Source organism: Trachemys scripta, chromosome 19, assembly GCF_013100865.1.
Source record: "Trachemys scripta elegans isolate TJP31775 chromosome 19, CAS_Tse_1.0, whole genome shotgun sequence".
In the NCBI taxonomy this organism is placed as follows: domain Eukaryota; kingdom Metazoa; phylum Chordata; order Testudines; family Emydidae; genus Trachemys; species Trachemys scripta.
In genome coordinates, this window is record NC_048316.1 from 17,567,727 (window position 1) to 17,628,674 (window position 60,948).

Below are 60,948 nucleotides of genomic sequence, written 5' to 3' on the forward strand. Positions count from 1 at the left end.
TTTCGCTCAAGCTGTAGCAGTTGGGTTCCCGAACCTCCCTGGTGTGTCAGCCAAGAGGTCAGCCACTACACAAAGCCCTCGTGTAAACAGGCCAAACTGGTTTCAAGCAGGGCTAAGAGCATCAGTGCAAACTGCAGCCTACAGCAGCTTTGTCTGTTTGCATTAGGGGCTGGCCACCGATGGCTGAAATCCCCAGGACAGACTGGACCTGGGACCAGTGAAACTCATTCCCAAAGGTCACCAAACACCTGGGAGGGGGATGGTTGGATCCAGATTCGGTGGGGCTCTTCACAATCCCTATCTCTATGTATTATCCAGAGCCAAACCTTGTCCTTCAATAATGACGTGAAACCAAAACCTGGATCCAAACTTCCCCAGCTGCTGGGGGTATTTGGATCCAGATTCACTTTGCAGGGACGGGCGAGTCTCTCCAGGATCTCGAGGGAGACAGAGTTCTGAGTTTGCTCCCCTGTGAGTTCCCGGAGCTGACAACAGGCAGGCAAGGTGACCTCTGTGTGTCAGACCAGCAGCCAGAATACACCCATGTCGGGAGGCTGCCGGGACTTTCGTCAGCTCTTTAAAGGGTGAAGTTGGATCCCTGGCAGCCCTTTTTTTTGTTTTATCTTATCTTCATTTCCACTTGTGGGGTTTAAAATTAGAAAGTGAGGCTGTTTGCCCAGCACCCTGGAGACACGGGGCCTGATTCTGATCTCACCGATGCCAGTTTCACGCTGATGCTGCTCCTGATTTACCCTGGGCCGGCTGCGATCAGAATCCAGCTGGGGCGTTTGTCCCCAGCACTCCTTGCTCACCATCCGAACTGGCCTGGCGCGTAGTCCCCAGCGCAGCTCCAAAAGGCAACGAACAGCGTTTTCTTGAGCGGCTGGTTTTGCTTTGCTAGTTTAATTCTGAGCAGACCTGGTGAACTTTAGGCTCGTGAAAGGGAAGACTTAACAATAGTGGAGTCAAGCAAGTGACGGAACCCATATACAGCTGGGCCAAAGGCTTGAACTGCTAACCCACAGCCCCAGGGATCCTCCACGGCTCAGCTGGTGCCCCGTATTCCTTACCTGCAGGCCCCCTATTCTGGGCCTGGCTCCCCACCAACCAGAGCTCAACTCGCTCGCCTCCACCCTGACCTACAGCGCCCCCCGTGACGACTCTCTTGGGCTCCCCACACACACCACTGCCCCTCAGTCCTGTTGAGTCTATCGGGGTCCGTCTTAATCTCTGAGTTAGTCTGCACTAGCGTTCTCACCTCTGAGGTAGGGCTTGAGTGTTGCCGAGAACTCCCCCCGCACACATCCAGACATCTTAGTGTAGCCCTTGGACACAACATTCAAGGGCTGCTAGTCCTCTAATGCCTTCCCGGAACCGCACCCCATGGCCTATCTGGCCATCGACCTATGCTGGGCTTGGAGGTCACCCAGTGCTGCAACAGGACTGCCCAGCACCCTGGTGCCCGGTCACACACCAACAATCAGCGTCTCCTTCTGTCTCTTTCCCGCTTCCTCCGTCCCACTCCCTCGCTCTGCCTTTCACTCGCACGCTCTGGGTCAGAGCCTCAGCTGGTGGAAATCAGCGCGGCTCCATCGACTTTAGCGCAGCCCCTCAGTCCTGCCCTGCCCTTTCTCTGCCCTTCTCACTGTCTGAGCTAGCAACCTCTGCCTCCTGCTGCATGTTCCCCATGTCTCTCTTCCCACCACCCCCAGCAGGGACCCAGCCCTCCTGGCCTCTGTCGGCCTCAATTCCCAGCCTGAGACGCCCCCCGGATTCCAGTCAGGCATGAGCTTACGAGCCAGCAAACGGCTTTTTGATCCCCGGCTGGCTGAGTGCAGTTCAGACAGGACCCCGCCGCTGCAATTCGGCAGCTACTGTGTTCCAGGACCGAGCGCCCCCGCCGTCAGCGATCCCCTGCAGCGAGGCAGACGGGGCCTGACCCTGACCTCGCTTACCCAGCAGTAAATCAGGAGTGTCAGCAGAGTCATACTGGCGTAGAACAGGAGCAGGAGCAGAATCAGCCCCCTGTTGCTTGCTAAGGTGAATACAGGGGGTGGCCTCTCCCTAAATACCCCTAGAACATCAAGCCCTCTGTTCCACCTTTCCCCTGCGCAAATCAGCCTTCGCCGGCAGCCAGCTGGCCAGAAGGTCAGCCAGCCGCACGGAGACGGGCGTTTATCGCAGTCCCCGCTGCCTGAGTCATTTCAGCCTGGGCTTCGGTTTCACAACCAGCCCGGTGAGCAGGGCAGGCAGAGCAGGCTCGGGCGTGCGAAAGGTCACGGGGGCAGCAGCGGCACAGAGCCAGAGGCCTTATTAGGGGCTCATCCTGCGTGTGCTGAGCGACTATGCACGCTGCACGGCTCGGCTCCCAGGACGCACTTCAGCACACGGGCGCCTCCCTCTATACACCTGATGTGGGGGGCTCCCGGGGCACAATCCCCCGAAAAACAGCCCTGGCAAACCAGAGCTAGTTAGGGAGTCTGGGCGGGAATTTATAGACCACTCCGATGAGTTTGCATTTGGGGGAAGGCAAGATATGGAGCAGGTAGAGCTCTGGGGCCTGGTCCATTGACGTCAAGGCAAATCCTATCCCAGAGTAGATCAGGAGTGACTCTACGGGGCGTAGGCGCTGGCTCCTGGTCCTTTCCAGCATGGCCAGTCCCTGCAGGATGTTCTCCTGAGCTTGGACCTCTCGGGGCGCTCCAGCCTTCTGTTCACGTGGATGACTGTCTTTTGCTCTTCTGACGGGGGTGCAGAGAGCTCCTGTAAGCTCCCCAGAACGTCGTCCCCTCCGGAGCGACGGCCTCCGAAAAGAGGAAGTGCAAGGTGCTTGCATAAGGCTTTGGACTGACTCCAGGGGGCGAGGAACGGCTGGATTATCATGGAGCTGTGTATATAAACAGTGCCAGGCGGCTGTATTTTGTTCTGGGTGGAGGCTGTTTATAGTTACCACAAGCCTGGCAGGCCTGGTGTTGTGTTTGTGAAGCTCTGTGATTAGCTCAGAGGTCGCTGTGTCCTCCCTGCTCGGGGAAGGGGGAACCAGCCCATGACGGGGTGGGGGAACAGGACGGGATGACAGGACAGACGTAGCCAGGGAAATGACGCGTGGGGAGAGGGGAAAGCTGGTGGAGCCAGGCTGGTGGATCTTCAATTAATTAAATGAGTAGGTCGAAATGACGTCAACCCAGGGCCCCTGTAGTCCAGATATGACAATGAGACTCACAGGCCAAATGAGGCCCAATATGGTGATTAGTATTTAATAGCTGCCCTGGGGTAGTGCCTAGAGGCTCCAGTCCAGGATCGTGGCCCCGCTGTGCTAGGCGCTGTACACACACGAAGGCAGTCCCTGTAGGGTAACCAGACAGCAAATGTGACAAATCGGGACAGGGGGTGGGGGGTAATAGGAGCCTATATAAAAAAAAGACCCAAAAATCGGGACTGTCCCTATGAAATCGGGACATCTGGTCACCCTAAGTCCCTGCTTCACAGAGCTAAGACGGGGCCCATAGTCCTTTAATCTGAAGGTGCAAGCTACAGATACAGCTCTCCGGATGCACCATTCCAGCCATTCTGGGAGCTGGCGTCTCTGCGGGTAGCTCTCTGGACCATACAGTCAGCTCCATTTCATGCCACCCAGGTGCAGCCCTGCAAAGCTGGGCACCTCCTGGCATAAGCCCGGTTACCAGCAAGAGCTACGTTAGCACCCGCAGCAGAGGGCTGTGTTTCTGGAGCAGATGTTTGTGCATCTTTCCCCGTATGCAGCTCCTCCATTTATGCGGCTAGTGCCCGAGTCCCTTGGGCGTTCCCGGCTGCAGGCTCAGGCTGGGTTTCTGGGACAGATCCTACATCATGTCACAGTTGCCTCTTGCCAACTGCAGTCCAGGCTGGGAAAGGCAAAAAACCACCAAGGGCAACGGAGTCAACCTCCACGGCTGGTAAAACAGTGACGCCTAGTGGCATCCAACCGGCTGCGCATGCCCACGTCAGGAAAAAATAAACCATCTGATTGTGAACCCCTAGCAGATCCCTTTTCATCAGCAGAGCGCAAAACCCTTCGGGGAAACTGAGGCACAGAGAGGTGACGTGCCTTGCCCGAGGCCAACCAGCAGGGCAGTGGCAGAACCAGAGTCCCAGTCCAGTGCTCTTTGCTCCAAGCCACACTAATGCTGGTGGAAAATGCTATGCTGACAGCAAACCCCTTACTCTCCACACACCGGGTACAACCTGGACAGCAGCTGTGCAAGGCTCAGTCCTGGGTGCATTGATGATTTAGGGAGGGCAGGACTGGGCTGCTCCTAGGTTGACCACCTGCCTGTCCCTCATTTTAGGGGACACCCTACTCTATACTTGGTGCTTAACATAGCGTATCAAGGGCTCGATGGGGCTCACTTTGTCCTCAACGTCAGCACTGGAACACAGTCCATAGGATTTTGTCCCACAAATACAATGAAGTCAAACTTTATTTGTGCGAAACACCCTAGATGGCTGGGTCATGATCAAACTTAGCTATCAAGGGAGGGACTTCTGGGTAGGGTCTTGCCAACCCTCTCTGGAGTCAGGTACAGATGCTTGAGTCCTGTACCTCACCTGGTGCACGACCCAAGAAGGGGTGGGTGGCAAAGTTACCGCATGCCACCTTCACACTGCCCATGTTCTGAGGCCAGCCAAAGACCAGTTCAGTCCATCAGGAACCCAAGAATCTGGCCTGTTAGCTTTACATGCTGCTTTAACCAACTATGAAGGGCCTGGGGCCAGTTCCCCCGCCTCCCCCCCCATGTGACACAACATCTCTTAGCCACTCGAGCTACCAGCCCCTTGGCGTGGCTGGAGACAGGAGTTCCTGATGAGGGGTTCTCAGCTCTGGAACTTGCTTCTCCCTGTCTGCCTGCCAGAGCTGGAACACAACTGACCTCCCAGCGGCTGTTCCTCTGTTCTCCTAGGCTCTGTCTGGGGTAGCGTGGGGAGAGCCTCAGCCTGGGTGGGCTGCGAAAGCTCTGTGCGTGTCTCATGAGTTGGATTTGGTGCTGTACAGTAGCAGCTGTAGTGTTTCCATGGTGGCAGATGCCCACATGGCTACAGCAGTGCACAGTTCAAAACCAGCTGTTATATAACAATCCAACGTTCTTCCGTCACCTTCCCCCAGCTTGGCGATGGAAGATGGAACCTTTCCCATTCCCTCAGGTGAGATTCAATCCTAAAATGAAGAAACCACAAGACTTTCCTCTCTCCCTCTCAGTTGTGTTCACGGCATAACCCCAGAGAAGTTAGAAAAAGACAATCAATACGAAACACTACTTTTATTCTTAGAATCAAGAACAATAACACACAATAACCTAAATCAGAGAGAGACGAAGCAGGCTGCTCCCTCTGGGAGCGAGACACAGCTCATTCCACCTTGTTCCAGACTGACTCTGATCACACACTTCCCTACAGAGCCCCCTAGCCTGCAAGCAGCACCAGGAACACCCACCTCCCCATCTACACACACTCTCTTAAAGTGATAAATTACAGTCCTCAATACACTTTGTCAAAGACTGGCATCTGAAGAAGTGAGGTTCTTACCCACAAAAGCTTATGCTCCCAGTACTTCTGTTAGTCTCAAAGGTGCCACAGGACCCTCTGTTGCTTAGTCCTTAATACACCACTCTCCCCACACACAGCCGCTCCCTCGGCCCCACTAAGTCACCTCTCTTCTCCCCCAGTTTGACTGTACACTGTTCCTGCCTGGGCTCTGTGTTACTTGAATTAGACAGGCAGAAACCTCAGTGGACCTGATGTGATGGATGGCCCCAAAGCCATGTCACCCCCAAACTATCAGCCACCCAACGCATCCCTAGAGAAAAGCAGATTTAAACAGTTCCCACCCAGGCAAGTGTCATGGGTCCAGCAGCAGTGGGAGCAGGGCTTACCTGTCCAACAATAATAGCACTTCTAAACTACTTTCCATCCAGGAATCTAGGGAAGAACACTTTGGGCATGTGTAACCCAACCTCTCCCTACGGAATCCACAATCCAGCCTCTCCCTTTACGCACTTTCCCTCTTGCCTGACAGTATTTGCTACAGTGTTGCTGTGGACAGTTAAGCCAGGTTTCTCCCCAGAGGTGGTTGCATTTCAGTGCTGGTTGACTTCTATAATATCTCTTGTTTGTCAGATGTTTGGGGATCCTTTAGGAACAAAGACATAAACATACCCATTGTTCTACTGACCGGCCCAAGAATTCTGCATTTGCCAATAACCCAAGAGCTGCTGACCTGGGGCAAGGCACTGGCCATCTAATCCAAGCCATCACCTGGGAGGGACGTTTATTCCTATTGTCAGCCGGCGATTAGTTTACAAAGCATGAGGACTAATAGCCCGTCTTGTAGGTATTACTCTTGGTCACAGAAGGGCCTGAACCATTCTTAAATTTTACCGTATTAGCCTCAATAACACCCCACAAGGGATGAGTTCTGCAGGTCAGTTATACGTTGCATTAAATAAGACTGTTTCCTTTTACCCACTGCCCGGATACTCTCAATCAGTTTGCCCAAAGACACACAGGGCTAAGCCCTTCAGAAAGTGTTTGACCATGCACCAAGGAGAGCGCTGTAGGGACCTGGAACCACTAAGGTGGCATTGCTGCTGTATAGAGACTGGAGCCTTGCTCCTGAAGGACTCAGGTACCTCCACAGAGGCTCCAGTGCCCAGCTCGGATGAAGCTGAGACTCGGGCTGGAGTGCAGGACACGTCCTCCTCGCTTCCTTTGCTTTGGACAATCTGGCGGCCATAAACGGACACGTCACAGCAGAATATCACGTAAGTCTCCATCCTGGGTCTGGAGGGGAAGCGGTTGAGAGGTCGCCTGTATATTTTGCTGTCAGGCCGTGCGTTCAGCAGTTCCTTTCTCCCGCTGGAACAGTCTACGAGGAAGGTCGGGTGCGTGAGGGATCCGCTGTTTTCTCGTTTTCCAATCAGATACCAGCAGTTCGCCAGATCTAGAGGAGGGGGAAAGAATCAAATTACAGGAGGAAATTGACGAGGAAGGAGATGAGATGTCGGCCTGTACAGCTTACGCGGGAGGAAGTTGGAGCAGCTGATCTGTGCAAGTGAAAAACAAACCAGACCAGAGGCACCTTTGCTTTTGTACTAACAACGCCCCAGGCTGACGACAACAAAGGGCTTGTCTCACATTGAGGGCCCCAGCTGCACCTGTCGCGCTGCGCTGCCGTAGCCACGGCTGTCGGCGCAGTGAATCCACCTCCCCGAGAGGCAGGAGCTATGTCTGCGGGAGAAGCTCTCCCACCAACCTAGCGCTGTCTGCACAGGGTTAGGTCAGTGCAATTACGTCACTTAGGGGTGTGGCTTTTTCACAGTAGTTATACCCAGGTCAGTCTGTCGGGCAGACCAGGCCAAAGTCGCACATCTCAGGGGGTGTTCGAGACTCAGCCAGAGCCAGTAGAGGTGGCGATGTCATCTGGGTCCCTCTCTCTGGCCTGGTCCGATGAGGACGTCTCTCAGGATCAGGACCACAAAGGCCCAATGGAGTCACAGTGGACGCGGGGGTCCCAGGAGACACCGGGGGCAGCAGCTGTGAGGGGGAAGCACGCGCCTTCCCCTGCGGCCAGTCAGCAATTGTTGCCTTTGCGTCCCGATTTTTCTAGAATAGTCGTTTCTTGTGAGGACCCCAAGAGGGAGCAATGGAGAATAGCCCCATCCCCTCGTTACTTTGTCAGCTAATTAGGCCTAATTTTTAGCACCCCAAGTTTGCTCTGTGGATTTCCGGTCCCACGTTTTCTCTGGGTCACCCAGCATGACTCGAACCCTGTCCCTGAATTAGAACAGGAGGCCTTTTGGGTTAGACTAATCCAGTCTTTCCGTCCCCCTTTTTCCACCTTTTCCCACCAACCCGTGTTGTTCTTGTGACACTTGCTGAACTTTTATCCACGTTCCCCCAGCCCTACAGGGCCCCCGTTATCTCTCAGGATCCCACAGGGAGTCGGTGGCAAAGTGAGGAATGGAACCCAGGAACCCCAAATCCCAGTCCCCTGGCTCTAACCATTAGTCCCTGCTCCCTCCCAAAGCTAGGGCTAGAAACCCGGAGTCTGGCTTTCCCTCCGTAACATAGTAACCCCTCTTCTAACTGTAACCCATGCTGACATCCTGTGCTCTGTGTGCCCTTCACGTGGCTGGATCCTAGAGAGGCCGATCAGACCGTGCAGACTTTGAGTAACCAGAGCTGGGCCCTTTAGCTCAAACAGCAGAGCCGGGATCTCAAACCACCACGAGGGCCACATGAGGACTAGTACATTGGCCCGAGGGACGCATCACTGACCAGGGCCGACGGGGGGGGGGGAAGCCGGTACAAATTCCCGGGGCCCAGGGGTCGGGAGGGGGGCCGGGGGCCCGGTTTCCCCGGCTGTTTAGCTGGTCCGCCCTTGCCGGGGGGCCTGAAAGTTTTTTTTCACCGGGGCCCGAACCCGCTCTCGGCGGCCCTGTCACTGACACCTCTTCATACAAAGATACAAAAGCCCCCCTCCCTGCCCCCACTCCACCCCTTCCATGAGGCCTCGCCCCTGCCCCACCCCTTCCCCAAAGTCCCCGCCCCAACTCCACCCCTTCCCGCCCCCATGCCAACCCCTTCTCCAAAGTCCCCGCCCCAAGTCTGCCCCCTCCCTGCCCCGATTCCAATCCCTTTCCCAAATCCCCGCTCCGGCCCCAACTCTTCCCCAGAGCACGCCGTGTCCCTGCTCCTCCCCCCTCCCTCCTGGAAAGTCCTAAGCGCTGGGAGGTAGGCGGAAGAGCGGGGACGCGGTGCCAGGGCTGGCGCAACCCATTAGGCGACCTAGGCGGTTGCCTAGGGCACTAACATTTGGGGGGCGGCGACCGCGGTGGCCGGATCTTCGGCCGCCCCGGTCATCAGCGGTATTTCGGGGGCGGGACCTTCCGCCACCTCTGTCGGGGGCGGTATTTCGGGGGCAGGACCTTCTGCCGCCTAGGGTGGCAAAAAAGCTGGCGGCGCTCCTGCACGGTGCGCTGGGAGGGGAGGGGAGCTTGGCTGCCAGTGGAGTCGGCACCTATGGCGGGCTGCAGGAAATAACTCAGCCCACGGGCCATGTGTTTGAGACCCCTGCAGCAGAGGCTCCTGAGGTTTCCGGTTCAATCCCCACTGCAGCTAACCTCCCCAGGGCTGGTGCATTAGAGAGCCACTCAACTACCCTCTCCTCCCTGAATCAATGTAAGGGGCCCCTCCTGCTGGAACCTCTAGTCCACATGTGTTGGAACTTGGAGGGGGTCCCCGGGACCTCTGCCTGTAGAAAGGGGACCCTCACCTCTAGGAGCTGGCAAATCAGATCTGATGGCTCTCCCCAGGGCAGTGTTCTCATCTGCCTGTCATCTCCCATTCTTCTCCCCTCCAGCTATAACCCTGGCCCTCTCCAGGAGCTGGGAGCACACTCAGCAAGCAAGCAGGACCTGATTGAAGACAATGGCCCAAATCCCATTGATTTAGATGGGAACAAGCTGAGACCCGTGTTCCTTGCTCACCGAAACTGCCCTTCTCCACCTTCCCCTCCCCCATCAGCTAGAGGTGCGGGAGTCCCCGGCCATTCTCCAAGATTTACACCGTCTCTGGCCTGCTTGTCACTTGCACTGAAGCCTGTTCAACACTCATTGTTAACAACAGGCCATGGTAAGCCCCAGCCCGTGGATCTCTCCAGGGCGGGGTTGCGGCGGCTTGGAGAAGTTTGGCATGTTGCTGGGTGGATCCATGGCACCTCTCTCTAGCGCTGGACGGCAGGACAATCCCAAGATCCCACGTAGGTCTGATGTCACCCCAGAGAGGGGAGCTATGATACACTAATGTCCCGGCATTTTTATAGGAGCCCTTCACAACCTCTGGATGGCAAGTTCTTGTGAAAAACATTAGACACCCTGCGCTCCTGTTGCACTTTCCACGTTCAACGCTCTGACCAACATTCGCTAGCAAATCCTTACAGCCCCCCTCTGAGGCAGGTAAACAGATCAGCGGTATTATCTCCATGTTACAGATGGGGAAACTGAGGCACAGAGTGGCAACACGGCGAGTCAGCGGCAGAGCTGCTCAGAGGTGGATGGACTACGCCGGTGGCTAATGCTGGTGGAGCTGAACTGATCTTCACAACAACAGGGGAGTCGTTGGGCTTAGTTCGTTCATGCTCCTAAAGCACAGAGATGGGCACAGCATCGGAGTGCAGGGCCGCCCAGAGGGGGGGCAAGTGGGGCAATTTGCCCCAGGCCACGGGCCCTGCAGGGGCCCCGCGGGCCCTGGCCTTTGAATCCCTTCCCTGGCTACTCACCCAGTGGTGGTCCGGGTCTTCGGCGGCATTTCGGCGGCGGGTCCTTCAGTGCTGCTGAAGATGCGGAGCAAGTGAAGGACCCACCGCCGCATACTCGGAGCACCACCTGGTCAGTACAAGCGCCACAGCGGGTGGTGCCTTTTTTTTATGTCCGCTCCCCCGCTTTGCCCCAGGCCCCCTGAATCCTCTGGGCGGCCCTGTCGGAGTGTCATTATCATGCAAGGCACGTGTTGGCCCAGGCCCAGGAATTCCCCTCCCGGGCAGAACTGCCACTGCCGACTCTTCTTATTCTTGGCGCTGAGATGAGCCAAAAGGATCTTGGGGAATTGTGTGTGTGTTGGGGGAGGGGGGGCAAAGTTTCCTTCTTTATGGTAGTTGAGCGTATGTGTGAGGAAGATTCACTGGGAAAACGTAAGGGATGAATTTAAACTGGTGCATAGCACCCACCGGCAGCCAGCTCCTCCCCCCCCCCACCGATCAACTTCTCCCTCTCCCTCCCAGCGCCTCCCGCCCATCGCGATCAGCTGTTCTGCAGCATGCAGGAGGTGCTGGGGGGAGGGGGAGGAGCGGGGACGGGGTGTGCTCGGGGGAGGGGGAAGAATTGGGTGGGAATTGGCCAGGCATGGGTGGAGCGGGGGAAGGAAGAGGAGGGCTGGGGCTTGGAAGAAGAGGTGGGGGCAGTGCCTGGGGTGGGGCAGGAATGGGGACTTGGGGGAAAGGGACTGGGGCAGAGGGGATATTCAGCACCCCCAGGGTCCGGAAGAAGCCGGTGCCTATGAACTGGTGGACAAGACTCTTGTTTCAGTACAAGAATGGCTCCCTCGGTGCCTATTCCCATGCAGATGAGCAGGGGGCGGCGCTACATGAGGGACTGGCGCACACAGAGACTAAGTGACTTGCCCAAGGTCATACGGGAAGTCTATGACAGAGCGGGGAATAGAACCCAAGGCCCCCAACTCCTGGGCCGCTGGACCACTCTTCCTCTCTTACAGTTTAAGACAAGTCAGTTTGGAACAGGTCAACCCTAAACCAAAATAAGCCACTCCTACGAAAGACGAGTGTCCACACAGTCCCCTTTTTATGCCCTGTCCCGGGAGTCACAATTTTTTGTTGTTGCAAAACTGGGCATTTGTCCCATTTGCTCTTGCCAACTGATCATCGGCTGTCAAGAGCAAACAGGACAAATACCCAGTTTTGCCAAACAAGTGGGGCAGGGAGGAACGTTCAGAAGGGCGGGTGAGCGGCAACGCCAGTCCCGCACGGTGGGGCTTGGGCAAGCAGTGATGCCAGGCGGCTCAGGCCAGCCAATAGGGGGTGAACGGGGGGCCTTGGGCAAGTCCCGTGCAGTGTCCTGTTTTCCTTTTGAGAAATATGGTCACCTTACCACACACCCTTCTGAACAGATCAGTTTAAAAACCAATTTACGTGAGATGACTGACACTTGCTCACGTGGACAAGCTCTGTGGTGAGTGGGAGTACTCTCTGTGTACAGAGCGGGGAATTCTGCACGTACAGAGTGTAGATGTTCTGTATGTGTGTAGATGTTGTGTATGCAGAATGCATGGGGGCATGTGCTATATGTGTGTCTGTCTCATGTGTCCTGTGTGCAGAGTGCATGTATGTGTATTACAAATTTGGCTATATATATATATGCACACATTTCAATCAAGTGGAGACTAGTCCATGCCCTAAGACATGCCTCTTCGAGGCATTTCACAATCCCTACCACTTTGGGTTTGTCAAACAACTGCCTAATTAACCCTCACAACCCTGCAGTCAGGTGGGTCGGGTCAGCAGTGGCATCCATATTTTACAGCTGGAGAAACTGAGGCACGGCACAGGGGAAAGACTCATCCACGGTCACATGGGAAGCCAGTGATAAAGTCAGGATTAGAATCTAGGAGCCCCACGCTCGGACCATGCTGCTGTTCCACACCGGCTACGTTATACAGCAAGTGAACATATTTAACTGTTCATCAGACTCTGGGAGTCAACTCTGTCCCAGCCCATCTGCTTCTGCAGTGACAGTCAAAATAAATCTAGGAACTGTCCCAAGAGTTTTGAAATGTCCCCAGTTCTTTCTCTGGGCTAGACTGCTCTGCCGATGTTGGAAGTTGGTGTAGAGCCCAAATATTGCCCAGTTATGTGTGTCGAGCAGCGGATAGACAAAGAGAGGGAAATGTAGCATTGTCTCTTACCTGGTCTGTCTTGCCAGTAATATTTCAAGCACATGGTCATGTGTGTTCTCCTTCTTCCTCCAGGAGCGTTCAGAACCTGCCAAGGGAACAGCCCCCACTCTCTGAGTTTATACCACCCAAGCAGGGGACATCTGCATGCAGGAGCCAGCCCACTTCCAACACATGCAACGGCTCTGTCTGCATTGACTGGACTACATTATAATTAACCCAAGGGACGGTGGCTGAGGCAAGAACCGGCAATGGGCAGTTTGATGTTATCGATTTGTTTAGGGTGTCATAAACCAGTTGTATGCAGACTGGCTGCTGCTTGTCCGCCTAGGTACCAACACCTCATCCCTCCCTAATCTCCGACAAACAACCAGATGAAACCCAAAGCCCCTTATTCGGTCCCGTGACCTTGGGGTCTTTTCTTTATCAGGCGCAACATTACAGGCTGAAATTCAGCGGCAGATAAATAGGTGCCAGGCTCTCTCTCTTTGCAACACAGATTCACTGTTTTCCTCACAGTCTTTGAAGACGAGGCTTTATAGGGGATGATACAAAACATGGTCAGGACCCACTAGGATTGATAAAGGCAGGGGTGGAAATTTCTCTCGCTGATAACGTCCATAGCCCAAGCTAATCCAATAGAAGTGTGCGCGCATACCCAGAGAGAGAAAGGGGCTAGTCACTTTTACAGTTATTTACTTTAACCAGTGATTTAAGAAACTCCTGGTAAAATTAACTGGCCTCTATTGCATACACTGGGCCAAATTCCGCTCTCAGTTACATCTGGCCAGTGATTTAGAACCCAGAGCAGAATCTGCCCCCGTCTATAGTTAGCCGGATATTTCACAGCCCAACGATGACTTGACGATATTACTGCTATGCAGGAATTTTGCAGCCTTCACTTTGCTCTACGTGTAAGTTCACGGCCGCAGCAGGAATAGAAATCAGCGTCTCTGTCTGTGGAAGCACAGGCCCCTGCCACTTGAGCTAAAGGAGATTCACTGTGAGTAGGGGAGAGCAGGTGAGACAAATCTGAGAAGCGCCTACTCCATCCAGTGGCGGACGATCACACACGTACACGCTGCCCAGCTCTTTACACTAGGATGTGTAGACGCATAACGAAAACGCTTGGTTACGCGTGTGAGTAAGCTCAGACATTCCATTCACACCTTTCACTGACAGATTCTCTAAAGAAGCCCCATCCACCTCCAACATGTACAGTAACCACATACATATCACATCGATCGTGACCATGCTATAACACTAATCCTTAGCTCTGACCTCAGCAACATATGTGTCTGCCGGGCATCCATCGGTGCACTGGTGAACTGTGTAATATGTTGTGACTCAGGCACCCCACGTGGCAACAGATGGGGGACAGGGCACACAGTTGAGTCTTTGCTCGGGGACTTGCCTGGGCATACTCAGATGGGCATGCATCCCTGGGATCACCATCGTTATGCTATTTTGTCAAAGGGGACCAGGTGTGGTCTCCGCTGGACACTAAGAACTTGTCATGGTTATTGCGGGATGGATGTACAAAAAATATCTGAAGAGTTATGTGACCACGTAGAATACTGTGTTCCAAGCTGCTAGAAACGGGTCATCTGGGGCCGGGGGGTTCTCGGCGCTCGCACGATCAAGAGAGAATAATTGACATCTTTCCACTTAGCCTAGCCCACTTCTAGACCAGGTGCAGGCTTGGGCCTTTACAGAGCACAAAGGAGACAAGAAAAAGCCCCTGAATAGAGGGACCAACAGGGCAAGGTGAAGTTAACGACACAGCCTGGTTATGAAAGGAGACAACAGGTCTGGAACTGTATAATAGGGGACAAGATGGCATCCATTACGGGGTGACGCTCTGCCAGGGTGGGTGTCTCATGAAAAGGGGATTCCAGCTCCTTTGACTGGCCAAGTGCTAGACAGACTGACCAGTGGGTGAAAAATACCCTGTTAGACAGGAGAGGAATGTGGTAATAAGTGCGGGGTCTAGCTGACATTTGACATTTTTCTTTTATCCGTAACCATGTTTCCAATCCTTATCCTGGCCTCTGTCTGAATCTCTGTCTGAAGCTTTGTCACACAAACTTTGCTTGGTTTGGGCTAAGGAGAGCATTGAACCTGGGAAGCTGTTCCCCGGACAGCGCATCTGTGGGCACTGTGGGCGGCCAGAGGGCGAGGCACTGGGCACTCGAGTCTAACGAAGCAGGGATGTACAGACAGGTTGGAAGGACCTGTGCCCAGGGCCAGAGCAGAACTCAGGGGGGCAGAGGGGGGGGGCCCTAACTATCTACATAGATTCAGACCCAGGTTCTCTCTGTTCTGCACTTAGGGAGCCTAAGGGCTGGAGGGTGCAAGGTGCCGTGCTGCGGATGGAAAGAGCAGGACTTGCGGAGCCCAGAGCGGGGCACTTGTGTTTCCAGCAGCCAGTAGTTTGGGGCGAGACTCTCCCAGTGGCCACAGACGAGGCTCCCTCACGCTGTAAGCCAGTGACAGTGATTCACCTTCGGGGAACGCCGGAAGTTTCTCATACAGGCAAAGTGTTATTTTCACATGGGGATGTATGAGATCACGTTTATTATTCAGTCTGACTCAGGGTATGTCTACACCACAGCGGCTACAGTGGCACAGCTACGGTGCTGCAGCCACGCCGCGGTAGTGTAGACGCTCGACCTAACCACATCACACAGGGCGTGACATTTTTCGCAGCCCTCAGCAATGTGGCAAGGTCACCCTAAGTTTGAAGTGTCCACTAGGCCTCAGTGGGAAAATATTCTCTCCTTTGGGACTGCCCAGTGTTTCTGTCCTTGTATTCGGGTCAGACTACACAGCAAAAGCTGCGCACAGGTTAGCTTGAATCCACCTAGTCCAGGTAACAATAGACGGCACAGTGTGGGTTGGCACAGGCCCTGGGTACATACTCAGCCCTCTAGTCTGCGCTGAGCTCTCTAATTCATGCTCCCTCCGGGAGACTGTCCCGTGCACAGCTTTCGCTGTGTAGACAGAGCCTTTATGTCTCTCATCCTTTCTGCCCTCTGCATTTACCCCCCTAATCCCTATCCCCTATAGGGCTTGCTCCCTCGCTCTTCCCAGTTACCTCTGCTAAAAATGATCAGCAGTGAAGTGGCTAATGCTGACAATTAAGGTATTATCGCCCAGTTGAGCCAGGGACGTTCACAACTCCCAGACTGGGGCAGGCACTCACTTTTGGAAGAGTTGCTGACCACGCCTTGCAAATCTCATAAATAGGTCAAGAGATCCAGCCTGATTTAAATCGTTTCAGCTAAGATTGACGTTTTCACTTCATTCAGATGAATGGGGAGGCAGGGAGCAGACTTCCACCTCATCTAAGTCAATGGAACAGGGTGAGGCATATATTCAAACCATTGCTGCAGCTATTGTTTGGCTAGACCTGGGTTAATTACCAGGGCAGCAGAACATCTGAAAGAAGAAGGAAAAACAAGCAGATGACGTCAGCACCAGAAAATGATCGGCACACTGGAATAGGAACTTTGCTGGGTATGAGACAATTAACAATCCTGTACATTTTTCCATTGGCAACTCCCGGGCTTGTCAGGGAAGGCTGAGGCAGGATACTGGGTATTGGGATGTCTCCAGCTGGGACGGCACTTGACTATGATCTAAAATTGAACCAGATGCACCCTCGAAGGGGATTTACTTCAAAATGTTTCCATCTTTAAATATATCTCCTGACAATCTGAAAGGGCTGATGTTACACTAAGAACCATGTGCTTCCACAGGCCCCGTTCCTGCAAACATTTATGCATTCAGTTGCTCACGTGTCTAAAACTGGGATTCAACACAATTTAGCCAGTGTGATGCGGAACAAAACATCAGAGTAGGGTGACCAGATGTCCCGTTTTTAAAGGGACAGTCCCATTTGGGGGGACTTATTCTTATATAGGCACCTATTACCCCCCACCCCCATCCCGTTTTTTCACAGTTGCTGTCTGGTCACCCTACATTAGAGTTGTAAAACACTCTCAGTGCTGCCGTGTTTAATTACACACAATCAGGGCAACCTAAAAATGTAACTTTTGCCCTTGATGCTAATTTGAGGTTACAATGTAAGCATCCAGAGGACACAAACCAAGTCTAAGCAGAGCTACTCTGAAACCAGTCATGGCACTGTATCTCTTTTATTTCTACACCAAACAATGTTAGGATAAGCCTGTGTTTGGTGTTGCAATAAGAAAGTATGGTTTTAGTCCAAATAAGACCTTCTGATCAGAGGCTGGCATGTTGCAAAGTTCACCTCTAAGGATCTTTATCTGCAGATGAGTAAATACCCTGCTCTTCCTGTCTGCTTGACCCCTGCTAGATGCACGCTTGTTTCAGGATCCACGCCTTGGAGGTGGGAGGGTCCCAGAGCTTGGGCTCCAGCCCAAGCCTGGAAGTCTACACAGCAATGAAACAGCCCCGCAGCCCGAGCCCCACAAGCCTGAGTCGCCTGGCATGGGCCAGCTGCATAGACTAGTCTAGTTGCTGTGTAAACATACCCAGATCCCGAGTGGCCCTGAAGACCTCGCATATCCTGACTCTTTCAGGGAAGTCCAGTTCAAGGTTTCTGTCCTGATAGTCAAAGCCCTACATGCTTGATCCCTGAAAGATCACCTCTCCCTCCATGCCCACATAACGCTGTTACGAACTCTCACCGTTCTATTGAAAGTCTTGTGATACTTGGTGTTTCTTCCCCAAAGCCCCAGCTGCTGGACTCATGTGAGAATCTCAGCATCCCTTTCTAAAAGAGCGAGTGTCTAGCCCTCATGGTGGCAAAGAAAAGCTTGACCAGGGGACCTGAGCGCAGCTCGAGCCCAGAAAGCAAAGCAAAAGAAAAACATTCTTTTATTTTTTAAATACCTTCTGATTTTGAAGCCAACACATGGCTCTTCAAGACCCGGCTCATGATTTGCGAATGCCTGAGGCTGGCCATGCTGATGTCAGTTTGGCAGTCACAGTTTTAGCCTTCCCAGGCTAGGCTCATGCCAGGGCGTGGCGTGGCGTGGCACAGAGGTGGCACAGAGGTGGCACAAGGTTTCACGGGGCACCCACGCTCCGCATGGCGCCTGGCCACAGTGCTTTGGGAGGCATAGCCCCGTCCCCTTGACCCTGGCTACGGCCACAAAGCCAGGCCCTGCCTGAGCCCACCTCTGCTGCACTGTCTGGGCAATGCCCAGCTGCTGCCTCTGGTGTCATGGCGCCGGGGAGAACCCTGGGAAACACCACGTGATCCGCAAGGCCCGCTGCTCGCTCTCGATGCCCCGCCCTGACTCTTCGGAGCAGCGGCGCATGCGCTAGAGTGGCCTGTCAGCCGCCCGTGCTTCCCCCGCGGTAGCTGCGCATGCGCCGGAAGCCCGTGGGGGCATGGGGATGGGGAGGTGAGACGCCGCCGCTTCCGCCCGTCTCCAAAATGGCGGCGCCCTTTGTCCGTTCCGTGTCAGTCTGAGCCCTGCTTGCCGAAATGTGACTCACCTGCGGGTCCCGGGATGGCAGGTAGCGGGGGCAGCCGGGGGGAGCCAGGGCAGCTCCAGGGGGCAGCCAGAGGGGGAGGGGCAGCCAGGGCAGGTGTAGCTGTGGGGGAGGGGGCAGCCCTGGTAGGAGTGAGGGGAGGGGGGATCTGTGGGGAGTGGGAGCTGGAGGGGAGGGGGGCACGGAGGGGTGGGGGCAGTTATAGGGCAGGGGGTAGCTAGGGGAGCAAGTGGAGACAGGGGGAGGTGGGAGGGGCAGGGTGTGTCCTGTAGGGGGTGAGTGGGACCCACCCTGTGAGGTGGCGATTGCTGCTGGTCTGTAATAAAAGCAACATCTTGATCTTAAATCTGCTGTCTCCATGTGAATCCCCCCTGCCCCCCGTGCACATCTGGATTTGGTCTCTCCCCTACCCCTCCTTGCACTGGGCTCCGCACCACGCTGCAGCTTCCCATTCAGATTTACCTCTTCTCACCCCCTGTGGCACCTGGGCCAAGACTGGCGTCTGTGTGGCGGGCCAAGGTTGGTGGTGGGTCAGAGGGCAGGCAGTGGGCTCTGGCTGGCACCGCTGAACTCAGTCTGAGAAAGTGTGACAGTGACCCCGAAGAGTAGGGAACCGCGGGCTGCGAGACAGCAATGTCTAGTTTAATCAGCATTTGAGTCTTACCCACTTCCTCCAGGATGCATCTGTCTACATCGGGAAATTTCTTATTCCAGAACAACTGTTCAGTTGTGCTGATGTTCTCAGTGGTGTAAACTCCAGCAGAGACCTGGTTTAAGGGTCCTGACACAGCTAATCCTATTAAGGACACAGTGAGAAGAGACACCTATGCCTAGTCTACCCTAGACTTTACACTATTGGTAATACTGGTGCAGCTGCCCTGCTACTGAAAACTGGGTAAGAAATTTCCGGCTGTGGACCAGACAACTGAATCTGCTTGTGGGGTTGTGCTCCCGCTTGCTCTTCCTTTCTTGCTGATGGTTCATTTGACACGTTAACTCTGCAAGCCCGAGCAATGCATTCATCATGTTCGGCATTAGCGTGAGCGTCTTAATATTATATAAGATGTTTAACTGTTTGCCAAGTAAATCACCAGCAGAATGGATTAGGAAAACTGCCTTATAAGTGTCTATGCAATGGACTTCTACCCAAGACTATATTTTTTGTTCTAATAGCAATACTGAAATTCCCAACATAATACCAATAAGCCACGTGTATTATACACACACCTACTACATGCAATTGACTTTCTAAGTGTAATTGATCTGTATGAACATTTCAGATCAACATGACATTTGCTTTGCCATTGTGTTCATATGTCGGACACTTACTGCCCTCGCTAAAACACCGAAAGTTAGTGCAGCAGTGAGTAACTTGAGGGTTTGTTTAAGGGTGGAAAAAATGCAGTTGTCAGTAGTTCAGCACCCAGATACTGGAGAGAGTTGCTATGGAAATACATAGCTCATGATATTATTTTAGTTAAATACATGAGCAGAGTGTGTATATTATAGTTAATATGATGGTGTGTAGATCCAACATTACTGAATTTTAATATGAGCTCAGTATTATGGGATGTGACATATAACGCATGGCAGAATATGATCCATTAACACAATCCTTTGCAAGGGATTGTTGGCCTAAACTGTGACCTTCCCAAATTTGTGGGGGGGGAGGGGGTGGTCTCCAACACACAATGTGATGTTTGTCCTCCGTTGTACCATACTCATCACTGTAGTAGCTGAGAGTCAGAAGTCACTCAGGAAAAGGAGTTGGGCATCATTGTAGCAGGTCAAAAAAATCATCAGCTCAAGTCAATACACAGTAACAATCCAAAAAAGCGAACCATAGTAGGATGCATAAGGAATGGGGTAAAGGATAATACTGAAAAGATGGTAAAGCAATTATGCAAATTAATGGCACACCATAACTTTGAATACTACGTTTGGTTTAGATTGCCCATGTTAAAAAAGCTACTGCAGAAATAGAAGGCATCCAGAGACAGGCAGCAAAAATGAGTAGGAATAGGAAAGGCTTCCCAAGTACTAAGAGAGTGAAAAGATTAGGACAATGTCGTTTATAGAGTAGATACATAAGAGGGGAGATGATGGTAAACAGAAAGTAAATCAGCTGCTCCTATTTATCCTTGCAGTACAAGAGTCAATGGACATTCAATGAAATTGAAAGGCAACAAATTTAAAAGTGATAAAAGGAAATAGTTGTTTACACAACATGTGATCAACCTGTGGAACTCATTGCCACTAGATAACATTGAGGGCAAGACATTAGGATTCAAACAAAGATTAAACGTATGTATTGATAATAACATCTTCAATTACGTTAGATACAATTAGAAATACTTAGAAGGGATGTGTAAATTCATGCATCAGGGTATAAGCCAATCTGTTATTACTGAGGATTAGGAAGAAACATCTGTTGTCAGGATATTCCATATTTGTCCATTATGGAGATTTTATCCCTTCCTCTGAAGCATCCGGCACTCGCCATTGTTGGAAACAGGATCCTAGTGTAGAGAGACCACCAGATCAGAGCAGCATGGCGGTTTCTTCCTAGTGACTTGCATGTACCCCTAGCATTAATTAATTACGTCAGTAACATCCAAAGTCAAGGTTCCACATACAATCTGAGCTGTGACCCTGTATTAACACTTAACTGCACAGGCATAAATTCAGATCTAAATTTCTGCAAATAATCCAAATTATGACCTACCTGTGCAATTTGTTTGCTACATACCTAACCAGTAAGGGAAACCGCCTCCTACAACACTCCTGCCAGCACCCCTAGGCATTGTCACAATTTCAGTGGGCACCACAATCCCACCACTGGTATGAAAACAGAGCCACGTGTGGGAGACTCCAAGCGAGAGCCCACCTTAGCTCGTCTACCTGCAGGTGTCATCTGTGTATGTCTCACTTAATCAGTTCCCTGCCGTTGCAGGGGCCCTGGGCATTGGTGCATCTTGGTCCCTCCTGTTCTTTGCCTAATTCCACTTGTTGGGTTTCATGTGCAGGTGCTGGGCGATGGTTAGTGGCTGTGATATACAGGAGGTGAGGTCACCCTAGATGAGTGGTTCCCAAACTGGGGTTTGTGAAATGTTACAGGGGACTCTCGGGGAAAAAATCCCTAATAGCGGACAGAGCTGTCCCTATGGACCCCACGGAGCCAGCAGCCCAGAGCCCCTGGACTTCCAAGAGCTAAGCAGATCAAAGCCAGCATCTCTATTACACTGAGGAGATTTAAACTTCAAGACTCCTTATAAGAAATGGAAAGGGAGGTGGATATTTTTTGCTGTTTTTAAAATTAAATAGGCAGCTAGTCGTGTTTTTTAAATTATTATGAAGAACAAGTTTAAGCTTTGTTGCGACGTGCGTTGTTTGCCTGGACTGCTCCAGACCTGAATGCTTGTATAAGAGGAACTCTTTGAGTTGGCTTCTTAAATACGTTCCTGCTCTTTCACATCTGATACTCCTTGATGAAACATAGGAGCCTTGTCTTATAACAGGCTTATTCAGAGTGATACAGGCTACAAAAGTGAGCTCTTGGAAGAGTGTTGCCGTTTTCATAATGTAATAAAAATACTGTAATGATAAATAATTAACAATAAATAGTGTGTAATAAGCATGTCATAAAAACAAATTTTATATTTCCAAGCTCATTGCTTTTATAATTTATACTCATGTAAAGGAGAAAATCACTGGAAATGCTCATTTTTAGGAGGGGGTTCGTGAGACTTGACATTATAGTGAAAGGGGTTCACAGGTTGTTAAAGTTTGGGAACCACTGCACTAGATGATCTGGTAGTCCCTTCTAGCCTTAAACTCTGACGCTGGTGCTTTGTAGCGTTGGCTTGCCTCTCATTCCCCATTGGCAGTCACGAGGGGGGGGCTCACGTGGCAAGCTTAATTTAAACTTAGCAGATTTATTTATCTTTAACTGCATGCCACAAATGCAGGTGTCTGGTACTGAGCTTTCCATCACTATGATTGATACAGTAATAAAAGACTTGACAGCAATGTCAGAGGAAGACTGAAAGGGAAAACACTACTGATGTGATTTGGAGAGGGCGAGCCTCAAAGGTTGCTAGCATTCTAGTTTCTTAGCTCCATTAAACTCTGGGAATTGAGTTCCCTTGCTTTTTATTTTAGCCGAGGCCCAAATACCACTTTGCTGGTCACAGTATAGCTCGTGAGTAGAACAGAGCCCTGGTAAAGGAGCATCACATATGCAGTCCAACTTGTTTTCCCTTTTTAGGGAGTAGATTGACTTTGGGGCAGTGGTTTTGTATTTTAAAATGCAACTTTTTGTTGAATCTATCCAAGACAGCCAGTTAAGGTGTGACATATAGCAGTCTGCTCTATTCTGTAGACGAGGTTATGGATAGAGACTTCCAAGAGGAATAGTCTCTCTATCTTTGTATCTGAGCACTTGAGTGTATTTACCCTCACAACAGGGCTGTGAAATAGGAAAATGCTGTTGTTCTAATTTATACCTGGAGAACTGAGCGTGCAGAGACTGAGTGACTTGCCCCCGGTCACACATGCAGAGCAGGGAATCGCACACAAGTTACGCAGGCTGGCACCCTAACCACTGGGCAATCCTTCCTCTCACAATGTTAACATGTATTTACCGTTTAAAGGGGGGGGGAAGCAATAAAGTAGTAATTAAGCTGTGTGAAGGAAATGAGACATCCATTTCACTGAGAGCAAGTGTGTTAATATGCCAATATTCCACTGTTCTGAAGTGGGTAGGATGGGTAAAAACATCACTATTTATAATGCAGCAGCAGCCGTATTATTATCCCAATGGCATCATGTTCTATATGGTATTTGAATGGCGTAGCCATAGAATAACACTAAGATGAAATGTAGTAAAGGAGAAATTGATCAAACCAAAGAATTCTTAGCGGTTGCATGACTCTGATGTGGACCAGAATTGGCAGTGAGATCTGCCTTCTGCATGAGGTGTCTATGCCTTTCTCCTCATCACACTGGTTACCTTCTTTCATTTTATCTAACAGTAGGAATGTGGGCTAATGTTCCTAAAAGATGTTTTCCCCCCTTTCTGTGTAACTTTAAACTGAGCCTGTCTTTTATCAATGTTAATAATCATTATGGCATCTCAGCTATGCCCTACATATTTGACAGTCATCACCTTTTAATATAAAGTAACATTAAAATTGCTTTTTGCTATTAATTATGGACCATTCTGTAATAATAATCATGGCTGATTTGAGTAATTGTTCCATTGGAAATGAACTCTACTGAGGAAAAGTTCCCAGCGACACTTCAGAGGGCAGCACGGTATAAAACTTAAGATGCAAGACTGGGAATTCAGACATGGGTTCTAAGTCTCGTCTCTGCCACTGACTCTGTGACCTTGGGGAAGTCACTTAACCTCTGTGTGTGTCAGTGTCCTCATCTATAAAAATAGGGATCATGATACTCTCTTATGGAAAGTGTTCAGTGTTATTACATGTATTGTCGGAATATTGATCAAATGGGTTCTGTAACATTCTGTAATGGGTTCTGAGCTTCAGTTCTGCAACATTCAGTTCCCACTGGCCCTGAGCTCTGAATAATTTTAATGGGTGGTCTGTCTTGTTGTATTTTAAAATTTGAAGACTTCAAATAAAATATCTCCAGCCACATGAGGAAGGTGGATAATGGTGGTGGTGGGGTGGGGGTGATGCCTTTTACCTGACCAAATATTTTAGTTATAATTTAAGTGAGTTATGCAGGTCATCCCAACCGGATGCCAGTAAAATCCTTCGTACAGCTCCACACCATCATGTACTTTGCGTAGGCCACAGAGTTCACAGAAAAATGATTGCAGAAAAGATTTAGAATTCCTAAAAATATATATATTGGGGCTATGTCTTGTATCCCTTCATTTATAAAGCCCAGGTACCTTAACTATCATGATTCTGGTTGTACAGGGATCAGAAGCAGGGGGAAATTATAATTAAAATATGAAACATCTTTTAAAAATGACCTGAAATAACCCTTCGATACATACAAATGTCTTAATTTTAAAGTCCCATCTCTCAGGCTCTTTAGGGCCTGGAAGCTAGTACTGGTTGTTCCAATGGAACAGAGAACCTCTCCTTTTCCAGTGGTGTGCAGGTCCCATTTCCAGAACGTAAGCCTGTTCCTGGCTTTGAACTGCATATTGGTTGTGCTGGGCTTTGGGTCAGTGTCGTTTTAGGAGGGAGCAGGGCTATTGGTGAAGGAGAAAAAAAGGAAACGTCTTGGTGGCAAGTTAAGAAAAATGGCAGCTGTTTGAAGCTACTTGGGGGCTTGACTTGTTTGAAGTTCTCCCAAGGAAGGTGGTCAAAGTGCAGGTGAGGGAATGCCATTTATTACATGGCTGTCATTACTACAGGGTGTATTATTGCTTGAAAACTTTTGAAGTATCTGTTGATTTAAGGAAAGGCCAGTGCATTGCCTAGATTTCAAAATGGACCTAGAGAAGAACCAAGACATTAGGAAATTGATTTTGTCATAGAAACACCGGCAAGGGGCAGAATAGGAGACATCCAGAACATTTAAGTACATCTCATACCCTGTCAGGACCAGTTCTGAGACGGTCTCAGAACGAGGGGTCTTGAGGGACGTAAGGAAAATGGATCTTAGCAGTTTTAGTGGGATTCATTACTTTAGAAGAAAATATTGTGTGCTGTAACCTCATCTGAGGCCTTCACTGTTTCCGATGGAAATTTCCACACTCTGTAATGAGAACACCAGATTGATGCGTTTGGCGCATATCTGTCTCTATAATGATGGAAGGTTGAAGTGTGTCAAGCTAATGTATTCTCAAAAAGGAGATAGCGTCCAGACGATGGGCTAGCTCTTTAAAGCAGTAACCAAAGGAGCTGTTACTGTACTGACAACCTGTGCGTTTGCCTTTGTGAAAGGCTGATATATGGCTGTACTACCTGAGTGAATCTAAAAACCTGGTTGCATGTCAGAGACTGAGGCTTTGTGAGTTTGAAAGCAGCTTGGGATATACTCCTAGTGGAGTATGGCAGGTACCAATGTGACGATCAGACTTGCACATATGACAGATGGCTGGCTAGAAAAGGGACGGTGGGTTTATATTTGATACAGGAATACAGGCATCCCAAGTCTTCCACATAAACTCAGATGCCAGGTGCCATGTAAGTACCTCAGTAGAATAGAAAGGCAAATTCCCAGTTGCCCAGATGAGGGAAGTGTTGCAACATTTCCTGTCCATGCAATTGCACCAGCACTCTCCTAGCAGTGCCAGCAGAACCACAAAACCAACTAGGCTGCAGTGAAGTACTCTTCCAAGACTGCACTGAACCATCTGAGCAAGTCAAAACAGCTCCCAGTTCAACCAAAAGGGGCCTTTTCAAGAGCTACATTTTCCCTTTCTCCACCAAAGGGCTGGTGAATTTTATCTCAAAGGTCTGGGTGCTAGAGGCAGAATTTCTTTCCAGAAGAGGAGTGAGTTAGTTACAGGAAATACATGTTGATTAGAGACAGGATGGTATATGGTTAAATCACAGGACCAAGAGGCAGGAGACCTGGGCTCTATTCATGACTCTGCCACTTACTCGCTGTGTCACCATGGGCAAGTCACTTGAACTCCCAGTGCCTCAGTTGATTTGCTTGTAAAATTCAGAGAACACTTTCAGGGCTATTGTGAGGCTTAGTTTGCTAATGTTTGTAAAATACTTTGCGAGGCACAGATAAAAGGTGCTTTTACAGAAGTACAACATGGTGGTGTTGTTAGTATGCGAGTAGGAGGGGCTAGAGTAAATAGCGTTTGAAAGGAGTTAACTAAGTCTTTGGAGGGAAAATAGCTTCTGTTCTCTGCAACAAACTTGATAGAAAGTGAAAAGGCTCCTTTCTGTCTTGAAATGTGATAAATGCATTAGGCTGGATTGGTACATCTGGTCTCCTTGGCTCTTTGACAGATGCGTATGAGCCACCGATACTCCCTTGATTTCTTCTGGCAGATGCAAGCAGATTTTAGTGTCAGTTTTTTACAGCTTAATGCTAAGTGAGGGATTTTTTTATTCTTACTGAGCATCGCTGATCGCTTGTCATCCTGTCTCTGTAATTAGAACACATCTGGCTTTCCCTGCTCATTATCACTCTTGGTGATCGTTGACACTGTTACTTTAATAAATTTGTAAAAGTCCTGCCGCAAATTGCCATCCCGGGATCTCTGAAGATCTGAAAAAGGGACAGCTCAGCATTCGTGTGAGGAAGACTCCAAGGTGATCATGAGAATCAAATTAACTTGATAGCACGGCACAGCTGATATATTTTAAATATGATGTTGTTGGCCCTAGACACAAAACGATACGGCACTGCAAAATTTTGGCGCAAGCTAGACGTTGTCAAAACGTATCCATGTCTTGATATCTGGGTCCATCCGTTACCGAATAGTTTGTAAGTCTTGGTGCCCCAATTTTGTTCAGCTGCAGGTCGTTAAACTGCAACAGCTTTCCTCAATACGCTAGCAAGCTCACAGAGACTAAATGATGGACCAGGTGGGTGCTTGGACTACACTTGGTACTGGCTTCTGGTGATTAGTTCTTTCCTTCTGGCCCTGGCCTCTGTCTTGTGAATTTTGGGCGCCCTGGATTAACAAACTAATAGCTTGTTCTGGCAAACTGCATCAGCTGGAAACAGCAAGGATACCGGTTAGTCTTCAAAGCAGATTTCACGTGGAGGGCTTTGGTTCTGAAGAAGCAAGCAGGCCAAGCATGCTGTCATGGTGTGGCCAAAGGACTCAATGAAGGGCGTTTCTGCACAGATGGAATTTTGTTAGCATCGAAATACAAGCGCTGTGAGAAAATAAGTCGGCGCCCACCGCAGTAACTGTATCTTCCTGGAAGAAAATATCCATTAACAGCAACTTTCGGATTGAATTTTGGTTTAGAAGCTGACTCCAGGGCTTCTAATTTGTCAGGAGGAAGAGCCTTCTCCTCTTGCTTTCCTCATGTACCCAGAGCTGTTACCCTAGGTGTTTTCCTAGTCTTCCCCCAGCAGCAGGCGAACTTGCTACCATGGAAACCCATGACTACGGGATCGTGCTACGGTTATTTGGGACTGTTCTTTACATATTTGGGAGTAATATCAGGTGTCTCCTTGTAAATACATCATGATCTTCATTGCATGTTATCAATATACCAGGCTGTGGGTTGACCCAATCAACTCTGGCTGTTGTGATCCCTTTCTATGCCTCCAGAGCACCCTGGGGCAGAAGAAAGTGAGACTGTTGCATTGGATGGAGTCACACAACCCCAAAATGGTCACAACTCCTTGACGTTATGTTGTGATGTCAGGTTACCTTTCTCCAACTACTTTGTGGCTATCCAATTCTGCTGGAACCGCTGCCTTAAAATGATATCAAATGAGCAGTTGTCATCCAGCCAGATGACCTCTTGTGGGTGAGCATCCCCATTTCTCTTGTCTGTTTCTGAAATAAGTGAGTTTTCAACCCAGGTCTTGCGCCCAGACCAACATACTGTCTTTGCTATTGGTAACAAGGGAGAACGTTGGCCATCTGGAAAGGACTTTATTCTTCTCCTTCATTGCGTCTAGTGGAGGCCTGGTCTATACTAAAAAATTAGGTCGAACCAGCTATGTCACTCGGGTGTGAAAAATCCACACCCTGGTGTAGACAATGGTAGGTTGATAGAAGAATTCATCCCTTGATTTAGCTACAGCCTCTTGGGGATGTGGATTAACTACACTGATGGTAGAACTCTCCCATCAGCATAGGTAGTGTCTGCCGCTGTATGGCTTCAGTGTAGCATTTCAAGTATAGACCAGCTCTTAGATCATGTTTTCACCCCTTGGCTCCCAGAGAGCCGAGTTCTACAGCACAAAACTGTCTGGTCAGGACTGTGGCCGCTCCCTTGCTATCATTGGGGCGTGTATATAACACACACACGTTTTGGGGAAATGTGATCAAATTTTATGCAACCATTTTTGACTTAGTTTGGATGTGAAAATGTACTTTCCCCCCACATGTTCTGATCAGATATTTTGCGCTTGGGTAATTCTGAGCAGGAGTTACAAACATTAAAGTTGGCTTCTTCTCGGTATGTCATTGAGACTCGATTCTCTTTACCAATGCTGCAAGCACGCACAAAGCCTGTACAACATTTGTAAACCCATTTTGAGCATGAAAAGGATGTTGTTGAATGTCATCTACCCCTTTCCATAGAGGTACTTTCTGCTCTGTTTGCATGATTTCCTATGGTTTATCTAATTCTGTTATAAGAGTTTTAAAAAACCTCACTTTCTGCCTCTCTCTTCTCCTTGCCTTTATTAACAGGGGTATGAATACAGGGTCTTTGATTAATTTTTTATTTATTTAATTATCCATATATTTTAGTGTCTGTTCCTGCTGCTTATTCCCCATTTGAAACCATAAACCCTGTGTTTGTGACATTGTAATTAGCTGCTGTGCAAGTGAGTCACAAATGGAGGATTAGGATTTCAGGTGCAAATAAGCTGTGGGAGCCGATGAGCTCTTGAGAACAGGTGTATCTCTCTCTCCTGCAAATGGCCTGGGTTTTTTCTTTTTTTTCTAAATGAGCAGATGAGTCACAGAGTGTTCTTTCAAGGTTTTCCTGTGGGGTCAGCTGCCCTTTTTTGTGCTTGAAATATTTTTCATTTTGATAAGGGCTGAAAGTCATTCAGGAAAGGATAGGGATTATGTCCATGAAATTACACACACACACACACACACATTTATATTATAATAGAAAACATGCTAATTTTATAACTCAAAGTAAAGACTGTATCCTCTCAAAATTCTCAACGTATCTTATCCTGTTTTTTTCTAAAAGAGTTCCTCTAATTCTAACAGGAATTGTTTTGGGGAAGGTCTTTGACCTGTGTTATACAGGAAGTCAGACTAGATGATCACAGTGGTCCCTTCTGGACTTAGAATCAGTGAATCTATGGATCTTCCAGATAATACATGAGAACAGCCATACTGGGTCAGACCGATGGTCCATCTAACCCAGTATCTTGTCTTTTGACAGTGGCCAAGGCTTCAGTGGGAATAAACAGAACAGGCAATCATCAAGTGATCTATTTCCTGTTGCCCAGTCCCAGCTTCTGGGACTTAGAGGCGATGGCCGCCCAGTCCATGAAATTGCATCCCTGACCATCTTGGCTAATAGTCATTAGTGGACCTATCCTCCTGAACTTATCTAACTCTTTTTTGAAGCCTGTTATAGTCTTGGCCTTCACAACATCCCCTGGCAATGAGTTCCACAGGTTGACTATGTGTTGAAGAAGTATTTCCTTATGTTTATTTTAAACCTGATGCCCATTAATTTCATCGGGTGACACCTGATTCTTATGTTATGTGAAGGAGTAAATTACACTTCCTTATTCACTTTCTCCTTACCATTCACGATTTTATAAACCTCTATAATATCCCCCCTTAGTTGTCTCTTGTCCAAGTTGAACAGTTTCTTTTTAATTCTCTCCTCGTTCATATTATCTATCCCTTTCTGAATGGTTCTTAACATTCTATTCGCTTTTTTGCCTGCCGCTGCGCATTGAGCGGACGTTTTCAGAGAACTATCCACAATGACTCCAAGATCTCCTTCTCGAGTGGTAACAGATCATTTAGACTCCATCATTTTGTATATATAGTTGGGATGATGTTTTCCAGTGTGCATTACTTTGCATTTATCAGCATTGAATTTCAGCTGCCATTCTGTTGCCCAGTCACGCAGTTTAATGAGATCCCTTTGTACCTCTTCTTGGTCTGCTTTTGGACTTCGCTATCTTGAGTAAATTTTGTCTCGTCTGCAGTTGTTACCACCTCACTGTTTACCCCTTTTTCCAGATTAATTATGAATATGTTGAACAGCACCGGTCCCAGTACAGATCCCTGGGGGACACCACTATTTACCTCCTTCCAGTGTGAAAACTGACCAGTTATTCCTACCCTTTATTTCCTATCTTTTAACCAGGTATTGATCCATGAGAGAAACTTCCCTCCTTTCCCATGACTGCTTATGAAATCTACTGTATGAAATCTATAAAGTCTGCTTTAAGGCCCCAGTCTTGTAACTGAGTCCACATGGACTCACCCTTGCACCTGTCTGGAGCCCAGTTAGCCTGTGTGCAGGCACGGGAGTCTGCCTGTACAGATCCAATTGAAAGACTGAAGCTGAAATTTGCCAGGGCACTAAGATCTCTCTCTCACTCGGCTATACTTAGCCCAGATGGAGTCTTCCTCCCTCACTACATTCCACTTTGCTGTGAGAGGTGCTTTCAACAAGACTTACTTCCGCAGGTTATTTAAAGACAGGATGCCTTCCATACATTGCGACACCAGCCTTCCTACCCCCATTCCTGGGCCACTTGGGATATCGCTATTAAATGTTGTTTGTCTGCTCTTCAGTTGGATAATCAGTCAGGGCGGCTGCTCTTTAAAGCACACTGACTGCATGGGGCGGCTTGTTTGACTTAAACCTTCCTCTTCTATTTGGAATGATAGAGGATTCTTTTTGGGTAGGTGGTCATGTGTAGCCAAAGGCGTTCTAATGTGATCTGTGACCACCCCTCCCACTGAGATCAAGGTGGAGCTTCCCATGGGACCGTAGTCTCCGAGCCTCACCTTCATATTGAAGATGAGGGCTTCTGCAGTCGGCTCTACTTTGTACCAAAGTGTGCTCCTTGGGGTCCTGGTGTATTCCTCAGTGGTTCTGGGTACCATGAGACACCTGGGAGCAGATTGGCAGAAGTGCAGAGGACTCACAGCTGCAGCTGAAGTCAACTGGAGCAGTGCTTTGGCCTCCTAAAGTACTATAAAAATGCTGAGCTCTCTGAAAAATCAGGCCGTGGGCATCATGAGTTGGTCACTTGACAATTTTGTCAAATAATATTTTGAAAATCTGGCTGGATCTCAGTTCCTCAGCTGGAAAACGGGGATGACGCCTCCTCCCCCCCAGTGCTCTCTAGAGTGTTGTGAAGATAAATCCCCTAACGTTTGTGAATCGCTCAGGTGGGGAGAGCACCATAGAAACGCCTGGGAGGAAATCAGTCATTTTGTATTCAGTGCAAGAATGGATGGTGTGCGTTAAATAACGTCTGGGGCCACACATTGAATGAGGAGGATAAAAATAAATATTGACTGATACACACAAGGGGGCTGAACGAAGGTTGCACAGACCGCCTTAAATCGGGCATTTTCTAACTCCAGAGTGTTTGACTTTTTGCAACCTCAATCTTTTGTCTGTTTCTTTTTAGATGTAATCATAGAATAGAATGGGGTGAGGGAGGATAAGGTACGTTCATGCAGTTACATAGGCTGCCTGGATGTACAGTTTGACATGTGTTGAAATATTTAAAAGATATAAATAAATATTGGCAATCCCCACTGCCCCCTCTCAAGCTGGGATCAGTTGATGTCTATGGGCTTCACAGTAGAAGTGGGGCTTGTGGAGAGATTTGAAGAAGGAAGAGGGTCATGGCTTTATGTGCTAATTCAGGGAAAGTCCTGTGTGTAAGGGGCAGGACTGGAAAAGTGGGAGCCAGTAGTAACTGCAACGTGGTGAAAACAGGCCAGGCGGATGGTTTGATGTTAGCAGCTGCAATTGGATGGAGCCATGCTGGGTGCAAGGAGAGGTTACAGCAGTGTTTCCCAAACTTGGGATGCTGCTTGTGTAGGGAAAGCCCCTGGCGGGCCGGGCCGGTTTGTTTACCTGCCACGTCCGCAGGTTCAACCAATCACGGCTCCCACTGGCCGCAGTTCGCTGCTCCAGGCCAATGGGAGCTGCTGGAAGCAGCGGCCAGTACGTCCCTCGGCCCACGCCGCTTCCTGCTGCCCCCATTGGCCTGGAGCAGCGAACCGCAGCCAGTGGGAGCCACGATCCGCTGGACCTGTGGATGGGGCAGGTAAACAAACCGGCCGGGCCCGCCAGGGGCTTTCCCCACACAAGCGGCGTCCCAAATTTGGGAAACACTGGGTTACAGGAATGGAGGCTGATCAATAGGACGTTCAGCTTTAAGTGTCTGTCTGACTGGAAGGACCAGGGGACGTGTTATAAATGTGATACTATAAATCAGTATTTAAAATTCCTTTTGGCACTTCCTAGTGTTGCTCCAGCAGCCACTGGTGGGCCTTCGTTTGCAGGCCTCAACCAGTGAATTTCAGTCAGAAAACAGCAGTCTCTTTTTGAAAGAAAACGTGACAAAATAACAGAAGCAGATTTTATGCCAAACCAGGTTTAAAACAGAGCTGCAGCCTGCGGCTTTGCAGGGGGATGTTTGATGGGGTGGGTCTGATACAGTTGACCATGGAGGGCCATACCATTTGGCACACCTGATCATCCCACCAGCAGTGGCCAGCACTTCAGATGGAGGCAAAAATTCCGAACAGCCTCCTCCTAACCTGGATTGTCCATTTAACAAACGTTCCAAGAAGCACCTTCACGCTTTCTCCCACACCGGCCCTTGGGCATGGGAGGAGCTTCTGCAAGGCTGCCAGGGTGTCCCTCAGATCTCTCCTTAAAACACTTCTCTACCATGATTCCTACAACCCACTCGACACTATCATCTCGCTGTTGCCTCGTATACTCCCATCTGTCTGTATCCATCTGTTTTCTGTAGTTTCACACTGTGGTGCAGGGACCTTCTCTTAGCCATGTGTGTGCACAGTAGCGCCCTGGCCTCCAGGTGCTGCTGCAATACAAATAATGCATAATAATGACCAATAGTGCAGTGTGAGGCCGTCTTTCTTATGGGCTCAATGACTACCTGCACAGTGGAGACCGAATTAGCTCGTCAGCGCTAACATTGGTTCCTCCAGATCAAGGCTGAGGCCCGTGGGCGGAAGTGGGTCTGTGCTCTGCTTCAGTTTTAAGCACCGTTAGTCGGCGCTTGCACACCAACCATAACCATGATGTTAATAAAACGTCCCTTGCTCCAGCACCGGGCTCGAGGACAGGAGCTGGAGGGACGGAGCGTAGGCTCTGATCAGCCAGGTGATTGCGCTTTCTCTCCTCAGCTATGGATTTCCCTCAGCACAGCAAGCAGGTCCTGGAGCATCTGAACCAGCAGAGGCAACTAGGCTTGCTGTGTGACTGCACCTTCGTGGTGGACGGCATTGACTTCAAGGCGCACAAGGCCGTGCTGGCAGCCTGCAGCGAGTACTTCAGGATGCTGTTTGTGGATCAGAAGGACGTGGTGCATCTCGACATCAGCAATGCAGCAGGTATGCAGGTGCGGCTCCTGGGAGAAGCCAAGGCTGCGCTTGGGGGAGGAGCTGTGGCCCTGAGACGAAGGGCCGTATGCTCAGCAGGTGTAAATCAGTGTGGCCCTGTTGAAGTCAGTGGAGCCGCACCAATTCGCACCAGCTGTGGCTCAGACCCAACGTGTGCAGAACCTCCTAGAACCCATTAGGGCTGGGATGGGGATAGTGACGTTCCTCTTGAACACTGGAGTTGCCAGACTGGATCAGACCCATGGTCCATAGCCCAGTGTCCCATCTCTGACAGTGCCCAGCACCAGATGCCCCAGAGGAAGGTGCAGGAACCCTGAAGTAACAGAAGTGGGATAATCTGACCTCGTTACATTCTCCTAATCCCTAATAGAGACTGGTTTAAACCCTGAAGCATAGTTTCTAGAACTTGATTTGTATTAGAATCATAGAAGATCAGGGTTGGGAGGGACCTCAGGAGGTCATCTAGTCCAACCCCCTGCTCAAAGCAGGACCAACTAAATCATCCCAGCCAGGGCTTTGGCAAGCCTGACCTTAAAAACCTCTAAGGAAGGAGATTCCACCACCTCCCTAGGTAACCCATTCCAGTGCTTCACCACCCTCCTAGAGAAAAAGATTTCCTAATATCCAAGTATTAGCTTTTATAACTCTGCATATTCTTGATATCCGTGAGAAACGTCCACTCGCTCTTTGAATCTTGCTAAGTTCTTGGCCTCAATGACCTCCTGTGGCAGGGAGTTCCACAGCCTCATTATACCTTGTGCAGCAAAGTATTTTTCCTTTGATCAGTTTTGGACTTGCTACCTTTCAGTTTCATTGACTGTCCTCTTGTTCTTGTGTTACGAGACAGGGAGGAGAGCAGCTCCTGCTCTTTCTTCTCTAAACCACTCACTGTTTTATATGATTTTATCATGACTCCTTTTATTCATCTCCTTGTGTCTCCACTACGGAGACCATACCGGGTAACTATACTGGCATAGCTGCCTACAGTAGGCGCAGCCTACACCAACAGAAGAAGGTTTTTTTGCCGATGCAGGGAACTCTCCCTCCCCGAACGATGTTAGCTAGGCCTTCTTCCATCGACAATGCTGCGTCTACACTGGATGAGGTTGTTGGCATAGTTGTACCAGTCAAGCGTGTGGGTTTTCTCACACCCCTGACTGACACAGCTATGCTGATACAACTTTTTAGTGTAGACCAAGCCTAAGGTAACAAGCCCAGTCTTCTCCATCTCTCTTCATAGAGAGTGTTTTCATGCCCCTAATCATTCTCATCATCCTTCTCTGAACTTGTTCGAATTCTACAATATTATTTTCTAATGGGATGACCATTTCTGCGCACAGTATTCTAGAGGTGAGGGGTACCATCAGTTCAGATCATGGAATTACAGTATTTTGTATATTATTCTCCATCCCATTCCCTATGCATCCTACCATCTTGTTTGCTCTTTGACTGCAACTGCTCATTGAGTAGAGATCCCCATTGAATTGTCCTCAGTGATGCCCTGATCTCTTTCCTGAGTTGATCAATTCATTTAGAACTCTGCTAGGTTCATGAATCTGCCAGGTTTAAATTTTTCCCTCCAATGTGCATTGCTTGGCATTGATCAACACTGAATGTTCTCTGCCATCATATTGTCCATTCATTCTGAAGTTTCTCTGTCTTCTCTGAGCTTGACTAACCTAAATGATTCTGTGCCTTCTGCAAAGGTTGCCTCCTCACTGATCATTCTTTCCACCTCATTTCCAGATCATTAATAAATATATTAAACAACTCAAGGCCTAGTAGGAACCTAGAGGCACCTAACTATTAATATTTTATGATGGAAACTGGCCGTTTATCCCTATTCTTATTTATTTTCTGTCTCATAGCCAGTTTTTGATCCATGACAATACCTTGCCTCTCCCTCCATGAATACTTAGCTCCTTTAGTAGTTTCTTGTGCAGATCCTTGTGAAAGGTCTTTTGCAAGTCGAAAGGATGTTCACGGGTTTTCCGGAAACCATTACCTTATTGAGATGTTCAAAGAATTCTGACACATCAGTGAGATGAGACCCATCATATCATGATCTTCCAGATCTTCCATCTTTTTTGTTCTATTTTTAGTTATTCTTTCAACCAATGGACTGGGTACAGATGTAGGACTTGCTTGTCTGTTGTAATTCCCTGAGTTGCCCCTATGGCAGCCAGCCAGATACAACCTGTTGGATTCCTGTGATCGAGATGTGGCCAGTACCCCATACAAACTCACACCACTGTAGAGATAGCTGTCTAACAATCATCTGAAGGGAAAAGGGAAACAATGATCCTGCCAATATATAGTATATGCCCAATAGCTATTACTTCATTAAGGGTGGTTGGACAGATGTGCATCACGTCTGGAAGCTAATGATCTTAGAGTAGAATGGGAGATTATCCACGCTCCGTAACTGCAACATGCTTCCAATGCTTACCAGTAAGCGATGGAAAGATTTTTATTGTTAATATTAGAAGAAGATTGATTAGTTGTCTTGCATTAGCACTTAAAGGCTCCCACCGAGAGGCAGGGCCCATTGTGGTAGGCTCTGTACCAGCACCGTCGTCAGAGACAGTTCCTTCTTCAAAGAACTTCCAGTCAAAACAGACAAGCCAAAGGATGAGAGAATGGAAGTATTATTATCCTCGTTTTACAAACAGGGCAATGATTCACAGAGAGAGGAAGTGACTCACCCAAGGCCTCACAGGAAGTCTGTGGCAGAGCCTAGAATTTAACCCAGGTCTCCTGAACCAAAGAATCATCCTGCCTCGATCTGACATTCCCCAGGATACAATCTGGACTGCTGAACCGCTGGGTCCCCTCAATTCTCCAATCTGATGTGCCTTTTACATTGCTTCACTGTGAGAGCAACCACTCCTGGTTTGCTGTCACACAGCCTCTAGCATGTAAATTACTCCCAGCTGAGTTATTTGAGTGCTTCTAGCCAGCCACTCCTGAATTGTATTGCAGAGTCACACTAGCATATTCCCAGTCCCAGAAATGTGCGTTTTGTACTGCCCAGCTCTTTTCTTCCATGCCGTACAAGCTCATAGAAAGTCCATCATTTCATTAAAAAAAAATGCACAAACCCTGGTATCTCAAATAGAGTTTCCTAAACACTTCAATCCAAACACACACTGGTCTAGAGAAAACAATAAAACAAGTTTAACAACTACTGAAAGATAGATTTCAAGTGATTACAAGTAATGAGGCATAAAAGTCGGTATTGGATACAAAGAAATAAAAGGTAAAACACAACTAATACCTAACTTAACAAGTTAAGTGAATTCAACGCAAAAGGTTTCTCTTACCACATGCTCACAGCAGTCTGGCTGGATCCCTTCAACCAGGACCACTCCCCCAACTCAATGATACTTACTTTTTCTTTCAAACGTTGGTGCTGTGAGTAGAGATGAGAGGTGATTTGAGGTCTCTGTTCCTCATTTTATATCTTTTCCTCCTCTTTGAGAATCATCGCCAGCTGGGGTTCAGGCAACAGCCAGTCTGTTGGCACGGGAACTCTCAGCTGTTCTTTTGCCAAGATGTAAACTTCTCGCTCGCATCCTTCTTCCTGCCAAAGAATGGCTGTTTACCCAGGTGATGCTCCATTTGATTTTGTTGACACTTGGCTGAGGCGTCAGTTTGCCTTTTGTCTCTGGTGAACTGGTTTGGGCTGCTTCCCTAGACTTGGAACATGTCTTATACAGTTGCCACATATGTTTTACCGGGACAATAATGTTCAGCAAATTATGAGTTTTTGAATAAACCGTCACAAGGCATACTTTGTCCAAAATTTATCATCGTTTTATAAAAAGGACGAACATAAGGTTACAGACAGTCACACTCCCTGAGTTCCATATCTTATTTATTTCAGCCTACAGAATTTTACCTTCCCCCACTCTCTTGTGCTAAACTAACACTAACAATGGCAGCAGCTGGTTAAAGTATCATTATTTGTTACTCTTACCTAGAAAGCAAGAATCTGGCATGGTTTGGGGTAGGCTTTTCAGGGAGTTTTATTGCTGCATATAGGATAAGTTGTTAAGGCCTTTGAATCCATGGGAGTTAGCCACCTAAACCATCTTAAAAAAATCTGGCCTTTAGTCACTAAAGTTCAACCTCTAAAGTATTGGCAACTTAGCTTGCTATGAAAAAGGCCACTCATCTCCGGAGCTTTGATTTGTGTTTTTGTTGTTTCTGGTCTGTTTTCTTGCAGGCCTTGGTCAGGTACTGGAGTTCATGTACACAGCCAAACTCAACCTGAGCCCAGAGAACGTGGAGGATGTGCTAGCGGTTGCCGGTTTCCTTCAGATGCAGGAAATCGTCAATGCTTGCAATGCTTTGAAGTCTCTCACCGTGTCAGCTGAACCCAATTCAGAAAGCCACAAGGTCCCTGAAGTGACCGGTAGGCAGCCTTCTTACCCCCCGGGGCTTCCCGTTCCCAACAGGAATATGTTCAAAAAGGCTCTTCTCAGGGGGTGCTGGTTTAGTCAGGATTTGATTGCTCTCTTTAGTGTGAATCTGTTACTGAACTGTCCTTAAATCAGGCAGGAGCTGAGAGGAGAAGCTAAACATTGATCCATCCCCAGCCAGATGTTTTCTTGACTGTAATAAGCTGGCCTGGAGATTGTGGTGAGCTCAGTGGTTAGTCAGTCAATAAAGAACCATTTTCTTCCAAAAGAAATGTAAGGGAGGTGCAGGTGAGGTCACCCCAAGCTGTGCATGTGGCAGATTGGAATGCAGAACATTGGCTCCCAGGCCAGTTTCTCAGGTGAAGAGCACAGCTGTACCTGGCAACGTCCATCTCCTGGTCAGTGGCTGCTCTGTCCCGCTCTGTAGCTTCAATGGCTCCAAATCTTAGTCTTGGCACTGCAAGACTGCGGGGACAGGGATGTGGTGCGCTAAGATTGGTCAGACACACGCAGCACATTTCAGTATTGCAAGTCATGAGTTCTGGCTTAGATCTGTTCCCTCTAACTTACCCTCCCCAGATAGAGATGAGGCTTATGTATCTGCGTATGGATGGCACCAGGCATTACGTGTTTGCTGCTAAATGTTTGTTTTCCTTTCTTGTCCCACGGGTAGTACGTGTTGATAGCATCTTAAAACAATTAATGCCCCAGGGTGATTGGCTGGCCTTTCTGACTGCTGTGTCCATTGTTTGGACTCTCGGAGAGTCCAGTGCGGAAGTTCTGGTTGCTTTGTCCCTCTGTCGTCACCAGATGTGAAGGGAGTGTGGTTTGCTTGTGTGTGTTTCCCCGTAGGGGAGGTGAAAGCACCCGAAGAAGGTAAAGCAGCGGCAGAAACGCTCGGTGGACTCGACAAAGCTGAGCAGGTCCCATCTGATAGACAAGAGGAGGAGCTGACGGAGGCTGCAGCGAAGCCAAAGGAGAAGGAGCCTGAGGAAGAGGACAGCAAGGAGACCAGCCACAGAGCAGGTGAGCCCGAGGAAGGTTATGTATAGAAAGGGAAGGTAATTAAGCTTCCCGGCTTCATGCCTTCACTTGTGCTGCTGCTAGCCCTTGGGGCAGCCTTCTGCCTCCCCCACACCCCTTAATCTCGCCCGATCCTTTCCACAGCCCTCCATGCTCTGCCCCCCCCCCCCCCCCGCGGGAATCTGTATCTGCCAGGCTGTGCCGTTCCCTCACAGTACAGCACAGCCGTCGCAGTGGATGGTTCGAACGTGCTCTTCTTTGTTTCTAGGTGCAGGCGACGCTGTACGGGAGGACGCCCACTCTGAGGTGCCCAGTAGGCAGCAGCCAGAGGGTACCAGGCCCAACAACACCAGCCCGGCCGCAAAGTGCAGCTCCTCCCAGAGTTCAGAGCAAGGTGCCGACCTACCGCCGGCACGGGATGGTGGTTTGCCGTTTTGAAATGAAAGTAGTGACAGTAACTTCCCCCCGTACATCCAGCTTTGTCGGCTCCACCTCCTTAGGCACAGAGGAATAGCTCCAGACCTCAGGCTCCTCATGGCTACACCCCCACACTTGTTAAATGTTTCTGCCCTGTGTGTTTGATTTCACCAGTGCGGGGCTCGCTGCTCCCTCTGGTTCTTTCCCGGACAGTTGGCTGCTCTCGGCTCTGCAGGGAACAGGCCCGAGTGGCAGGACGTGAAGTCGGATGGGAACAGGTGTCACTGGGTGCTGTCGCAGCAGGCCATGAAACCTGCAGCCTGGGCTGTCTAGTTCATTGAGTACGTCAGGATTGCATTGCTCTGAGCAGCAAATCGCTGGAGCTTAAGTTGGGAATTGTAAGGGCTGTAGTTTTCATTGGCGCAGGAGCTTACATTTGCAAATCCAGGAACTGAGGATCGTCCTGCTTGTTAGATGGAGCCTGTTTGAAAGCACAGGGCTTCCCTGGGTTTTGTCTACATAAACCTACATCCCTTTCATGCTGGCAGAAAGCGAATACCCCTAGAGGAGAAAGAAACCTAGGCCTTTAGCATACCACAGCTGGGCAGGTGAGCCGGGCAGGGGGAGCTGTAGTGAAACACCAGGGCCTGTTAGAAGCTGCAAAGCACCATTTCACTAGCTTTACTGAGGCACTTAGAGAAGTGACTAACTCGAGACAACTTTTTCCATTCAAGTGGTTGCAGATCCCAGTTCCCAAGCAGTGAGAGAGGCCCCATGTCCCAGGCAGCACATTAGACCTGAATTATGTTGGGGACCCCAGATCTGTGTGGCCCTGTTCCCTGAGCCCTCTCTGCCTCGCCAGCATGCAAACACCAGGACGGCACGGTGGGATCAAATCAGTTCCAACTTCTGTGCACTTTCGGAAGTGTACGGCGGTGGGGAAGGCTAGCTGGTCAGAAGCCCCAAACTCCTTGTGCACGGCTTCTTTAAATGCCGAACACGGCCTGTATCGTATTTTTAAGGTGTAGCACTTTCAGCAAGAAGTGACAGTTAGATGCCCATTTGCGTGGCCATATAACTGCATTTTTACAAGAGACTCTGAGAGTTAGGTGCTGAACGAAGGACAGGGCTGGAAACAGGAGCCTTCTATGTACGGAACAGGTCCCCCACAGGCAACAGCAACGCAAGCTCCCCGGGGCTGTCCCGCCAGCCTGCCCCCGCTCCCACCTGGTGGCATAGCTTGGTTTCCCAGTCAGTCAGTGGAAACTCTGCCAGCCAGTCGGTCAGTTGGTGGTGGATTTGATGCTGTGCAAGCACCTGTCCAATGGGAACTGAACTGAGATCATCAAACAGCCCTCCAGGGGGGAAATCTTTCAGTCACTCCTGACTCTATTTGCATCAGTGACCTAGAAGTGAAAGGCCGTATCCCGTCACTGGTCCCTTAAGCCTGGGACCCATATTTAGGAACTATATATAGCAGGGTTGGTTGAAAATTTTCCATCAAAACCTATTTTTGCCCAAAAAAACAGTTTGGCAGCTAAACAAAATTTTGCACAAAAAGTGTCTGCTTTCCATGGGAAATTTTGATTGTTTCTCCCCCCCCCCCCCCCCCCCATCAACCTGAATAGCTGAAAACCAAAATATTTCAATTCTCAAATAAAACCACGGAGCCTTGTAGGAATTGTAGTTCAGGTGTCTCATACTCCCAATCCCCCTCTGGGTTGGACTCCCCGGCCAGACTTAGTTTCCCCTGATGCGTTGTGGCCATGTGACTGCTATGATGCATCCCTCTCCCCTCACACAGGGCAGGGGCAGTGGCCGATCAGGGCAGATGGAGGCTAAGCCGGGAGCCTGGCCTCTGGAGGAGGCTGGAAGCTGCATGCAGCGCTACGGCTGCCTTTCAGATTCGAAATATTTTGGTTTTCAACTGAAAAAAATTCAGGTTTTGATTTTTTTTGTTTCTGCAAAAACCTCAAAATTTCCCCTGGGGGAGTAACTCCCTTTTCCAACCAGCTCTCGCACCTGGGTCTTTGTCTCCCAAGAGTGCAGGCTTCTTTTATTAACCACATGCAATGCCGCAGTAGGATTTTTGTCTCCCACCTTTTATTCCTGGTTTTCAGCATCCCTCTGTCTCCTAAACCTGCAGAAATGGAGGTGGAGCTGGAGGGGAAGGAGGAAGAGGAGGAGACGACAGCGGAGGAAGAGGAGGAAGCCAAAATCCCAGAGGAAGAGAAGCCACGGTTGGAAAACGGAGACAACCCTGAGGATAACGAGTCAGGGGGCACAGACTCCGGGCTGGAGAACTCCGGGGAAGCCAGGCTGCTGCGATCAGGCACCTACAGCGACAGGACCGAGTCGAAAGCCTACGGCTCGGTGACTCACAAGTGTGAGGTAAGGCGAGAGCGGCTTCCTCCCGGGCCTCAGTTCCCCTGGAGCACGGTGAGGCTGGCTCTTTACCCTGTGCGTCTTCGTCCGCAGGACTGCGGAAAGGAATTCACGCACACCGGTAACTTCAAGCGGCACATCCGGATCCACACTGGAGAAAAGCCTTTTTCTTGCAGGGAATGTAACAAAGCGTTCTCCGACCCGGCGGCCTGCAAAGCCCATGAGAAGACACACAGGTACGGCTTGCTGCCAGCCGAAAACAACATGCCCATGAGCGCCTGCTCTTCGCTGCAGCCAGGTGTGTGATCTGCGGCTCGTGTAGACGGACCCGTGCTAGCCTCGATCTAGCTAGCTCAGTGAAAACAGCTGTGTGGCTGCCGTGCTGTGGGCTGCACAAGCCCCCCACGTACGTACAGCCTGCCCTGCTGCATCCGCACTTCGATTTTAATCAAGCTAGCTAGATTAACCCTAGCGTGGGGATGCTGGACGGGCTGCAGATCCCATCTGTGTGTGCCAGCAGCTGAGAGCTGGGGGGTTGAGAGGGCTTAGTAGGTGGAGTGAGGGGTTGCTAACGGAGTGAACTCCGCTCCAGCCAGGTTGATGCACCGTCTGCTTCTCCCTCTGCCTGCTGTCGCCCCCATGGCAGCAGACGTCTGGCTAACTGTAGTGCTTCTAACGGGGTGAAGCCTCCCTGAGCCAGGGAACAAGCCCTCTCTACTGCCTGGCTACAACAGAGCTCACCCATTGCTGCACGCTGGACTCCTAGTCTCTGGGGCTGATGTCTTGATGCTGGAGGTATTCCAGAACATGCCTATGTTGACTCTCTAGGCAGGTGTCTTGTCTGAGGGTTGAGCTTAGAGCTGCCAAAAGGAGAAGGATCAGAAATGTCTGTTCCGAACAGACAAGCCGCCTGGAGTCCCTCAGTCCCTTCTGAATCCCTCTTTCAGCCCTCTGAAGCCCTACGGCTGTGAAGAGTGCGGCAAGAGCTACCGGCTCATCAGCCTGCTGAACCTGCACAAGAAGCGGCACACGGGAGAGGCCAAGTACCGGTGTGACGACTGCGGCAAGCTCTTCACCACCTCGGGCAACCTCAAACGGCACCAGCTGGTGCACAGCGGCGAAAAGCCCTACCAGTGTGACTACTGCGGGCGCTCCTTCTCCGACCCCACCTCCAAGATGCGCCACCTGGAGACCCACGACACAGACAAGGAGCACAAGTGTCCTCACTGCGACAAGAAATTCAATCAGGTGAGTGGATGGCCGCTGGGGAGCCCCTCTGACAGCTTGCCAGGACCTCCAGGGGGACAATAAACACCCCCGCAGCAGACCCGTTTGTCCTTCTGTCTGCCAGAGAAGTTGCTGGTTGGTTACATTCACCAGCCTCGAACCCAGAGCCGCTAGAGGGAGGCTGGATTGGGGTCAACGAGTCTTGGGCTGCATCTCCCTGTTGGTTTGGGGTCTTATCCACGGCCCATGGGACGACTCCCATTGATTCTTCCGTAGACTTTGGGTCAGGCCCCTTGTGACGTGGCAGGTGGCTGCAGGCTGCGTTTCTGGGGCCGCCTGGGCTGCGCTTGGACCCAAAGCACAGCCCCAGAGCCCCCCGTTCAGAGTTAGCACTTTGTCCTCCTCCTCCTCAACATGCGACTTACGCCTGGAAACGTTTTGCATTAGGTGTCTCCTTAGTCCCCAAGAACCCCTTCTCCCCTGTGAAGAGCCCAGGGAGATCTGCAGGGGCTGTAACAGAGCCCGTCTCCTACATGTCAAAGTCCTCCGTGAAGAACTAGAGAGCAGCTAGCTACCCTGGAGTAGGTCCCCAGTCCGAACTCTGTTTCACTCTGTACAAGTTCTTATACCACGCCCACCACTTCAGTGTCTGAGCGCCTACATACTAGCTCTGTGAGAGGTTTGAGCGTCCCCATTTTACAGATGGGGAAACTGAGGCACAGAGAGGGAGGTGACTGATTCACCCCCAGTGTCGCAGCGAGCCAGGAAGAGAACTCCCCAGCCCCACCCCAGAGACTACACCCCCAGCCAGAACCCACACCCCAACCTCCTGCCCCAGGCCTGAGTCCCCTCCTGCACCCCAACCCCCAGCCCAGACCCCCCTCCTGCACCCCAAACCCCTCATCCCCAGCCCCACCCCAGAGACTACACCCCCAGTTGGAGCCCCTCCCCCCCACCCACACACTCCAACCCTCTGAGCCAGCCTGGTGAAAGTAAGTGAGGGTGGGGGAGAGCGAGCGACAGAGGGAGGGGAGATGGAGTGAGCTGGGGGCGGGGGCCTTAGGGAAAGGGTGGGGCAAGGGCGGGGCCTCTGGGAAGGGGCAGGGCGGGGGCAAAGGGTGTTCGGTTTTGTGTGATTAGAGAGTTGGCAGCCCTAAATGCCGCCCACCTATGTGCTTCCAATACACATGGGGCTGCCCACAGCAATCCCTTTGCTCCCAGAGGAGCAGCAAGGCTCAGTGGAGCTGTTTTGTCTGCCTGCAGGTGGGGAACTTAAAGGCGCATTTGAAGATCCACATCGCGGACGGGCCGTTGAAGTGCCGGGAATGTGGCAAGCAGTTCACCACGTCAGGTACCACGCGGGGGGGGTACAAGCGTGTCCGCGCTTGGCTGTCTCATGGCATTTGCAGACAGCTCCACCTAGAGTAGAGGCCGCGGCTTTGCAGGCTTATGCTGGGTGGGGAAGAAGCATTGGGGTGGGGTGAGCTACTCCTCAGTGAGTCACCAGATACTCAGCATGGGCACAGTTTTCCCGGGGCACCCCCTGCTTGGACAGAAAGCGCTGCTCAGGTTAGCAAAAGGGACTTCTGGCACTGCTAGAAGTAAGCCTAGCTCCCCAGTAAGGGGGCAGAGGGACATCTGGGGCCTGTTCACTATCATCAACCCCAAGACTTCAAGGATCACGAGTCAGGCATGAGTTGGACTTAAGACTCGCATGATTTAAACATAAGCAAATAATGAAATTGGGGTGGTTCCTTGCCCTCAGGTGTCTGAGCCTTTAGGGGGTCGCAGCTACAGGCTTTTCTCCATAGCTATGAAGACTAGAAAATTCCTGTTTTTTAAAAATGGAAGCTGAGATTCTTGTGTAATCACCTGACTCCAGGAGCTGGGGCTTTAAGAAGAACACCAAATATGGCGAGACCTGTGCTGCCAACCTGAGAGCGGACAATGCTGCCCATTAGCATTTAATACAATGGGGGAGTTAAATCTAAAATCCTCAGAGACACTGGGTGTCTCTAAGGCCACCGCTAGGGTCAGGCAGCATGAGTCACTTCTTGATCTGAGCTGTTTCTGTCGCCCTGGATTGCTATTTGCCAACGCAAAGCCCCTCTCATGGCATAGCACGGGTCCCTCGCCTCCTGCTGCATTGTGCCTGGCTGAGAGCCCGCTAGCCAGTGTGTATTTGTGTAACAGGTTAGAAATCCCAGGGCCTCCCTGAATGTCGCACTCAGTAACTGAACAATACCCGGCCCTGTGGCCTCGGCAGAAGTGGAGAGCTAAGGCAGCACGAGGCCGTGGAACGTGCACCGCCCGAGCGAGCCAGTCTGGAGGGGGGCGGAGGGGGAGTGCTCACGCACGCACAGCCCTCCGGGCTACTGACTCCCTCTTGTCTGGCTCCTGCAAGGGAACTTGAAGAGGCACCTGCGGATCCACAGTGGAGAGAAGCCGTACGTGTGCGTGCATTGCCAGAGGCAGTTCGCGGACCCCGGGGCCCTGCAGCGGCACATTCGCATTCACACAGGTATGGAGACCAGGCCCCACGACCCCCATCCTCTTGCTCCGGGGGCTAGGCACAGCTCCAGCTTGGCTGATGAGAAACAAAGCAAACAGCAGGGCTGGGGCCAGTTCCTCTCTGACCTCTGCCAAGTGCCATCAGTCGCTGCCAAGCGGCTTTGGTTTTGTGTGTATCTGTTGTGCAGCAAACAGTGGGGTCTCCTGTGTGCTTCCAGCCCTTCAGAACGTTCCCCCTCGCCCCACGCCAAGGGGCCTGTGCTACCTGCCCCCGGGATTCCGGAGCATATGTATGGACACGGGGTGGCCCAGCATAGTGGGACATCCGTGCCCGGGTCCTTCGGAGAACTGATCTGCTGCCCATCACCACAGTATCTGGGCATCCTCCGTGTACAATCAACAGCAAGAGCGAAGTCTCTGGTGGATTCTTGGGATCTCTGACACTCGCCCCGTTTTGATCCCAGAGCTCTGCTTGGGAGAGGGGAGAGCCGACCTGCTCAGCCTGGCTGTAACTCACCAGAGCGCAGACTGCTGGCGGCCGGGGGTCAAGCTAGTGGCGCGAGAAGCCGATGGGCTCGGTGTGACGGTAGTAATGACACACTGCTGATGAGCTACCGAACAGTGCTGTTGGGACAGACGTGCCCAGGGACTGAGACGTGGTCTCATCTTTATACCCCTCCTGCCATGCCCTGGCCCATTCCTTTAACTCCGTAAAATGACTCAAGATAATTAAGTCCAAAGCAGCCTGTGAGGATTTACAAAGGGATCTCACAAAACTGGGTGACAAAACGGCAGCTGAAATTCAGTGTTGATAAATGCAAAGTACATTGGAAAACATCCCAACTAGCCATACAAAATGCGGGGTCTGAATTAGCTGTTACCACTCGAGAAAGATCTTGGAGTCATTGTGGAGAGTTCTCTGAAAACATCCACTCAATGTGCAGCGGCAGGCAAAAAGGCGAACAGAATATTAGGAACCATGAGGAAAGGGATAGATAATAAGACAGAAAATATCATAATGGCTCTGTATAAATCCATGGCACGCCCACATCTGCAATACTGCATGCAGATCTGGTCGCCCCATCTCAAAAAAGAGATATTAGAATTGGAAAGGGTACAGAAAAAGTGAATAAGGCAGTGTTATTTACTCCTTCACATAACACACGAACCAGGGGTCACCCAATGAAATGACTAGGCAGCAGGCTTAAAACAAACAAAAGGAAGTATTTCTTCACACAATGCACAGTCAACCTGTGGAACTCCTTGCCAGAGGATGTTTTGAAGGCCAAAACTATAACAGGGTTCAAAAAAGAACTAGATAAGTTCATGGAGGATAGGTCCAACAATGGCTATTAGCCAGGCTGGGCAGGGATGGTGTCCCTAGGCTCTGTTTGCCAGAAGCTGGGAATGAGCGACAGGGGATGGATCACTGGATGATTCCCTGTTCTGTTCATTCCCTCTGAAGCACCTGGCATTGGCCACTGTTGGAAGACAGGACACTGGGCTAGATTGACCTTTGGTCTGACCCAGTCTGGCTGTTCATATGTTTGCCATGTCCGAAATGAGAGTCGGCTCCTCGGAGCAGCTCATGTGTCTCCTTGGGCCTCCCAAGCACGTGTGACACGCCCATGTCCGTCCATCCCAGAGCTCTTCATTTCAGGCCCTAGGGCTCAGGTGAGCCGCCTCTTCCCACCCGCTGGGGAAAGGCCTGAAGCGGCAGCGCCCCCAGGATCTCTAGACCGCTGCCCCTATGGCCATGTGTAGGGGGCAGCTGGATGGAGGAGTGGCCCATCAGCGACTGATCACTGGCCCGAGGCATGGGTGGGCCTGGGGGGCCTGGTGCGTCTGGCTGCTGAGCTGTGAGCTCTCCCCTTCTCTCCCCAGGCGAGAAGCCCTGCCAGTGCCTGATCTGTGGCAAGGCCTTCACGCAGGCCAGCTCCCTCATCGCCCACGTGCGCCAGCACACCGGAGAGAAGCCCTACGTGTGTGAGCGCTGCGGCAAGAGGTGAGGCCCCGCCCTGCTCCGGGGCTCCTGGCTGGGCCCTGCCTCCCTCCAGCACCCGGCTGGCCAGGCCGTCCTGGATCTTAGCCCAGCAAATACAGGAATGGGGCTCGATTCTTGCAGCCCCGTGGGGATCCCCTGCTGCCCACATGTGCTCCTGCTTCCCTGCCACCTGGGCCCCTCGCCCGCTGCACAGGATCTAGATCCGGCCTGGCAGAGGGACAGTGACTTTGGTTGGTTTGGTGCTTTCTTTTCCTGACGGTCCCGGGGAGGAGGGGGGGTGTCCGGGGGAATCGCCAGGGAAGCACACGGGCTGCTGTGCCCAGCTGAGGATGATGGGAGGGCTCTGCCAGCCCGGTGCCAAAGGGGGTGCCCGCGGGGGGGGGGGGGGATCAGAGCTCTGTGGGAGCTGGTCTCCTCTCAGCCCCACTGGTAACCCTTGGTCCTGAGATCAGCTGGGGGGTTGGGCTGTACATGGCCGGCAGGGCCGGCTCTGGCTTTTTTGCTGCCCCAGGCAAAAAAGCCTCCGGCCGCCCCCGCTACCACCACCACCAGTGCGACGGGAGGGCGGCCGGGGCCCCGGGGGGGAGGGCGGAGTGCCCGGCCGGGGCTCCACTCTCCCCGGCGGCCGGGGGGAGGGCGCCGGGGGGGAGGGCAGCCGGAGCCCTGGGAGGAGGGCGGAGTGCCCGGCCGGGACTCCGCTCTCCCCGGCAGCCAGAGCACCAGGGGGAGGGCAGCGAGCCCGGCCGTGGCCCCGCTCTCCCCGGCAGCCGGAGCCGGAGCGCCGCACCGCGCCGCCCCCCTCCAGGTGCCGCCCCAAGCACAAGCTTCGTGGGCTGGTGCCTGGAGCCGGCCCTGATGGCTGGGGACACTAGCTAAGGGGTCTCAGTGGGGCTCTTGGCTCCCAGGGACTAACCTTCAGCACACAGCCCAGGCCCAGCTCCGCTTGTGCTGGGACACACGGCGTTTGGCACTGGACAAAGTGCAGAGCCGGTGGGGGGATTTCGCCATTTCTGGGCCTGGCCCATGGTTGACTGCGTGTTGTCGGAACGATTCTCTGTCCAGGGCTGGGGATTGTTACGATGGGGCTCCGCGTTCGGGGGCCATCTGATGGGAGCCGAGCACGTGAGCTTCTGCCGTCTCTTTCCGGTTTAAAGGGGCAGGGCTGGCAGTGGGAACCTGGGGGCACAAGGTGCCCACCTGCCACATGCTCCCAGCCGGGCTGCACTGGGTCAGCTCAGTGACGAGGCTGCAGGCTCTGAGCCAGGCCTTCTCTCTGCTGTCAGGGGAGGCCCATGCGTCAGACTGATCTTGACCAGGGGCACCGCGCTTTCTGGGGTGGGGTTCTGTGACTGCACCCAGCTCCCTTTTAACGACCTCCCCCTTAACGGCCTCCCCCTTCATCCCCACTAGGTTTGTCCAGTCCAGTCAGCTGGCCAACCACATCCGTCACCACGACAACATCCGACCGCACAAATGCAACGTGTGCAACAAGGCCTTCGTGAACGTGGGCGACCTCTCCAAGCACATCATCATCCACACCGGTGGGTCCCGCCTCCCCCTTCCGGCAGACACAGCTTCTTCACCCTCCTGGGAGCTGCTGGGCCCAGCAGCCTGGAAATCCCAGGGGGAGAAGGCCCTTCCCTCGACCCAACTGGGAAAGAACCATGTCCCACTCGTTAGCAGCTCTGCCCCGCACAGCCATGGGGAGATATCATGGGTCAGAGCCGGGCACACGGTGCTGGGAGAGGGAGGGAAGGGGAGGGGGATCCCGGCAGTCCTCCTCACCCATGTTTGGGGTCTTGATTATCCTGTGCCCTTGAAACGACCCGGGCATCCATCCAACAGGCTGTGACGACCCCCCGGCCCTGCCCCTGAGCCACCTCCGCGCCTGTAGCTCTGCAGGGAAACGCTAACCCGGGCCGGGGCTTGGTTCCGTGCAGGGGAGAAGCCGTTCCTCTGCGACAAGTGTGGCCGCGGCTTCAACCGCGTGGACAACCTGCGCTCCCACGTGAAAACCGTGCACCAGGGCAAGGCCGGCATCAAGATCCTGGAGCCGGAGGAAGGCGACGAGGTCAACATCGTCACCGTGGCCTCGGACGACATGGTCACGTTGGCCACGGAGGCGCTGGCAGCCACAGCGGTCACGCAGCTGACAGGTGAGCCTGGGAGTCTCCCTGCGCCGTTAGCAGAGCAGGAGCCACCCCCCCTGCGTGGGGCGGGAGGGGCCTGCTGCACCTAAGGGAAACCTGCCTGGGGCTCTCCGAGGCTCTCGCCTCCCTGGGGCCCAGGCCCATTCCCCTTCTCGAGAAGGGGAGCATGGCTGGGGGTCGTGACCATCTGAACACAGCTCGGCTGCCCTGTTGCAATGAATTTGGTGGGTCTCAGTCTGGGTCCCATGGCCAGTTCACGCCCCCGTTGGCACAGTCAGAAACACCTGCCGAGCAAGTCCCCCTCTCACTCTGTGCCCGTTGGCACGGGGCCGGACGCCTGCCCTGCTGCTGCACCAGCTGCCCCTGCTCTCTAGGCCTGGGCCTGTCGCCTTCCCCCAGCATGCATGGAACAGGGCACCCCTGACTGCACTGCGCCCGTGGGCCCTGGACCAGATCAGCAGCAGCCTGGCTGGGGAGCGGGTGGCTGAGCCCCGAGGTTTGTTCAGGCCAAGTCACCCCCCTTCTCCCCTCCCCCAACCGCAGTGGTCCCCGTGACGGCCGCCGTGACGGCAGACGAGACCGAAGCACTTAAGGCGGAGATAACCAAGGCCGTGAAGCAGGTGCAGGAAGCAGGTGAGGAGCCCACGGGGGCATTTCCTGGCTGCGTTCCAAGGGGAGCAGACCGGGGACCCACTTCAGCCCCCGAGAGGAGACGCTGAACTCGTGGGCCAGTGGCGTTCTAGGAGCAGCCCATACCTTGGGGGAGCGTCTGTCAATGCACCCTCCCCGCGCTGGCTCCCTTCGTTCTCAGAGCAGGTCCTGGTGGCGGCTCGGCATTGCTGCACTTCTCGCTGATGCAGGACGTCAGGCTCCAGCACAGAGATGCCTGATCCCTCTGCAACATCCTTCCGCCTGCGCCTCGGTCTCCAGCCCCTCTCTGCTGGCCCAGCTCGCGCCGGGAGACAGCCGTAGTTATTTCCCCCTTGAGCGCAGCGCTGTTTGCAGAGCCCCACACGGGCAGTTAAAGGGATCGGGGGGGACTCAGGGTTCTCCTGTCTGCTGGGCCCACGGGGAGGGGGTCCAGAGCAGAGCAAGTTGGCACCTTCTGCCCTTGGAGTCTAGACTTGACGGTGATGGGGGCCGGGCGGCACCTTGGGCTGCATGGGATCCTCACAGGGTTTTTAACAGGGTGGGGCAGGCAATGCAGCCCTCCTGCTGTCAATGGCTCGTGGGGAACCCTGGCCTCTGGTTGGCTGGATTTGAACACAGTCCTCAGCCCACCCATCCCGTGGGGTCCGGGCCGAGTGGTTCCCTAGAGATTTCCTAGGGCTCTGGCCGCTCTAGTGTGCAAAGGACTCAGCCCTTTGGATCCCCCCTGCACAGGGACTGTTCCCCTGGTGGGGTGGATTTCTACGTGAGCGTGTGTGAGCAGGGGTAGGGTCCCAGCCCTGGCTCCCAGGGCATCTGTCCGTCTGCACAGCCATTGGGTGAGTCGCTTCCCTCCTTCGTTACAGACCCCAACACGCAGATCCTCTACGCCTGTGACTCGTGCGGGGAGAAGTTCCTGGATGCCAACAGCCTGGCCCAGCACGTGCGGATCCACACGGCGCAGGCCCTGGTGATGTTCCAGGCCGACACGGACTTTTACCAGCAGTACGGAGCCGCCGCCACGTGGCAGGCTGAGCAGGTGATCCAGTCAGGGGAGCTGCTCTTCCGAGCCCGCGACGGAGCGGAGGTGCAGACCCCCATGGCTGAGGAGTGCCAGAACCCTGCAGAGTGAATCCGCAGCACCGGGCCAGTCAGGAGGCCCCCGGGAGTGGGAACCAGGAGAGGAGACGGATCATGCTACAGCGTTTGGCTACTAAAGGAAGCAGGAGCCCACATGGGGGCGCTGCTGAGTCAGCTGCTGGTCACGTGCCGACCAGTTATTTAAAGACAGCTCCATGGATTGATGTAAAAATGTATTTCTGTAATGAGAGAATCCACACTAAGTTGTGTAATATCTAGAGAAAAATAAATCCCATTATTTTCTAAATCCTATTTAAAACCGACCCCCCGCCCCAGCCTCCTGGTGCTATCTCTGCCTCTTGCACTCAAACCTCCCCGAGCACTTGGGGTGAGCGACAGAGCCATGCTTCCCCCTCCAGCCTCGGGCTAAGCCGGGCGAACCCCAGAGGCCAGGGGCCGTGCTGCCCTCCTGAGACTGCTGGATGTTACAGGGTGGCTCTGGCCCAGCGAAGGGGGATTGTAGGGGGAGAACTTCAGAAAAATCTCTCTGCTCAGGTGGTTAGAGTTGGCCAAGCTTCACTGCAGCAGAGCTGGGCTGGGAGAAGCTTGCACAGCCTGAGGGGACCCTGGCCAGACAGAACTTCATCCCCATCTGCTGCCCACAAGCTCGTTCGGTGCCATGACACCTCCCATGGAGCCCGTCTCAGGCCCATCCGAATCGATGGGCCGTCTAGGAGAGGCCCCTGCTGCTGCGCCTTAGAATCACAGAAATGTGGGGCTGGGGGGGACCTCGCTAGGCCACCTAGTCGAGCCCCTGCGCTGACGTGGGCCAAGTATCACCTAGAGGGGGAGGGATAGCTCAGTGGTTTGAGCATTGGCCTGCTAAACCCAGGGTTGTGAGTTCAATCCTTAAGGGGGCCACTTAGGGATCTGGGGCAAAATCAGTACTTGGTCCTGCTAGTGAAGGCAGGGGGCTGGACTGGATGACCTTTCAAGGTCCCTTCCAGTTCTAGGAGATGGGATAGCTCCATTAATTCATTTATTTGTATAGAGCAGTGGTTCTCGACCGCTTTACTGTTGTGGGCCACGTATACAACCCTCGGTGTGTTATGTGGGCCACAGCCACACTATCTATACTATCGGTATGGCCCCGAGGATGTCACATGGGCTACAGCTGTGTGCTGACTGGGCCACCTGCAGGCCACAGGTTGAGAACCGCTGATCTAGCCCATCCCTGACGGGTTTGCTTTCCTGTTCTGAAAAACCTCCAGTGACGGGATTCCACCTTGTCCCTCGGTGATGTGTACCCGTGTGTGTCTAGCCCTGCGGACGGGCACTCGGGCAGGGCAGGGAGGGCTAATCACAAGGCAGTTAAATGGGGGGCTGAGCTAAGAGAGAGAAACAGTGGAGAGGAGGAATCAGTTGTTCAGCTGGTCCCCTCCCTGCGCAGTTGCGTTCGCTCTGGCCAGTGACACTTGTTCAAGCACTCAGCGGCTCATGCGAGGTACAGTGGGACGAGCGACCTTTCTGAGAGCCCAGGAAGGGGAAGGACATTGTTATAGGACAACTCTGTTTGGGCGCGACTGCAGTGGGATCTCTCTCCCCAGCTGGAGGGAGGCCTGTGCGGTCTCCCCTGGCCTAGTCCCCAGCCCTTGTTCTGGGCTGTGTCCACCCTGGATATTGCCGGTTCTGAAACCTGGGAGCACAGGGGGCCCAGGCGAGATTGGGCCCTGCAGCTTGGCCTCCTCTCCAGTTGCCCTTTGCTTCCCCGACGGGGGCACTGGCAGCATTCGCTGCCTCCCCCTGGGCTGTGGGATTCCATGGTGCAAGCCCATAGAGCGAGCACCTTCCCCCAGTAGGAAACCAGCTCCGCCTACTCCGTGCCCACCGGCCACACTCGTCCTTGATACCTACCTGCTCCCCAAGGGCCTCTGCCCAATCCGCTTCTGCCCGCCCCAGCTTTAACACTGCACAGCAAGTGTCTGTGTCTGGCTGGGAGCATTGAGCTGCTCTAAGGGAAGGTTTCTGCACAAACTCCACGGCTGGCCCTGGCAGCTAGAGGGAGACGTACGTTCCCAGTGCACCGCTCCTCCCCAAGGGCCCCGACTCGGGCACAGGGACTGGCTCTTGAGTTTGTGCAGTGCAGAACGGGCTCCTGGGAGCTGCTGCAGTGACTCGTTAGCACCCTGCTCTCGGGCACAGCACCACGGGGGCCAGCGTCTGGCACCTACAGGAGCCCAGTGAGCACAGCCACCGAGGGCAAAGTGTGACCCGGGATCCTTAGTAGTTTCCCATCCCCCACCTAGCTTGACCCCACTGAGCCGGTCAGCTAGGGTAGGAGGCTCAGTATCACGGGGGGGTTGGCAGCTCTCAGCATTGCAGCCTTGCCGGTCTGGCCTGTCACCTCCCCCTGAGACCGGCGCTGGCAGGGAGCAGTTTGCCCCAAACAACTGACCGGCCTGTGGCCAAGGTGCCAGGCACCAACCTACCAGCTCTTCTCTGCAAGCAAATCCAGGCAGTCAGGGCCTGCAGTTCCCTGTCTGTCCTGTAGGCTGCAGTGTAGCACATGCAATCCCACCGCTGGGTCCAACCTCGGAGAGGGGCTAAATCGCAGGAACAAATCCGGGAGGGAGCAAAGCTCGGTCTGTTACTGGAGCAAAGGCTGCGGTCCAGGCGCCCACGGGAATGGGGTGCAGTGACGAGAGCAGCCCTCGGGGCACGCCTGTGGTTACTTGCACCGAGCTGTACAGGAGGCTCTAGCCCCAGAGAGCTGGCCAGCAGCCTGTAGGACTGGCTGGGGCCTCGTCTGCCATGACCTGGGGAGGGAGCACGGTTCCACCACTTGGCAGCAGAGGTAACAGCTGCTGCAAAGGTCAAGCAGAGGTTAGAGGGGGGGGGGGGCGGTAGGTACTAGGGTGCAACCTGTCAATAAGGCGCTGGAGGGATGGTGTCAAGGCAAACTGGGCCTGTGGGACCTGGCTCCAGGGGGCTCCGTCTGTGCTATTGGCTCTGACCTGAGCGCCTCTCCGTGGTTAATACATTGAACCTCCCAGCCAGGGGCAGAGGCGGCCTGGAGAAGGGAAGTGACTTGCCCAGGAACACACAAGCTGCCCAGAGCAGAGCATGGCGGGTGCGGACGAGGATCCTGACTGCACCATTCGGCCTCCCTCCGCTGCAGGGCTACGGCAAGACACAGGTAGGCCTAGGGCTGCCCAGGCCGAGCCAAGCAGAGATGGGCAGGGGGTTGGCTTACTGGTATGAGGCTGCCTGTGTGCCCTGCCCACGGCCATCCATGCACCTAGGGGCTGCAGGGACCTGGTGGCTGCTTCGTGGGAGCTGTGCGGAGCCTGCCTTAGCCCCAGGCCCCCGCTGCACCGCCGACCGGACTTTTAACGCCAGGGTCCCTTTTCGACCAGGCGTTCCGGTCAAAACCAGCTGCCTGGCACCCCTCGCCCCTGCTGCGCAGGAATGGGGCCTTCGCCCCTGGACGCCCCCAAGTGCCAGGAGTCGATGCGGAAGAGTCGTTGCAGAGTTCAGGAGCGTTACCTTGCAGGGCTGACTTGTCCAGCCCCCCCGTGTCAGTGCTGGGCTGGGGGCTATTCACAGCAGGGCCCCTAAGCCAAGCTGTGACCCTGGACCTCTCTGGGTGCAGCGTCTCACTGCCTGGGCACAGCCCCTTGCAGGGAGCCAGTGGCTAAGTGCTCAGCGCTCCTGATGTCGCAGTGGGCCAAAGCTTTTGGTGGGGGAGCTCAAGTCTGTTACAGCACATTCACAGTCGCTCAGCTGGGGAAGCTACCCCAGCGCTAGGGGGCAGTGACCCCGTCCAGGGCCTAGGTGCATGGCCTCTGCTGGGGTATTGGGCACTGGCATGACTGGCCTGGCCTGTGCTGCCACACTAATTATGGCCCCATGTAACAGCTGCAGCAACTCCCCCAGGGTCACCCCCCAAGTCAGGGGCAGAGGAGGGCCTAGGGCCTGCCTCTCAGGGCCCTTCTCGCACGGCTGGCCCAGCATGTGCCCTGGGGGAAGTGCCCTGGCCCCGCACGGGCACCGATGCAGCATTGCCAGAAGAGGGCACCAGCAGGGGCCAGGCTCAGGCCTGCCACGGGGCAGCCTCGGTTAAGCCCCTGGTATTTGTGCTTGGGCCCTTTGCTGGCCAAAGGGAGGCGCACCCCACGCTGCCCTGTCCCCAGAGCCGTGGGAACTGGCTCCAGCCCTTGGTCAGAGCCCCGGGCACCGATAGCAGTTGGGTGGGGCCAGCGGCTAGAAGCCCAGAGGAGCAGCCCACACGCCCTCCAGTCTCTCTCTCGCCGTGTTGGACACCTGGGGCATCCTAGCGATACAGCGCTTGGTTAAGCTGCTCCTGCTACTCCAACCCAACTCCAGCATGAACTGAGTTCCTTGAGCCAGACGGGTGCCCCCTTTCTTGTGGCTGGTAACTGGACCCCCGAGGCTATCCTCTTCCCCCACGGCTCGCTGGGTCTTCACCAGCACGGCCGAGGGCCCCTTCTCACTGTCCGTCGTGCAACAGGGTGGTGCCAATCCCTGTGCCTGGCACCTGCTGCCACGAGCCACACGGGTAGCTTGGCCCCAGAGGCAGGTGCTGCTGCACCGACTCCTTCCTGCCGCTGTGGGTTACCCCCTTTGCCACCATCAAAAAAACGCAGACCTCGGGTTGGCAAATGGCCCCTGGACACGCAAGCCAAAACGGGGCCTGTCTGGGTGAAAAACTGGACAGGTGGCAACTGAGCCCCCAGCCCTTCGCTGCTCTAGGGCGTTAACTCCCCTAGCCTTCCCTCCACCCTCTTCGTTCTAGCAGAAATTGGAGTGAGGATTTTTTTTTTAACATGGCAAAGACGTGCCCCCCCCCCATCTTTTCACAACTAGCTCCCACCCCCGTCCCACCTCCCTCAGCGTCAGGTCACACTAACTGCCCCGAGCACGCAGCGGGCATGGCCCTGTGCGGGGAGGAGGGTGGCTGCGTTGCAGGGACTGGGAGCTATCAGGGAAGCAGCTTTAATTCAGCCCCGGCGCATTAAGAGGGGGAGTAAAATCCCGCCTCATTCCAGCTATTTTAAAAAGCCGACACAGGCAAGCCGGTTAGGGCGGGTAGTTCAAGGGCAGCGAGGAAAAAGTATCAAGCAACTGGGGGAATTAAGCCTTTGATCGTCTGTCTATCTCGGGGGGAGGGGGCAGCTTTCTAGACCGAGCATGTCTCAGCACTATGAGCAAATCGCTTTAGCTCAGAGGCGTGCCCCCCCCAGCAGAACCTGCTGGTAGTTGGGGGTTATACATTTTGCAGGCTAAGTAGCTTAGCCGTGCTTTTTTACAGAACAGTTCCAAGGCAACTAGGGATTTTGCTGTTCAGGGTATTGACTGGTGGCTCTCGCTCTCCCTCTGCACGCTCACACGCACGCAGGGCTGGGGGAAATAACGGCCCAATCACTCCACCAAGCAGCCACACAGAGCACAGGTTTCGGAATGATCGCTCTAAACCAATAGCCTCAAGGCCGAACCGAGGAGCTCCTGGACTGGCCCATCCTCTTGTCTGAGGGACGTGCTGCTATTCCTAGGTATGAAAAACAGGCTGGGGGGGGGGGGGGGGTTTACCTCAGAACCAAGCCGGGCAGGTCACTACTCCATGGATTTTTGGGAGCTCTCGGGCCAACTAGCCCATTTGAAGCTAGACAGAAGGTTGATGACCCTACAAGAACTGAAATACAAATTTCCATAATTCCAGTGTGAAACTGACCCAAACCAGCCTCAGGATCGCTACCCAGGGCCCTACTGCTGGGTTGGGCAGGGAGTTACAGTCTGACTGGTGACAGGTGGGGTTAGCGGTGTGTGTGTGTGTGTGGGGGTTATGTAATCTAAGGGGCCTTTTCTGTCTCTCCAGGTGAAATTTGCCCTGCTTCCGCCAATGTCTGCAGCTCCTAGGATCAGGGCCTCTCTCCCCTGTGGCAGTGCAGAGCCAAGCACAAGGGGGTCCTGGCCCACAACTACAGCTCTTCACTGCTACTTCCATAGCCGTAAGAATCACTGAAATCACACCATGTCCTGGATTTTCACAAGCGCCTCCTTCCCCTTTTCAAAGGGCACCGGCCCCAAGGCCAGAGGAGATTCGTCCCAGGGCTTTCACTGACAAGACCAAGCAGCTGGAAGAAGGAAGAGACTGATTAGCAGCAAAGCCCAGGGTGAGCTAATGCTCAAGGACACACGGCTGCTTCGTCTCTGACACTGGTTGTTAAGGGATTTTGGAGGCCTGATCACAGCCGTGCTGTCCCTGAAAGCAGGGAAAAGCCAATAGCCCTGTTTGAGAGACAGGATCTCCAAGGCCCATCTAGGAGCTGACACAATTCACCAGAGCAATATCAGGGGAATCCCACGCTGGGGAAAGGGGCTGGGGATAGAGGTGACCTGGCCTGGCCTAGCCTCAACCTGGTACATTTTAAACAAGGATCTCAAAGCACTTTATAGCCACTGCTATCGCTTGAGCAGGGCGTGCTTACCACACCCCCTCCTTCTAAGAATGCACGGGGAATGGTGCGCGGCCCAGGACAGCAAATGTAAGAGGACACATTCTGGGCGCGGCTCATGGTGTGAAACCAGGTCAGGAGTTAAAGCTAGTTCACCAGAGGATCAGAACAGGGTAGGAGCAGAGCCTTGCATTGCTGGATCACACTCATAATCCACAGCATGGCTGAAGGGGGCCAGTATGAGGCCTATGCCAGAGGGTTTAAGTGATGCCTAGGCCAAGCTCCGGCCTAGGACAGACGTGGGCGTGGCTGGCTCTGGCCGGCCGTTCTCGAACCCAACGAGCTGGGACACCAGCCAACATTTCAAAGAGGAGCCGTTTTTTAAAAAGCAAAGTGAAGATTTTACATTAAAAAAATACATAGAAAATTCAGTTGGCCCTTGAAGTGTTTCTGTATCTAAATTAGAGGATAAATTCAATCTTCACAGGGGATACAAAGGAATTCGGATCCTGATGCGAATGTAAACTTCACCTTAGCTTCAGCTTCCTCCATCATCAACCCCCCCCCCCGTGACTCCCAGCTGAACCAGAGCACCACATTGCAATTTCTCCAAATTCCTTTATAGGGATTATCTTGAATCAGGTTCTTTTTTCCCTTGGGTGAGAGTTAAATCACAGATCACTGAGCCTCTCTGTGCAGGGAGCCAAGTCTCCGGCTGCCTGTGCACTCAGGGTCAAAGTCTCAGCTTTCTCCTTTTTCAAAGGAGAAACTGAATCCCAACCCTGCTTGGCTGCTGGGTTTCAACAAACAAAACACCTTTAACTTCCTCTTTGATCAGGCACAGACCCAGGGGAAAGTCCCAAACAGGCTTTGAGCAAATCGAGTCTTTGGAACCTCAGAGATTTAAAAACAACTGAACAGCCTTTAAACAAACTCTTGTCATTGGCAGAGTTGTGGAGCCGTCCCTCCCAGGAGATGAGAGAGACGAGGTGGGCGGAGTAAAATCTTTTATTGGACCCACTTCTGATGGAGAGAGAGATGAGCTTTCCCGGCTGGAGGTGTCTCTCTCACCAACAGCCTGGCTCAGCACTGCACTGCAGCCTACTGATCTTACACCCACTAGAGCCTCAGGAGAGGGAGCAATTCTTCTAAAACCAGGCTATTTATAAAATTGATTTCCTAGCCCACGGGGCACAAAGATCACATTAATATTTCTAAAGCCACATGACTATGAGCAAAACTCCAGCCGGGCCTCAGTCACCGGCACTCCCAGCAGAGCCCCTCCATCGCAGCAGACGTTCAGTGGCGTAACCGTTCCAGGCTCAATCTGAGACACTTGATCATGCGCACATCGATCGAGAAGGCCCACACTAGATCTGCTACACAGGAGTGCAAGAAAGCCCAACCTTCCCCTCCCCAACTATACCACGCGCCTTTAAGACCTCCTCAGTTCGCTGGCTCTTACTCACCCCCAGTGCATTCTTTCAGGGGTGGCAGTAACACAACCAACAGGGTGAACACCTACTGTTACTGTGGGACTGTACACCCAAGCCAAACCACGCCTAAAGGCAGCCATGTCCAGCGGGTTGGGTGCAGCCAGCCACGGTTCTGGAATAACCTGCCTTAATAAATACTCTCAAAGGCAACTCAGGGAAGGTGACAGGACAAGACAGGACAGTCCAGTCTCTTAGGGATGCGCAGCTCTTCAAAGCTTGGCAAATATTTTTCTCCCCCATCTTACAGGAGAGGGAAACCGAGGCAGAGAAAGATTAAGGGGGCCAGTTTTCTCCCACCACAGGCCTTGTGAGAGTTAGCCGAGCCCACCCAAAGCCAGCAGCAGAATCAAGACTGGAACAAGATCTCAGGACACCCAGTCTTGGCCTTTGGCTGCTGAACTTCACTGCCTGCCAGCAGCTGTATGGCCCACAGTCCATAACGTTGAGTTTGGCTAGAGAAGAGAGCAGGTCAGACCAGCCAGGGAGCGTGGCAATTCCCACAGCCCCTCTCCCCTCTGCACAACAGATACTCCACTTGCTTCCTTCTCGTTAAACCCAATTATGGCTTTAAAAGGGCTGGTGAATCCCAGAAGCACCTGTGCATGGAAGAGGGCAGGGTTCACACATCAGCAACACCGTCAAACCCAAGGACGCAGAGACGCCTGGAGGGGCAGAGTCACAAAGCACTTCTAGCCGCTTCTGCCCCGAAGATCAGCCAGCCGGCCTGCCCTTTGGGAGCGGTTTAGCTCCCAAGCAGATGAGGCTGGGAAACTGGCTACTTCTAAGGGCTCGGTCTAAAGTGGATCATGCAACGCAACTCACTTCCCAGCTGCCAGCTTCCCACCAAAAGCCTGAGCTAGGAACCTGCAGCAGGTGGGGGGGAAGGAGGGTCAGTTTCAAGCAGAAGGGCATGACAGCAGTGGGCCAAGGGAAGTACCAGGGTGCAGGCAGGGAGGAAGTAGGCTGGCTCGGGAGAATGCAGGGAGGGAAGGGGAGGATTGGGTTTAAGGAGAGAAGATGGAGGAATTTAACACAGAGTTTGGGATAGGACAGGAGAGAAAGCAGGTACTCACGGGGGGGGTATTTTAATCCCGCCTCCAATGAATGCAAGCGATGTCATGTGCATGCCAACTGCAATGCTGCATTACCATCCATCAGGCTCTAGTCACATGCTGCCTTTGTGATGCTCTCTACCAGGCCAGTCCAGCACAATGATTTCCCACTCCAGGGATCACTCTGTTCCACTCTGTTCCCAGGCTAGGTTTAAAGAACGTGTCTTTTTATGCTGGTTCCCAATGGGACTGTGGACTGGCAAAAGACACGTTGCCTACCCATAGGCACAGAGGTCATTTAAACATCTGCTCTTCTCCCCCGATTCCTGCCGTGGGCATTGGGGGCACCTGGGCCTCCCCTGTTCTCTGCCTGTGCCACATAGTTAGCTCTCCTGCAGATTGAAAATCTTCAGTCTAAATACAGTCCTTGGGCTTTATACAGGTATCGGATACAGTGTAATAGCTGATAATGTACAGGTGAGACGGGACAACCTAATGGTCCTTCCTGGCTTGAATGCTATGAAACCATAAATAAAGGACAGTATCTGCCCCATTTCTCAGCAAAGGTTTGATAGTAGCTTCTTTAGTGAGGTCTCTAGATTCCATTATCTTTAGATCATTATTACAGCACATTCATTAGTACATGATAAAGTCTAATAATTTAAACCAAACTAAGGCCCCACGCCTATGACTGAACCCAATGGGGCTATTCCGATAGGACCAGAGCTTAGTATTATCGAAGTAACTGAACAAGGTACATTTCTCCTGTACAACCCACAAAGTACATTGGATGGTAAGCTCTTCAGGGCAGGA

The 60,948-nt window shown here is 52.3% G+C and overlaps 1 protein-coding gene and 1 long non-coding RNA gene across 4 annotated transcripts in view; both read left to right on the forward strand.

Annotated features, from left to right (window-relative positions):
- The window catches only part of LOC117868021, an 11,561-nt gene extending 1,415 nt beyond the window's left edge, over positions 1-10,146 (forward strand). The window contains exons 2-3 of the long non-coding RNA XR_004643557.1: positions 9,398-9,669; positions 10,028-10,146. This is a non-coding gene — a long non-coding RNA (uncharacterized LOC117868021). The remainder of the gene's footprint in view (positions 1-9,397; positions 9,670-10,027) is intronic.
- A 7,734-nt stretch (positions 10,147-17,880) lies between these two features.
- On the forward strand, positions 17,881-51,418 carry ZBTB17 (zinc finger and BTB domain containing 17). 3 transcript variants are annotated; one of them, XM_034753460.1, is made up of 15 exons: positions 17,881-18,015; positions 33,026-33,232; positions 37,470-37,658; positions 38,518-38,691; positions 38,957-39,082; positions 41,252-41,496; positions 41,584-41,726; positions 42,438-42,738; positions 43,981-44,068; positions 45,122-45,238; positions 47,113-47,233; positions 48,644-48,774; positions 49,174-49,389; positions 49,927-50,016; positions 50,898-51,418. In XM_034753460.1, exons 1-15 carry the CDS (start codon positions 18,009-18,011, stop codon positions 51,161-51,163), a joined length of 2,421 nt encoding a protein of 806 aa, XP_034609351.1. In that variant the 5' UTR covers positions 17,881-18,008; the 3' UTR covers positions 51,164-51,418. The 3 variants fall into 3 exon arrangements, with proteins under 3 accessions (XP_034609351.1, XP_034609353.1, XP_034609352.1); XM_034753461.1 differs by lacking the exon at positions 17,881-18,015 and adding an exon at positions 20,275-20,295; XM_034753462.1 differs by lacking the exon at positions 37,470-37,658.
- The last annotated feature ends 9,530 nt before the right edge of the window (positions 51,419-60,948 follow it).

Excerpts from the sequence above, each read along its gene's own strand:
- ZBTB17 (XM_034753460.1), top strand. Across the intron at positions 37,659-38,517 it reads CAAGGTCCCTGAAGTGACCG|GGGAGGTGAAAGCACCCGAA; the intron begins GTAGGCAGCCTT and ends GTTTCCCCGTAG. Across the intron at positions 44,069-45,121 it reads CAAGCAGTTCACCACGTCAG|GGAACTTGAAGAGGCACCTG; the intron begins GTACCACGCGGG and ends GGCTCCTGCAAG.